The sequence below is a fragment of the Prunus mume genome, linkage group LG7 (genome assembly GCF_029339155.1).
Source record: "Prunus mume cultivar Tortuosa linkage group LG7, ASM2933915v1, whole genome shotgun sequence".
NCBI lineage: Eukaryota > Viridiplantae > Streptophyta > Magnoliopsida > Rosales > Rosaceae > Prunus > Prunus mume.
Genome location: NC_142704.1, coordinates 14904877 through 14965824, shown reverse-complemented (window position 1 = coordinate 14965824; position 60948 = coordinate 14904877). Strand labels below are relative to the sequence as shown.

General features: G+C 36.6%; 4 protein-coding genes across 4 annotated transcripts in view; 1 reads left to right on the top strand and 3 right to left on the bottom strand.

Annotated features, from left to right (window-relative positions):
* Nucleotides 1–859: 859 nt before the first annotated feature.
* On the bottom strand, nucleotides 860–2287 carry LOC148915558 (uncharacterized). Its single transcript, XM_089041948.1, has 2 exons — nucleotides 1937–2287; nucleotides 860–1738 (listed from the first exon to the last, which is right to left on the bottom strand). The coding sequence occupies exons 1-2, from the start codon at nucleotides 2285–2287 to the stop codon at nucleotides 860–862; spliced, it is 1230 nt and encodes a 409-aa protein (XP_088898074.1).
* A 21089-nt stretch (nucleotides 2288–23376) lies between these two features.
* On the bottom strand, nucleotides 23377–24370 carry LOC103336887 (uncharacterized). The gene has a single exon (XM_089042021.1). The coding sequence runs from the start codon at nucleotides 24261–24263 to the stop codon at nucleotides 23556–23558; it is 708 nt and encodes a 235-aa protein (XP_088898147.1). The 5' UTR covers nucleotides 24264–24370; the 3' UTR covers nucleotides 23377–23555.
* Nucleotides 24371–39968: 15598 nt separating this feature from the next.
* On the bottom strand, nucleotides 39969–41274 carry LOC107880513 (uncharacterized). Its single transcript, XM_089055626.1, has 2 exons — nucleotides 40862–41274; nucleotides 39969–40767 (listed from the first exon to the last, which is right to left on the bottom strand). Exons 1-2 carry the CDS (start codon nucleotides 41198–41200, stop codon nucleotides 40159–40161), a joined length of 948 nt encoding a protein of 315 aa, XP_088911752.1. The 5' UTR covers nucleotides 41201–41274; the 3' UTR covers nucleotides 39969–40158.
* An 18341-nt stretch (nucleotides 41275–59615) lies between these two features.
* LOC103336886 (protein RGF1 INDUCIBLE TRANSCRIPTION FACTOR 1-like) overlaps nucleotides 59616–60948 on the top strand; it is a 2384-nt gene continuing 1051 nt past the window's right edge. The window contains exons 1-3 of the mRNA XM_008240017.3: nucleotides 59616–59830; nucleotides 60048–60245; nucleotides 60612–60827. Coding sequence (XP_008238239.1) covers nucleotides 59828–59830; nucleotides 60048–60245; nucleotides 60612–60827 — 417 coding nt within the window. The 5' untranslated portion in view covers nucleotides 59616–59827. The remainder of the gene's footprint in view (nucleotides 59831–60047; nucleotides 60246–60611; nucleotides 60828–60948) is intronic.

Below are 60948 nucleotides of genomic sequence, written 5' to 3'. Positions count from 1 at the left end.
CGGCAGGTGAACACTCCAGCCTCCTTGATACTCATATACCATCTTGCTTAGAATCCTTAATATCGTCTTATTGGTAGCCTCTGCTTGACCGTTTCCTTGCGGGTAATAAGGCGTAGAGCGACGATGCTTGATACCGTACCCACTAAGGGTTGAACTCACTTGCTTGTTAACAAAAGGCGTGTCATTGTCGGTGACCATCTTGTATGGGATTCCGAACCTACACACAATGTATTCCCGAATGAAATTCGAGACAGCAGCTCCTGTGGCCTTCCGAAGGGGAATTGCCTCAACCCATTTTGTGAAATACTCCGTAGCGGTAAAGATCCATATGTAGCCATCGGAAGGGGGATGGATTGTCCTGATCAAGTCAAGCCCCCAAGTGTGAAAGGGCCAAGGAGTGCGCATGTCCTGTAGCAACGTAGGAGGCTTGTGACTTAGATTGGCATGGACTTGGCCTGTGTGGCACTTCTTCACGAAGTTGTATGCATCATTCTTCATAGTATGTCAATAATACCCAACATTCAGCAGATGTCGATAAAGCCACTTCATTCCTTGGAGTTCACCACATTCTCCAGCATGAATTTCCTGCATAACTTGTTGTGCTTTTGATTCCCCCAAGCATTTTAATGGTTCACCATTGAACCCTTTGCGATAGAGAGTCGACCCATCTACGAAGTATCTTTTTATTGTCTTTTTGAGCTTGCGAACATGCTTGGAATTGGTTGGCAGGGTTCCGTCAATGAAGAATGCCAAGTATGGAGCCTTCCAATCCTCCGCGAATGAGATGGTGAATGATTCTTTAAGGGATGGTATTGTTGGACACTTGAGACAATTGGCTTAACTTCAGCTGCTTATTTCTTCATTTCTGGCGAGTAATAACCCTTACGTTGCAGACGTCGATACAAATGATTATTGGTTCCAAATTGCAAGTGTTATCATGTACTTCTTGGAGCTTCACTCGTGCTTCTGCTGACCCTATGCAACGGGTCAAAATATCTCCTGGAAGGCATCTGTACAGTTCCCCAAAGATGATAGCATAATCTTTTAACTCCTTGATGTCGTTTCCCTTACTTAACTTCTCCTTCACAAGTTTCCGCCAGTCACCTTCTTCCAGCGGCTGCTCATGAGCTATTGCTTCGATCACTAGCATGTCTTTCTTGATCACGGCAATGTTGGGTTGTTCTTCAACAAATGAAAGCTTTGATCCCAAAGTAGTCAATGCATCAGCATATCTATTAGTAACCCCTGGAATATGTTCCAACATAACTTGTTTGAAAGAATGAACAAGCCTTTCAGCAACTGTACGATATGACGCCAATGTTGTCTCTTTCACAGTAAAATTCCCTTGTAATTGACTCAACACCATATTTGAGTCCCCTATAATTTTAATTCTTTCTACACCCATCTCCCTTGCTGTAGACATCCCCATAATGAAAGCCTCATACTCTGCCATATTATTTGTGCATGGGAAATTTAGCTTGAACGAGAGGGCCTTAGCTTGCCCCTCATGATTAATGAGCACTACACCTGCTCCTCCACTTTTTGATGTAGAAGACCCATCAAAACAGAGGGTCCATGGTTCCTCCTCCATAACAACAGCAACTATTTCCGGCAGTTCCCCCAGAACCTCCTTAGAAAGCATTGATTCTTCTACTTCAGGAAATAGAGCCAGTATGTCAATCACGGCTTGTCGTTTGATGGCTTTTGGAGTGGTGCATATGATATCAAATTTGGACAACTATAGCAACCAACGTGCAAGACGTCCAGATAACACCGGCTTCGTGAGCAAGTATCTTACGGGATCAGACTTTACTATGAGTTGTAGCTTGTGAGCAAGGAAGTAGTGTCGCAGGCGCTGCGCAGCATAGACAAGAGCAAGGCACAAGAGTTCGGTCTTCGGATATCTCGTTTTAGCTCCCCTTAATTACCTACTCACATAATAAATGGGATTCTCTTCCCCACCATGATCATCTTGGGCAAGCAAAGCCCCAACCGCTGCGTTCGTCGTAGCCAAATAAAGTTTGAGTGGAAGTCCCGAAATAGGTGCCCTCATTGTGGGTAGCTTGGTGATCAGTTGTTGTCCCCATTGGTAAGCTTCTTGGCATTCCTGGCTCCATATATATGGCTTCCCTTTTTTGAGTAGATGAGTGAAAACACTCATCATGGCAACAATGCCTGGAATAAAACGCCGAATGTATGACAATCTTCCCATAAAACTTTTCAACTCCTTTGGATTCTTAGGTGGTGCAAGAGAGTATATGGCTTTGGGTTTTCTCAGAATCCACATCTATACCACGCTGGTGTACCTGAAAGCCAGGAACTTGCCGGATGAGACTCGAATGCACATTTCTTTGGGTTCATTTTTAACCCGTACAGCCGGCACCTTTCCGGCACCCGCCTCAGAACTTCCTAATGACTTCCTCTGGTTTTGGATTTTACTACAAGATCATCCACGTAGTCTTCCACCTCTTTTCCCATCATATCGTGAAACACTGCCATCATGGCCCGTTGGTAGGTAGCACCGGCGTTCTTGAGACCGAACAGCATGACCTTGTAGTAGAAATTTTCGTAGGGCGTTCAAAAGGCTGTCCTCTTAGCATCCTTGGGTGACATCTTGATTTGATTATAGCCACTGAACACATCCATGAATGACAGCAAGCCTTGACCTGAGGTTGAATCGATTAATACATCCATGTTGGGCAGCGGGAATTCATCCTTTGGGCAAGCTCGGTTGAGGTTTCGGTAGTTCGTGCATATTTTAATTACTCCAGTCTTCTTTTTCACGGGAACAATATTTGCTAGCCATGTTGGATGCTTGATTGGTTTGATGAATCCAACAGCTAACAACTTTTCAATTTCCACATTGATTTGTTTTTCAATTTTAGGATGAAAATTCCTCCTTGGCCGCATAGCAGGTTTTGTACCAAGCTCAATATTCAAAGTATGACTTATGGAGATACCAAGGCTCCTTCTCTTCACTTGTTAATTGAACACTAATGGAGATGGGTCTCGGGGCAGAGGGATCTTCACTCAAATCAATTGTTTCAGTGCTCAGCTACCGCTGTTGATCCATCTCGCATGTGTCTATGTGCTGTCATTGGCTCTTGGAAAGCACAAGGCGTGGATGCTTTGTCATCTGGATCCTTATGGTTGTTCGCTTGCATTGCTTTTCCTCCATACTGGGGGCTTTCCAGCAAGACACGGTTAAGTCCTCAATCCCATCATAAGCGATACATGCGCCCATCGCAGCCTCATCTTTGAGCATTGGGGATGGTCGTAGGCATGGTTGTTGACCTCCGAGTGCCTTTTTCTTTCTCGATCAACAGTGGTGATGAGCTCCTCGTTGCTTAGATCACGAATTTCAGTCCACGAAGGGAGATAGGTCCCGAAATCCTTGGATGGTTTGCTTCTAGCGCCTGTGCATTCGGTGTAAAATTTTGCCTCGGAGTAGTGAGCTTCGTTTTTGTTGAACAGTGCTTGGTTTCCAGGTATGCGGAATGGCCTCAGCCCAATCCTTCCCTTCACGCATTGATGGTAAATAGAGACTACAAGTTTATGCTTGTTAAGCCCTGACCTTCCAAGCAAAGCATGGTAAGCCACATTCACATCTACCACGTAAAACTTGGTAAGTGACCGGATTGGCCCCACCTTCAAGTTTACTTGCATGTGTCGGATCGTGATCTTACTCTTATTCCCGAAATCGCTGATGCTTGTTTGAGATTGCACGATTTTGGATAATGGAATACCAGTTGCCATAAGCACAGACAGAGGTAGTATATTGACAGAGGAGCCCGTGTCTAGCAAAGCTCTTCTTATAAACACATCGTTGATTTGTCCCTCCAAATAAAGTGGCCTCCTATGGGTATGGAACTTCCATGTCCTCGTCTGTGAAGACGATAGCATTGTCATTTCCTAAAAATGACCTTTGTAGTTGAGCGGTGAAGCAATGAGGATCAGATTCTGCAGAGATGTTCATGAGAGCTACAGCAGCTACTTCTCTAGCTTGAGGCCTAAAGCCAAGTTGGTCAAAGAGTGACTTGAATTTTGGGTTTCTTTAGAAGACCTGTGAAGCTGTCAGGCCCCTGTTTCAGACTTAAATATCGTTCCATCACACCTGTTTCAGCCTCTGTAAGGTTATGAAATGTTACACAACTGTTTCATGCTATCCCAATGAAGCCCCGAGTAGCATTCTTCCGGCATGTCGGGACAAAAACTTCATTGCACAGTCGTCACCCCATCCATCAGCGAGCGGCCATGGCATGTTGCAGCTTGCATGCTTCAAATATTTACACCAATATGCCTTCTCCATGTTTCCGCAAGGTTCCCACATAGCTTCCAACGGCTTTGGGTCATTCCTCTACGGATGGCACAATTCGTCATCATCAGAACATGTAATGACAGCAGCTACTTCTTTTCCCCTTCATTTTGGGAAGGGTCTTCATCTACTGTTTGCTTCCTAGAGGGAAGCTCAAGGACTCCCTCATGTATTTTAGCATGTAAAATCCTCCTTAGACTCTGACAGACAGTAGTTGGATGGTTCGTCATCTATGGCTAATGCTTGGTATGTCTCCTTCTTATCGCTCCTCCAAGTCCTCGCTGGTTTGACAGACATGCTCGTCTTTCTTACTGCTTCCAGCAGCCGGGAAAATTGACTGATGCCAATATTTTCCAAGTACACTCTATAGTCTGCTACAATGTTGTTGATGCAAATCTCAACAAGTGCCTCTTCATCCTTTTCGTCATAGCAATCGAGAGCCAAGTCCCGGAACCTTCTCACAAAGTCGACGGGATCCTCCCCTTGCTTTTGGCGAGTGTTATTGAGCTGTGTGGTGGTAACCCTCTCCTCGTGCTGAAATATTTTGTACAAAACCTGCTCGCCAAATCATCCCAGGAACGCATAAAGCCTAGTGCCAATATGGTGTACCATGTATAAGCCCGATCAGTGAGGCTCTTTGAGAATTCTCGGAGTCGAAGATTATAATCACCGGCGTGTGGCCCCAAAGCATCAAGGAATCGGTTGACATGTTCCTTTGGGCTTCCTTTCCTCCCATCGAAAATAACAAAGGTTGGTGTTTCGTAACTTTTGGGATAGGGCTGCTGGAGTAAGCTTGTTGGGTACGGTGGCTGAGGAAGATACTTCCAATCTTCCTGACTTCGGCTTAATTTCTTTTCTAGCATGGCAATGACATCTTCGTGAGTGACAAATGATGGCTCCTTTTGTTCAGAACTTTTTCTGGCAGCGACATGTTCCTCCTGTGGAAGCCTATCGTTTTCTTCACTCGGCTTAGCAATCGAACTTTTCAGCTATTTGATTGTTTCTGCCATTTTCTTCTGAGTCTCTCCCATAGCATGGATGGCTGCAACAACGTCTGTGAGGGTGAAAGCTCCTCACTATGACGTTCTTCTTCTCTTGAGGAGAAACATTTTGCCTTGATTCTGAGTCATCGTAGTCCAGCTCGTCTTGGGAAGCCATGGAATTGCTTCTAGTCTTCTTCTTTGGGGGCATTGGTGAAGATAATGGCCTAATCCCCAGTGAAGTCGCCAATTTATGTAGGGGGTTTTTGTTCCAGACAGCTTGACGAATGAGCTTGGGCTCTGTAAGAAGACAACGAGCAAAATCCCCAAATGCCGAGTTGAAACCAAGCTCCCAAGAGAATTTTTAGAAAATCTGATGAGATTTTAAAAGAACACTCTCAGGATCACTTTACTAACACCCAAATAAGCATGATGATTTCACTAATGACTTAGCCTGAGGAGCATGTGGCATGGGAGCTAAGCTTTCATGAGTTTAGCAATTTGAGAGAGAGAGAGAGAGAGAACAGCATGAGTTTCTTGCAGAGGATAAAATCTAAACTGGGAACGAAGGAAAAATTAGCAAGATTTTATCTCAGGGAAAGAAGAAAACAACGGAGAAAGAGGATTGGGTGGCTTGAGTAGATTCCAGGTTGCTTGACAAAGCTTGGTCAGGCTCTGGTTTCTTACAAAGGAAATATTAGCACGATTCCTATCCTAAGGGAGAAGAAGGATGAACGAAAGAAAGGTTTGGGTGGCTTGAGTAGATTCCAGTTTGCTTGACAAACCTTGGTCAGGCTCTGGATGGTTGAGTTGTGGATGGATTTTCTGGGTAGCAAAAGTCTCCTTTTATAGGCGTTAAGAGCTCTAATTTTGTCTGGTTTTCCTCTTCCTTTTTTCCTTGGCAGCTCCTACTTAGCCCTATTTTGATGAATTTCTCCATCCAAGGAGCATGGGTAAGGAACCTTTTATGGTTCCAATGGTTTGACGCAGCTGGGCTTTCCCATAGAGGGGAAGGCGCCACCTGCTTTCCTTATGTTTCTCCAAGGCAGAGCTTACAGAGGAAAAGAGAAGAGATGAAGCCTTTTGTCCGATGGACACTTCTCTCACCCCCATGGATTTCCTCTGGTCTTGCCATGGCTCCCTTGTGACCATTGTTTGGAGTTCAAACGGGAATAGGACTTGACGCCAGATTTTTGCAAGTTGCTGGGCTTGGGCTTGTACATATGGTATTGGGTCATCTGGCTTTGTTGCTTCTATCATTTTGACAGGCTTTCGTCAAGCTGCTGGAAAGGTTTTCTTTTTTTAATTCTATTGATGTGGGCTGGGCTAAATATCTTGGTAGGTTCTTTGGTGTCTTCCAGAGCATGGGTCAATTTTTCTCCTCTCTCTCATGCTAACTCATGTGCTTGGGTTCTAGGAACGGGCTTGAGTTTCAAAGCCCCAAGTGGCTTGAAACTTACGTTCCTTGAACCTCAATGGGCCCCGTAATTGCTTGTTTCCTTCCATACCACAACCTTCTCAGTAAGCCCCGGTTAATTTTGTGGCTTGGGCCCACTTAGGCTTGTAGCGTGGTTAGGTGTGAGATAACAATTTTGTGCTTGGCATGGCATGTTGCTTGGCATGTTTTAATTTTATCGTCCTTGGGAAGGACTGCGATGTTTAAGTTTGGCATGGGCTTGTAGAGCCGGTATATTTTATCTCAACCCTAGCATGGCTAATTTATTTAGCATGGCACGCGAACTACAACTCGCATGTGGTGGGTTCTCGTGTACTTCGCTTTACGCTTTTCCTTAGTAGAGTGTCGTTTTGGGTTGATATTTTATTGGGCCCAACCATGAATTTTTTGGGCCTCAACGATAGTATAGCCGTTCGGCTATACACAGTGTTCCCCTTAGTTGCTTTTAAAATTGTATAGCCGTGCGGCTATACGGTAAAAAAAAACCGGTGCTACTCGTTTGACGCGTGGCGCATAAATGGTGGGCGGGTCTGTATATAGTATAGCCGACCGGCTATTCTAGATTCTTTTCAAAATAGTATAGCCGTGCGGCTATACCATTTGCTCACTTTTTTCCCAAAATAGTATAGCCGACCGGCTTTACGCATTTGACACGTGGCACCTTGGCCCGGACGCGGCCCTTTTAAATAGTATAGCCGTGCGGCTATACGCTTTAAAATGAAAATAAATATTTAAAAATATAAAATTAGTTTCTTCTTAACCTTTATTTTTTGGCCTACTTCTTTAATTTAATATATGTAATTAAGTAATATGTTAGCCTTTTTTAATTACTTTAATTAGTAATTATATTTTAAACAACAAATAGAATAATGAAATTAAATATGGCATTTGCTCCACTAGGATACAACTTTCTAAATCAAAGTCCTAGCATGAGAGCTTTCATTTCTAGCGAAATTTTTGGGTTTATCGATGCGGCTATACAAGAATGATGATATGAATGTTCTCTACGAATTTATAGGACAAACTCAAAATATTATTTAAAAATAATTCAAATAATTAATTAACTAAATATATTAATTAACCATTGACCTAAAGGTCATACCCACAAACCACTCAATTGGGCAACTTGCGTGTCCAATCCGAACTACTCTATTTGCAAGAGTAAGTCTTATAAAGACCTCCAAGGAACTCTAGTGTTCCATTGTGGGACTAATTTCAACTCAAACATGTGAGATTGTTGATGAGAGTTCACCATACGAACTTGGTTTCTCTAATTGGGTATTAATTGCGTTGAAGGTGACACTGTGGCACCTGTTTATGGGTAAGTGGCCACTGGAAATTTGCAACACCATATATTAACTGCAAGTACAATACTCTTATATATTAATATTAATATATTTTGGACTTAATTGTTGCAATGGTCTCTAAACTAGTACACCCGAGTTGTATTTTCGTCCATGACATCCAAACCATAGACATAGACAAAACGTAGACAATCAGGAGAAATATATATTATCAGTGTAGTGTATAATTAAGTTCATTGGACCAGTGTCATACTTGCACGGCAGTGCCAAGGTATCGATCGGCATTTGTGTTCCATAAGAAGCATTAGGCAAAGGCCTGAGTTCTATTGCTGATATAAATGGAACTTCGGAGGCTGTGTTCACCAGACAAACATGTATATATAGTTTCGCAGTGTGACATGAATTAGCTCTTTGATCGTTGTTGCTTATGAGGTATTGCTTCTAGAGTTATTTATAGCAATGGTCCCTAAACTATACTTGGAGTTACATTTTGGTCACTTAACTCCAAAAATATAGTTACAGAGAGGTCACTCAATTAGGTGTTGTGTTGCACCATTAGTCCCTACTGTCAAGTCTCTCTAACAGTAGGGACTAATGGTGCAACACAACACCTAATTGAGTGACTTCAATAACTATTTTCAAAAAAATTCAAAAAAAAGAAAAGAAAAAAGAGAGGAGATGTTAGTTTCACACCTTGTGCAGCATCTGTAGCTATTTGAAGTCTACCTTCCCAAGTGAAGACAACTGGAGTGCTGTCTGCATCCACAGAAAATAAAAAATAATGTGGAGATCAAGGAATGTTTCTGCACAACTTAGAATTCTAGTGCTAAAAAAAATCAAAGCCTCCGGTAATTTATTGGTCGTTTTCCAACAAATTACAAGTTACTAAACAATGGTAAATTTTGGTATGGAATAGTTTCAATTGCAGCCAAACCTGACAGATATGCTGCTTGTAAGTTTCCATTTTCCATGTACTCATACACAAGCCCTATGTGATTTTCATCATTGCAATATCCTACAAGGCTTGTCAAGTTAATATGATGAACTCTCATCAGAAGATTAACCTGTAAGATAAGAGACCCCAATGAAACATCTTAGTTTATTATATAAGATTGAGCTCAAAATGATTGCATAGCTTATTTTAACAAAATGTGCCTCAGCATGAAATTGTTGAAGCCCTTGAACTGAAGACGGTGGTTCGTAATATAAAGCCCAATCCAGTCTGATCCTACCTCGCCCACCAAACAAGGCCTTAATCTCTTTCTCTCTATCTCTCTCAAGAACTACCCTCACCATTCCCTAGCCATTTGCCCCATCCCCAGCCACTCCCCAGACATTCTGCCTGATTTCCACCCCATATTTTCCTAACGGGTCGTTGCCCCGCTCCCCCCTCTCCATCTCTCCCCTTCCCTCGTACCCCTCTACTCATCACCCCCTTCCCACTTCTCCACTCGTTGGGCAGACCCTCCCATCCCCGACAACCCAAATCTTTTTTCAAGTTTTTTCTTCTAATGTTATATTTTACTTTTTAATGAAATTTAATATTCTTAGATTAATTCAATTCTTTTTATTAATTTCAAAAAGGTTTCTAGGTTTTTAAAAGACACAAAAACAAGTTTATCATGTTTATTTAACAGCAAATATAGCGGAATAGACAACATTCGCTAACGGTCCTAAACACATGGACGAAATTGGCCAAATTAAAAACACGAGAATTAAATTGACCAACATGGTAAAACATAGGGACTATTTTGACATTTAATCCTTTTTTTTTCTAACAAAATAATAGGGATTTTTTTTTTCCTTTTTTCCAATTGTGGGTTCAAGTCTTTACTTTCATTCAAGTCACAAACACTTTGGATTAGGTCACAACTTCATTTTGATTTTTTACATTGTTGCATTTAGTACTTAATCTCAATTTTCACAATTTTTTAAGTTTTTAAAAAAATAATATTAGTGTGAGAGTGTAAAAGAAATTTACTTATTAGTTTTGTCCCTCTAACTATTGTTAATGTTAGTGAGAACTGCTTGTGTGAAGGGGATTCAAACTTACATGCAAATGGGTAGATTCACTGTCCTGACCAACTTATATAATTCACGTCTGTTCTATGCATTTTTATATTAATTATGCCTGATAGTAAATTCAAAACTTAAGAGTATTTTAGTAGTTAAACTCCACTAGTCACCCATGGATTTGCATCAAAATGATTTCGGAGTTTCTCACCCTTAAATTTGCATCCAAATAATTTCGAGATTGCCATCCATTTGTTTGATTTGTAGGTTTTATACCCAAGCATGGGGGACTTCCAGAGAGGACCCTTGATTGCCTCTGTCATTTTTCTTCAGCTCATATTGTGCTACTTCAATAAAGAAACAGAAATTCTTGGCCCAGCAAGTCAACCATGCCTCTGTCATTTTCTTTAGCACGGATATGCTCCATTCTCCCCCAAGCCTTGTAGCTTCCTTTTTTTATTTTTGTATCTGTCCACCGCCTCCCCTTTTGTATCCTCCTCATCGGTTGAGCCCCATAAAAATTGGGACCACCAACCTCTCTTGAGATTGGCTGGTCAAACTCCCATTTGTTCTCAACTCCTTTCTTGCACCTGGATCACCAAGCTTCAAGGAAAATGAGGGGACTTGCACATGGGATCAAACCACTTTTGAATTGCTTTATCCTTTGGCTTTGAAATTTGAAAAGCATATGGGATAATTGGATTTACATGCTTTTTCTTTTGTTTCTTTGAAACACTTATCATCTATATTAGATAAGGGTTGCTGGATGTGGGCTTAGACAAACACAACCCAAGTGATATTTTTTTTTGGGTTCAACAACTCCATCATATCAAAAGTGCACTGGAAAATATTTCCTTCAAAGATTTCTTTAATGAGATGCTAGGGTGTGGTCTTATCGTCGTTTTAAACTGGGAATTCCACTTGCCATGTAAGAAGTTAACAGAGAGATACACAGTCACACACACGAAATGTTGAAATTGATAACATTTTAAAATTGTAGTTTTTTTTTTTGGTCTGAAAATTGTAGTTGATAATGTGAAAAAGAAAAAAAGAAAGAAAGGTTGTCTCCATTTTCAAAACTCACCCCAAATTTCATGTTCTATTTATTCTTCCATTTAAGAGTCATCTCGCAATATGATGTTACTAATCTACTAATATTACGCACACATGTATTTATATATAAATAAAATTCTTTAACCATGTTGTCCACGATTATACGAGTATGAAGGTGGTCACAACTTAGAATTTCTCATAATAATAAAACTAATTTCAAACTCATGTTGTAATTCGATTTAAAGTGCTATACTAATGCAATTCGATTTAATTATCATCATCATTAGTCCCATAAAGAATATGTGCCTAAATGCTGCTCCCGGAATTTCCTCCCAAGAAACTGGTGGAATTGGACAGAGTCCAACCAATTAGCCTAAGACGTTGTCGTTTTTCTTGAATTAACCTCGCTTTCTGTTTTAGAATTTAGACCAGGATTAATCAAAAGTCGTCTTCTAGAAAAGGCAGGAAGGAACAACAGCCTCGGAACTCGAAGATTATAGTGCCATTGCCGGCTCAACGTCATTGGTCGAATCAAATTCCTTTTCCCTACCGTTGCACCAGATCATCAACCCCCCACCCCCTCCCCAATTTCGATGGAAAAAAAAAAAAGAGTGTTGCAACCGTGTGCGTATGTCTGTCGCGATCTTCAGAACACAGAATCGGAGGTCCCATAAACGAGTTTCTGAAAAATAAAGTTGACCTAGACGTCGTGACAGCCAATCAAATAACTTTGTGTAAATCACGTGTAGGGTGGGGGCAACAACCACATGAGTTGTTCCTCTCCCAGGCCTGGGTCCCGCGCAAGACGTGTGGGACCACGGACGCACGGATCTGAGATGAATTGGAACGGAAGCTTTGTTCTCACGTAATGGCCGTACACGTGGATTGATCATGAATGATGGTTAGTTGCGAGTGGACTTGTGGGGCCCATTGGACAAAGTAACGTTTCGAATAGGGTGAGGGTACGCTGTGTCAGATGCATGCAAACAGCTGTGTTCTTTTTTCCTCTTCTCTGTGCATTGCACCCGACAAACATCTCACCCTAAATGCTCCTCTTTTTTAACAAAAAGGTTAAATTGGATTTTTTTAAATATAATAAAAAATATGTTTAATTAACAGAAAATATATTTATTTTATTTTCTTATCTTAATATACTTTGGAGTTTAATAAATATATTGTTATGGACAAAAGAAAAAACAAAATCTTATGAATTGTTACATCATGACCACACTAAGAGATGAGAATATGACAAGTGTTGGTAAGGAAGAAAACATGTGTGTGGATAGGAAAAGAGGTTTTCACCATTAAGTTTATAAATGTTTTGTTATTACCATAATATCTTTGCTGTAATTTACTTTATATAGTAAATTTAGCTTAATCTCTTTAAAGTCAATTTTACTCAACTAAAATCTATCTCTTTATATTTGTTTGAATAAAATTCTATTTTTTTTAAATAAAATCTGATGACTAGGATTCAACCCGACAAGTTATTTAATTAAGCACAAATGGAATTTATTGAAATTTTTTTATTCCTAAAATACCCCCAACTAAGCCATTATTGCACTTTGTATATTAATGTGGGAACCAATATAGAAACAAGTGACACAAATTGAATTTGGAAAGACCTCCAAATGGATGTAGGAATTAATTTGAAAACGTTTTAAAATTTAATAATAAATTCATATTTAACATACCTAATCGGTTTATTTAATAAACAAATTTATTTATTTGAATTATGAAGTATACATGATTAATTATCTATTATATTATTATTTTATAAATATAATAGTGTACATACAATTTTATGCTGAAGAAAAAAAAAACATTCCTATTACTTTTTTTACGAAAAATAACGTACCTATTCCATATTCTATGAAAAATAATGTACTTAGTAGGTCAATTTATATATAAAGCAAAAGGCAGAGAATGATGAAACATTTAAAATATCAGAAAATGTCATTGGTTAATCCAAACATTAATAATTGAAATTATTAACTAAATGAGGATAATATGGTAAATTCACTTTTTTCATATTTAAAAAAATTAAAATTAAAAGAAAATTAAGATAATGGATCCTATTTTTATGAAACACAACTACCCATTATCTTTTTTTAATTCTATAAAAAATTTAAATTTTTTTAAAAAAGCTTCTCACAGGGAAGCACGTCCAGGGAGGCTATCTACTTATTATTCAAATAATATACGCAACTTTTATAAACACATTTCAGATATAATTAATAATTTCCTATTATGTAATAATATAACTTGTAATTTACCTATTATGGGTATATTGTAAGGTATATTAAAGCTAACACATTCATAGGTATATTGTGAAAATAATTTACCTACCTGTATTGGATACAAGATATATAGGTAAATTTATAGGTACATTATATTGTATAATAATAATTTACCCATTATATTTTATTGGGATCAAAAAACAATTATTGGTTGAAAATTTAAGGATATTTTATTCTGGTCGAAATTTTATGGATCAGAGGAAATGCCCAAAAAAAAAAAAAATCTGTTGATATGTTATAAATGAGTAAGTATTAATTAGAAATGAGGGACTTAATGGCATGCTTGAAAACCGTCAGGTTGACTTATTTGAAATCTAGTGGCAAACAATGTAAATATGTAGGAGTACTATGACCTTTTATATCTTTTGTTTGAATTTGGGTTTTATACATATTTCAAAATTAATGGGTTGATGTCTAGAAAATATAAATTATAGGGGTCTATATTAGAGAAGCCCCTTACTTTATATTTATATATATATATATATAAATGATACTTGGTTTATTATGGGAGCTTTTCCTTGTTTCATTAGGGTAGAATAATTCAGAGTAGAAATTTTTCTGGGAAGCTCTTTCCGAATGTGTTATTCCCGTGTCAGAAATTTTTGTTTCTATATGGATTTTTTGTTTTCCTACTTGTATATATAGGGCCTCGACATCCATATTTGCACAGGGGCTCCAAAATCAATGGACCAACTCTGATTTAGACTTCATGCATTTATCCGTATTTCGCCTTATCCCAACTATTAGAATAATCTAATGGCTTGAACATAACATGTCAATTAGTATAAAATTGAATTTTTATTATACTTTCTTTTTCTAAACTAACAGTATCCCTGCCATTATCTCTTTGTCTCTCTCCTTTCCCTTCGTCTCCCTTTCCTCGATTCTGTCTTGCCCATTTCCCACTTCACAACAATCTCTACTACTAATGACGGACCCACAGTGGGGTCACTAGCGTCGAATGACCCCATGGAAGCCATAGAAATAGGTTTGGAGGTCCACCTGAGCTGGTTGAACGAACATACGGACTGCGCTCCAACTGCTCAATGGTTTTGCTTGAGAGGAAGAAGAAGAAGCACACGTTTCTTGTGTTCCTTCACTCTTACTTTTCATTTCAAACTCTGTTAAGAAAGACAGAGACATAGAGAAGAAAGAAAAAAATAGGGAGCCATGAAGAAGAGGAAATTTGAGAGAGAGAGAGAGAGAGAGAGAGAGATTTTTTAATTAAAAAATAATTTAAAAAGAATAATGTTACTCTTACCATATTTGTATACCACACCTCTATACCATCTTATATGGCATCTGAGGTGGGCAGTCACATCAATTAAAATTATTTAATATTTTCTTTTATTTTATAATTTATTCCAGTATTTATTTTTCTAATTGTCTTAATTAAAATACACTTCATTGATTTAATTGATGTGGCATATAATATGGCCATACCACATCATGTGGTATAGAAATGTGGGATAAAAATGTGGTAAGTGTAGCATTACTCTTTAAAAAAAATATGGGAGGCATCTAGAACAAAAGAGGCGTGAGAGAAGAATGATAGGGTTGAGTGGGAGAGAGGTAGGGATATTATTCGGGCTTTTGCTTAATTAGATGCGAAATTGGGCCTTAGACTTAGGGGTGAAGTTGGGTTTAAAGAGATTTGAATATCAATTGGGCTATTAAAACATTGGATTTAAAATATAAAAAGTTAACAAATTAATCTATCAATATATATTAATATAAAAATTAAATAAATACTATATTATATCAAAACGGATCGGATTATTATCATATCGGATAAAGCCAAATCCATATTTGTTCTGTTAACTTAACAAGTTAATAAATTCGGAACATAATCTGATTATCAGATAAAATCACGAGATCCATCTACTTCAAACCCCATTTCTATTTCTCCTCAACCTTAAACCCCCCAAATCTCGCCCCAAAACTCTTAACCCCCATCTCTTCTATTTCTCTACCACCTTTTACACTATGACCCTACGATGTAAGATTTTTGGATCAATCACTATTTACTACTCAACTTCAAAACCTAAATCAGAATCCCAAATAATATCTTAAATTTGATGAATCTTTTTTAACTTGGAATTTTATGCAATAATTTTAAAATTTAATTCATGGGCGCTTTTATCCCATCTTCCAATATCGTGAAAAGAAATATCATTAAACTAAGTGCTAGTTTGTAGAAGTTGTTCAAGGCTCATATTTTGCAACCTATTTGCAATAAAAGTTAGACATTGGCCTAAATTAACACGAGATAAAAATCTTATTATATACAAAGGTTTTGCTAACCTAGTTTGTCTTTGAATGCAAAACAATACAGTTTTATTGAACTTGAGCTAGGTTACAATTTAACGTGTATGCATTAAAAACCAAAACGCTTATTTTTTTTCATATCTTCAAGAACACAAGTATTAATGAAACATTGTTTTCTTCTTCACATTTTCACTTTAAAAATAAAGCAACGTTTGTATTTTGTATATGAACCACAGGTGGCGGGTTGACTGTTGAACTACAGGTGGCTTCGATAGTGATTTTCTCTTACTTTACAGAAAGGACGTCATTCCATTATTAATTAAGTCGTCAACACACAAACTCTCTCTGGTCTGTGAACGCTTTCTTGGACTAACTCTACATCAATGGTGTGCCATATTGTCAACCCTCCTAGAAGCTATGCACCTGCAATTTCTTTTATTTTCTTTTTCTTTTATTTTATTAGGAACAAACATGGTAGCTTCTGTACTTTGCATTAGAATGTTATGTGGCAACCATAATTACTATAGCTTCCCTAAATTACCCCAACCAAAAAAAGAAACTCCACAAATAATAAAAGCCAACTTTTTGAAGCAAATTAGAAAAGTTGAAGTTGAAGGGTATGTACATTAATTGCTGCTACCTAAATATTATACCTAACAATTTGACAATATATATAAGATGCTTGTCTTGCTTCCACACTCTAAAAGTGGACCATGGATTGTATTAATTCTTAGTTAGGTAATTTTCATTTTAGTATTTCAGCAAACTTTAATTTCATACCGATTTAATAAATTCGTTAGTCAATCTGTTAGGACCTCCGTTAAATGCTGACGTGGAACCACCAACTTCGCATTATGTGTCCCAAGTGAACCCCGTACTAAATGAAATCCCGCCAAAAAGCTGACGTGGCCACCTACCCCCACCTGTCAGCTGCCACGTGGCCTGACATCTTTATTTTAAAAATTTAAAAATTTAAAAAGCCAACCCCCGCTTAAGCTTTTGTCCAAACCTATTGTCTTCCCTAGAAAATGTTTAAAACCCAGCTTAAACCCGAGAAGAAACCATAGTTTAGACCAAAAACAAACTTCCCAAGAAGAAACCCACCTTAATCGAACCACTCCCACTTCTTTTCACTATACCATCGCAAAATCAAAGCAAAAATACTGAAGAACAGAGGAGCGGAAGAAGAAGGGCAACAATGTGAGTGCAGATGGCTTAGGTTAAGCGCGATATCTCATACGGTAAGTTTGTATTGACGGTTTTCATGTTCATTTCGGTTTATGGTTTGGGTTTATATAGGCAGAGGATTTGTGTTAGGGTTTCTATTGATGGCATTGGTGTTTGTCAGAGGCTTTAGGGTTTTTGTTTGTTAGTGGGGATCTTTCATGGCAATGGGTGTTTGATACTTTCCCATAGTGTGACATGCTGCTAAATAACCTCTTTTATCTTAAAGGCTAGATCGAAGCCAATACTAACCATGTTGAAGACTATTAGAACAATGCTCCTGATAAGAAACTTGTTCATGCAGGAGATGGAACTTGACAGGTATTCCACGCATTAATTCATGCTTGTGCATCCATATACAGCTCCACCATCATGATCTTAATCAACTGTTTCGTCTCAGCCAAGTACTTCTATAGCTCCACAACAAACTCAATCATCCCAAACCAACCCAAGAGATTATTCAAAGAAGGGTTATGGTAGGAAGATGAAGACTGCTTTCAATGAATGACTTAGACTGATGGATAGGATATTTTGAGGGACACATTTTGGTTAACTAGTTTGATGGATATTTTGGTTAGACTGATTTACAATGAAGGGTTGGTATTGGATAGGGTATTTCGAAGGACACGTTTTAGATAGAGATACATCTTGGATATGGATACATCTTGAATGAATGATGCTGGTTAATAAAAAAAACACATGATTGTTAAGAAATGGTGATTTCATATCAAGGATTCAGGTCATTACAGAGCCATATTACAAAACGTTGCACCTCATTACGTATCCATTTCATTCAATTCGAATACATATGACTACTAAATTTAAATACTAAATCAGCACCTTGCCGTTACATAAACGACTGACCCCTAATCCCTAACACACATATTTCCCTTTCATCATCAAAGCAACAAGCAGCATCCAAGACAACTTAAAAGAACCAGAGTTTCCTTTTCCTTGCACGAATTTGTAGCATCTCATCATCTATATTATGTATCCTCTTAAGAAGCCCATCTATCAACTTCTTCGTATGGGGGGAGTTCTCTACATCATACCACACCCAGAACGAGCAACCATCACTTCTCTACAAATAGAGTTCGATTTACTCCATTTGACCCAAAAACATACAAGACCCAGATCAATTTTACATGAAAAATAATTCAACTTACCTGTGCTCTCACATCAAACCTTCTACCAAGGTTCGAATTAGTCCAAGAAGTCAAGCTCTTCGCCCTCAACTCAACCCATAGTACGTAGAAGTTCACTGGCATTTTCCTTTTCGACTCAGATATCCCAGACATGGACGTCATGGCTAAGATATGTAGGCAATTCTTCTCTCTCACCTTTACTCAAGATTCGTTGTCCTCAATTCCAATGTTCTTCTCTCTGATTAGGGCATTTGGGGTTAGGTTGGGATAAATAGCTGATGGCCATGGCTTTTTCTCGATAATTTCTTTAGCGGCAAGGGTTGTTGGCTTTTGAATTTTTTTAATAAAGATGTCAGGCAACGTGGCAAATAAGAGGCGGGGTAAGTGGCCATGTTAGCTTTTTTGGCGGGATTTCATTTAGTACCGGGGGCAATTGGGACACGTAATGCAAAGCTGGTGGTTCGACGTATGCTTTTAACAGAGGTCTTGATAGATTGGCTAACGAATGTATTAAACTGGTATGGAATTAAAGATTATGTATGCGAATGAGATGAAAAAAACTCGATGTATCGAATGCTGAAACAAGGACAAATTCATAGTAATAAATTGAAAATTGCCATAATTTTTATTTAGCTGTGTGGTTCATATTCACAGTTATATATGCTATAAAATAAAAGTTGGGTGTTTGATTGAATTTTGATTCTAGTAATTTGATGAAGTACATTATTTTGAATATATATATATAGAGAGAGAGAGGAAAAATTGAAGGTACATTGATGCTTGTAAGAACATTAATAATGTAACTTTATTTTTATTTTATTTTTTACCTATGCATAAATATCCATATTAATGTGCCCACAGATAATGCATGAGGTCGAGGAATGAGGACATACACATGGAGACTAAGGCTGTACCGGCCAATGCCATCAGCTGACCGCAGCAAAAGCTAAAGTTGTGGCTGCCTAACATGGCGTCTGCTAGGTATATGTTATCTACAATTAATCCCATGCACAGGTTTGGTTTGGCTGTTTCTTCAGAAGCTAGCTATAATAGTCACTGCACAAATGGATCCAATTCTGTCAAACTCTTTTTATGACTTTTTCTGCATTTGAATGGTAGCCACTAACTGACTCACTCATGTCGGAACCTAAGATTCTCTTCCAAAACCATACAAGTTTTCCTCTCCTCTTACATATATCATCATGTGCCCTAAATAAAGAACCCAAAAAGAAAATAAAATAATAATAACCAAGAGAAAGTGCCATTTATCTCTTAGAGTGCACCTAACTTCTTCCATATGTGGGGGACCCTATTGGAATCCAAATTGTCTTTATTATGCTTCTCTGAGACCATTTGCCAATGTAGGTTGTATGATATCTCACTATCATCAAACAGTCAAAAATAGCTGTATGGTATTGTTTTAAAAGACGAGACACTATTGTTAATTATGTGAGTTAGGCTAATTCACCGTCTTGCACTCAAGGTTCCTCTCGTATCGTTTTGTAGTGACACTGTGAATGTAATTGTGTACGATCTTAGATGTTAATAAAGTTTCAGAAGTTTAACCAAAATTCATAAATAAATAAAAACATTAGTGGCCTGCATCAAAGTGATGACTGCTATAATCTGATGTAACAATTAGGACATAGAATCTCCCACAATATCTTTTGGTGGGGTTTTTGCCACAATATCTTGTTTGTAGCCATAGAAATCTGGCCTTCTATTTTATTTTTGTAGTTCATTGAATTTTATATATGTAGGACACAGAGACAGAACTTTACAGATTTTCTATACATGTCACACTCGCTAAAGTAACACAATTTCCAGAAGCCTTTTGAATGGATGTATTATTCTAATTAGATACAAAGGATTTGTCAAAAAATTCTGTTCAAATCTTTTCTTTATTTATAGACTTGACGTTTAAAATATCAACTCTTTTAGACTTTTACTTGGTCCAAAAACACTGGCAGTGTGATGGCTAGGACCACAATCACAAGCACTTTACTGCTGAGCGCCGAGCAGCGGCGGATTAAAAAAATAATAAGCAATGCTTTAAGTTCATGGGGAGAAGATTTAACAGTTGTTCTAACCATTTCAGAATCTTTGATTCTTAATTTCTTAATGATTTAATTGGTAAAAGGACCAAGTCAAGCTAGGCCAAGTCCCACTCACCACCAACACCACAATTCACTTAGTCAAAATCAAAACGCTAATCCGCCTCTTAAACCAGAATTAGAATGGTAGAGAGGAGTTTTTTAATTTGCAATATTTTATTACATTTGTTTTGTCCGGCGTGTTTGATTGGTTTATATTGTTAGTTTGCTAGTCGGAGAAATGCTGTTCTATTCTTATCTGAATGTGTGGCACCTATTCATAATACGGCAAATAATTTGAGAATATTTATTTATGTTGAGAGACATTATATAGTATTCACAACTCTAAATTGGAAATACTTTGTTTATTAAATTTGATCAACTACTATACATGTGATAAGGTTCGCAGGGCTCAATAGAAAATTGGTACTGTTTTTGTCGATCCAATGGTTCGAATGTGCTTGCAGATTCTCAAATCCAAATTAATATTGCAAACACGTGATTAAGGTTACTTAGAAGGATTTATGTATTTGCCTTGGAGACTTGCCGTAAAATCTCGGGTTCTTCCAGATGAAAACATCTCGTTACACTAATCGAGACGCAATGATTAACATTTCAAGATACATGAAACTTGTAGTGAATATGACATGTTGGTCTCAAGTCATTAGTATTTATTGCTCAAGATCATTTGGTCTTAATCGTTGTGGAATATTAAATGGCTGAAAGGATTGAAGAGCAATTTGACAATCGCAAGTCCAAAAACATAAAAAAATCAACCTTTGCAGATTTGGGTTCAGAGCTCCAATATAGACTTGTGATAAGTAATTTTTACGAGACGAGCGCAACTTGCCGCTTTTCTATGACACATGGGCTTATTATGCCAAATTCTAGCATTTACTAGGTCAAAACTGTGTTTTAAGTTTGATGGTATTTTTGAAATTTTGTTAATTTCATTTCATTGTTCGACAATCAATTTGAAAGAAGAGAGAAAGAGGGGGAGAAAGGGAGAGAGAGGAGGGAAGTTGATTATTTTTAATTTTTTAATTTATTTAAGGTTAACATTGTTATATTGAGAGTTAAGTGGTTGGACATGTGTCAAGAAATGAAATGAGAAATATGGAGAAGATATGGGAAATGAAGACAATAGATCCGGACTCAATTTGGGAATAGCCTTCGAGAAACCCTAATTCTATATAAAATATCACGAGGAGAAAAATATACACTCCAAATTATTTTAATTTATGTATTGTTCTTTGTACTTTACAATATAGGTGAATAACTTAAACTATTTGTAATTAATTGTAACTTGTGGCTCATCATTTGCTTCAAAATTGTCTCACCCTTTGAAGGAATCTAAAGAAATAATTAGAAATGGTTCCAAAGATTATTCAAATGTCACATTGGCCATTTGTGTGGACCTGCCAAACTTTCTAATAACTCACAGACAGTAAGCCGCTCATTCAATATCCTGCATTCACGAGAACAGATATGTCATGGACATTATTTTCAAGTTAAGATTAATTATATATGTAAGTTGCTGTTGTTGGATGTTGAATATTGTTGATGATGATTCTATTATTACTAAACTTTCACACTGCTTTCAAACGTCCCTTCACAAAAGTTCTTTGAATTATTTGAGGTCTCTTGACATGATGACCCAATGAGCCAATAATACCATGCACTACTTTATACTTCTGGTGTTCTTCTTTTTGACATTGATACAAAGTTACTTTAAACACTTTATTTCAGTGCAAAGGGTTTGCAGCTCGAGTGTTGTTAAGAGCATATTCAAGAGCATTTACCTATGCACCGAAGTTCTAGTTTCGATTCTCCTTTCCTTCAATATATATCATTTGTATAAAAATACTTCTTTTCAGTTGAATAAGAAAACATAGCTATTTAAAAGAAAAACCTATATTTCAGTTTTTTAGGTATGATATTATTTAAATTTTGATAAAATTATACAATTTTATTCTAGGAGGTGAAATATATTTTCTTTAGAAATAATCAAGGTTGAGTTCCTATTCTTAAGTATGTAGTTTAGAATATTATTTTCGAATTGATCCAAAAAACGACATAATTAATAAATTAATACGATTTTTTGGTGGGATTAGTTTCCATTCCCATGACACAATTAATTAAACAAATCAAGTTAAGAGTTGACTTTAGTCATAAATTAAGGTTAGGATCAATTAAAATCGACGGCAAATCCATGCATGACACAATTAGATTGTGATGCTTCCCTCCAAATTAGGGTTTAACCATTTATTACCGTTATAAATCACATGCACAAAATAATAATAATAATAATAATAAATCCGGAAGATACATTCTATCTTTGTTTGTTTTTTATAGTCCTTCCAAGATCTAGGAAATCGTCAGCCTCACATTTTCACCCTCTAAAATCATAATGTGCCCTAAACCACTAAATTAAGAAGAGACATAAGTCACATAACACCTATATATAACGGCCCTACCTTCATCCAAATCTTACCTTCCGGCCCCTTACCCAAATTATTATTTTTGCTGAAATTCCCTAACTAGACATATCAACTAACAAAGTACACAACTATTATCGTTTTGGAAAGAAAGTACACTACAGATGCAAATATTCTTTTTGGACACCTTTACTTTTAGTAATTAAAATTTGGTACTCCTTTTAATTAGTGGCGGTAACCGACCAACTATCATTGACGACATTGATACAGTCGATAACCGATGATCGACGATTCCGATGGTACCTGCGATTCAGTGGCGATTCCAATTTATCCGATACCAAAGCCTCTCGTTCAGTTATCGGTTATGCGAGTTCGGTTCGGTTCAGTTCCTCTAGTTCTAATTACCTTTAGTTAACTAAAGATTCCCAAGTTGATATTTATTTTCCAATATCCACATACCTGCCACGTGTACCAAAGTAGTTCCAAGTTGATATTTAATTCAGTCAAGGCTTGCAACGAGGCTGGAAGTTGTCAACAAAATCCAACCCACCCAGCAGCCTTCTCATGCGCCAAAACTGCTTCCCACGTTCAGTTAGTTAAATTTACCCGCAACTAAACGTAACGCCGAAAAATATTGCATGAGATAATTTATGGTAAAAACTAAAGATCATAAGTAAATGTAGGCTAGGGAGCCCTTTTGCATCCGAGCTCGATATTTCTGTAAGTGCATAAATAAATAAATAAATAAACCCAGAAATTTAGCATACAAATTTAGTGGATGCACAGATTGATCACAAATCACTGAATTTGCCAAACTTTGCAATACATAATCCCAAGTTACATTCGAATTATTACCATTGCAAGATCAAAATTCCTCATCGGGTCTTTCAAATTCCAAAAATTAAAATTATTAGATTTCTTTTTAGTGTTAATTTAATTATTTTTTGTTTTACAAGAGAAATATAATTAACCTCTGTACACAGGCGACCGCTCGGAAACAATCTTCGAAATTTTGGAATGCCGGAAGGCCTTGATCGGACTCGGAAAATACCAGCCCCTACCCTTCGCCGGCGGTCTCTCGCCTGCGGCATCGCCGGAATTCGACGACATCATCGGTACGGCCACCGACCTCGATTTCCTCATCATATTCCTCCTCATCGCAGCATCTGCGTCTTCTACTTCCTCTATTTCTCCCACTACTTTCTTCTCCGGTGTCGTTTCGTGTTCTCCATTTGCCTCGCTTCTCTTGCTCCTCTGAGATGACCGAAACATCGACGACCAAAACGACGGCGTTTTCGTCCGACCGCCGCCGCTATGCGGCTCGCTCCGGTCGAAATCCACATGGCCGACTCCGCCGCCGCCGACGAACCTTGACCTCGAACGCAGGAAGGGGATCGCCACCGATCGGGACCGTCGGAATGACGGCTCGCTCTCGAGAAGCTTCGCGACACGGACGCCGTCGCCGCCGGTAAACCGGGAGGACGACGACGACGAGGAAGAAGACGACGTCGTCGCAGTAGCGCAGCATCCGCAGGGGCGCACGTTAGCGCATTCGGGGCAGAGGATGACGAGGCGCTCGCGGAGGCAGACGGGGCAGATTCCGCTCTTGCGGCGCTTGGAGGGGTGTTTTGGACATTTCCACACCTCCTCTTCGTCCACGTAAACCGCCGCCATTTCTGGTTGTGAGATTCTTGTTTTGCTCTCTCTCTCTCTCTACTTTCTCTCTCTCCGGTTTGCTTCTTCTTCTGTGTGCCTCTCTCTGTGGCTTCGTTTTGGCTGAGGTTTATAAAAGGTGGGGTTTGATTGGGGAAGACAACTTAACCGCGGTTAATATTTTAACCCGGGTTAAGGTAATACGGTGTTATGGCGTCGATTAGTAAACCTTGGTGGACGGAACGCCCGCGTTTTGGGCTTTAAATGGATCCGGTGGATAGAGGTAGAGGTCTTGAATGGGAGTCTCTATGTTGTCAAAGCTGCCCTCCACTCTTGACTTATTTACGGAAACGCCATGTGGCAGTTCACACGTGCAACATGGGGAGAGAAGTGTAAAATGGGACTGGTCGTAGGCCGACAACTGCATTGTGGGTCCCATTGGGTAGAAAAGATGAATTGATTATTAAGTATCTTTGTAGGTGTGTATTGACCTTTTGAGTTGAGCAATTCTTTTCCTCATAAAGTATGTGTTACTAGAACTTTTGACCAAAGGGATCTCGCTAATTGACTTTGTAAAACAACTAAGTCAAAATTACTTTAATCTATGAATATCATCGTGTACAGAGTAGAAGGCCTTTAGCAAAAAAGATCATGGAGGTACAAGTTTCCATGTTAATTTTGAGATATTATTGAACTACATGAAAAAGATCACTATCTTAAGATCTTTCTTTTGATTTTAATTGGGGAGAGAATTGATAAATAAAGTAAAGATATCACTAGTCTAAACACATCTATAACAACATTTTTAAGAGAGATGTCAAATTCAACGTCGAGGCAAAATCAGCTAAAAACAAACGATAAAAATACTCCAATCGAACAGTCTAAAGCCCATACAAAATTGATGCCATAAAGTTGAGGTGTTATTTTTTGCATTACGACTTTCTAAACCAAATGACCCGCCAAATAATCTTTGGGCTTTGTTACTGTCACTGCTTTTTATTTTTAATTGTTAAAAAGTCACTTTCAATAATTTATTATTATTTGCTCTTTCTTCAGTTACTATTACTTTATTTACTGCTTATTTTATTAAATACAAAAGACATATGGGTTGTAATGAAGCATAGGCAAAAGAGTAGATAAATTTCAGTTGCTTTATCACATTAGCATTTTCATGCTCTAAGAGAAAAGGTAAATGAACAGATAAAATATACATACTTTCCCCAACAAGGTAATATTGTCTACTTCAAAGTGAAGAGGTATATTGGGTCCTATTTATTTTTTATAATAAAATATCATCTCCACTCTCTCACCTACTTTCTATAAAATAAAATAATAAATGTAAAAGATAAAAATAAATAATATAATAATATAATAATGATTTGTACACTTGCATTGCTTAGGCTCTTGGAGTGACCAACCCTTTTCATTAGGCAACATGCCACCTAGGTTGTCATAGTACAATTTCCCCTATTTCATTTGCATACTACCTTGGAGATGGTCATGTCAAATTGCCACATAAGCCACCAAATTTCAAACTGATATTTTATTAAATTTTGATTGATATCAGTTCCTTAAAAAAAAAAACCAAAGTTCAATTACAAAAAATTATAAAAAATTAGTTTTAGGATATTAATCATTAAAACATTAAGAAGTAAATATGAAAACATTGAAAAAACAACCTAGCCACAAGGGCGGGAGGAAGATGTTACGTAGTGGTATGACTGGCAAGAGAAGCAACATATTTTTGAGAGATGGAGATGGGGTGTATGGCTGGGGCTGGTGGGTAAAACAAAATATTATTTTAATAATTTCTATTTTTATTTTTCCCATTTGTAAAAAAATTTAGATAAATTAAATGTAATATGAAAGTCAATACATTTAATAAGGGTAATATTATCAAATCACGATGTGACTTGGATTTAGGGTTTGGAGGCCAAAATCCATTGTGAGAAAGATACCTTTAGAGCCCAGAATATTCCATTGGAGCTCTAAATGAGTTTCTATCCACCATTTTTAAAGCCCCATTTAGGGACCATGATTGGGTTTGCCCTTATAAGGCCACAACATACTTTCTTCATTTTATTATTAATTTTCTTCTTTTCTTGTTTTCTTCTTTTTCTTTTTCTTTTTCACTTTAATTTCTTTTATTTTTCCTTTTTAACTCTATAAATAAATCAAAAAGAAGAAGAAAAAAAAAACTTTATGAATTAATCAAGTTGGGAAAATTCAAAATGATTAGGATCTCACACACGTAGACAATCCACAAATAAATGAAGAAAAAAAAACCTTGTACATAAATATATACTAGCCTTTCTAACATATCCTTGGAGATGCTCTAAAAGGGAGATGTCAAATATCAAATATTAAATTTGAATTTGATGGCTTATGTGGCAATTTGACATATAATTGAATTTACATTCCACCCGACATATCAAATTAAAATATTATTTTATTATATAGTGTTATTGGTTTATTACTTTATAGGCACAATAATTGAGAAATAATAATAAAATACTAAAATAATCACAAAGTCAAACAAAAAAAATAACATGAGTAGAGAGAAATGTTATTCCACGCATTTAACATTTTAGGTTGGAGTGAGTCTCAACTATTTTTTTTAACATGCTAAAAGTGCCACGTTGCATTTAACATCTCCCTTGGAGATGCTATTCGTTCTTATAAAGTTCTTGCCATATATTTAAGCATAACTAATTTAAAAAATTAGTTCTTATACTGTTTTTATATATTTAAGAACTAATACCTACTCTTGTATAAGTCTCTGCTAGGGTTGCGACAGAAACCCTCCCTCTTTCAATTTGCCAACAACCAACCTTTCCTAAGCTATGGGAGGTGGCCACTGCCTCTCCTCCCCTCCGCCCATCTTCTCCCTTCCTATCCTCTTCTCCAATCTATTTCCTTCTCATCCTCTCTACCCTCTCTTTCCACTTTCTTGGGGGCTTTTGCTGGCCCCTCTCTCCCCATCCTATTCTCCTCCCCAAATCTCTTAGATCTTGGGTTTTTAGCCTGATCTATTTGGATCTAGTTGTGTTTGTGTGTTTGTTTTGTTTGGTTGTTTTTGCAATGTTCTAGGTGGTTGGTGTTGTCTCTATCTCGGTGTCAGTGACAATAGTGATGCTGGATTGGGTCTCTCTTTGGGAAAGTTGTGATACTTGGTGGCTGATGTTTTGTCTCTGTTTCAGCGGCGATAGCAGAGCGACACAGTGATAGTTGTTGGGATGTAGTGGTGTGCCCTGAGGGTTTTTTCTTCGGTTTTAGCGTCTGTTTTGTTGTCCTTTTCTATAGTTATATTGCTCATTTGTAGCTCATCTCTGCTATACCCCACCTGAAGACCTATGTTTGTTCATAAGAGTTTTCTTTATCAAGTTCTAAATTGAGTTAGGGTGCTTTTCAAGGGCCATTCTTGTTATTATTTTTGTGCTCTTCCTCGGTATGGTCTCCTAGGTTTCTATCCTTAGTGTGTTTTTGTAGTTCGTGGGCTGTCAAAGGACTACGAGTGTTTCTTATAGAATGCTTCTTTTGATAGTTGGGATGCAATGCGATTCTCTTATGGGTCTATTGTGTTGGTGTTTAGTTGGTTTTTTTATTTTTTTATGTTCTTGTAACGATCTTTTGTGGTCTAGGTTGGACTCTCTTGTTAGTTCTTGGCATGTATAGTACTCTTTCCTGCACTGGAGTTTGTCCCAAGTGGTTTTCCTAGGAATGTTTTAATGAGGCTACTGTATTCATGCCAGTCTTTGTATTCATTTTGGCTTATAAATGAAATATTCTTCTAAAAAAAAAAACTAATAACTTCTTAGTTCTTATAGTGTTCTTGCGATATATTTAAGCATTAAAAAAAAGGGTTAAATACTCTTTTGGTCACTAGGTTTTATACGAAAATTCTATTTGGTCATTGAGAAAAAATTTTAGCCAAATTGGTCGCTATTTTTCCCGAAGTTTACAATTTATAGACATTATGTTATCTCCGTCAAGTGCAGTTTTGATTTTTATTTTTTTGGGAAGCACCTTTAGTCTTCTTCTTCTAACTCAATGAGTTAAGGTATATTGCGATATTAGGGTGTAAATAGAAAATCCTACGACAAATGAGACTAGAACACGTGTTCAAAGTACTATTTATATAAATGAAATTTAGGGTTGCAATCTCTATATGAAATCCTTTGATTCGATCTCCAAAGTGTTTAGAAAATTTGTGATTGATACAAGGGTCGTAGAGACTTGATCTTGATCAAACGGGTAGCACAAGGCTTGTTGAGTGATTGGAGTTTCTAGGGTGGAGGAACTGGCACCTATTTGTTGTGCTTGGTGGCTCTTCCAAAGTGGGGTGAAGAATGCATAGAGTTTTCTGATTCTTCTAAGCGCTTTGTCTGTCTTTGACTAGGACAAAGGATGTCTTAAAGCATATTTTATTTTGGCATAAATAGGCTTTAGGAATTTCATATTTAAGGTGTAGTGGTTTACAGAGGCTGTTCCTAAAGATTCTTTTGACTCCTTGTAATAATTAGTGGGAATTAAACCCTCTTGAATGCAATTAAGATCGGCTCCTGAGTCAAACAGAGCTATTGTTTTTAGTTCAAAATTGTTGATATAAATATTGACTTTTGAATACCATTTACGGAAACTTAATTGTTTGATTAAATTAATAGCTTTGTCGATACTTGAATGTTCAAGTTCATCTTCAGATTGGTCTTCAAACCGTCTTTTACCATTGTTGTTAGGTTCTATTTTTTCTAGTATATTAACCAGGTCTTGTTTGATTTCAACATTATCACTTTGTAATTGTCGGTTAGACTGTTTTAACTCAGTGATTTCCTTTCTGATGATTTTTACTTCAAGTTGTAAGTCTTGTAAAGCGACTTTTTTTCTTTTGTTGAATTTTTCTAAGGTAGTATTTAGACTTATTTTCGGGGGGATGTGTTGACTCGTTTATTCTTGACTAATGACTTTTCTTAATTTCTTTAAATATTCTTATTTTAATTTTGGATTTTCTACTTTACTAATTAAATCAATTAATAATTCTTCTTACTCTTCTTGTTTTGTAAGGATGTTTATTGACTTAGTTAAGACATTACAACAATTATCTTCACAACCAAATTGGATTTTTGGGGAACTTCATTGGGAATCTGAGGAACTATAGTCTGCTGAGCTTGTTATTGGGGTCTCAATTTCACTAGACTCAAAGTTTCTTAATTCTAATACTTTAATTAATTGGGCTTTTTCTTCGTCTGTGATTTTTAATTGTTTAATTGTGTCTTTAACTTTACATTCATTAGCATAATGACCATGTTTTTTGCATTTCCAGCACTCAACTTTTCTTTTGTTGGTGTTCTTTTTAAATTTGTCTTTTCTATCTTTTTTGGGTACTTTTGACCAATTCTTTCTCTTCGGGTTAAACTTGTTTTTACTATAAAATTCATTATCATTTTTGAAGGATTGTTGTTTTCTAGTATAATGTCTAGTTCGACTATTTTGGTCATAATTCTTATGCTTGACTTTTTTAGATAGAGGAATATATGCTAAACCATATTGTTCACAGAAATCTCCTAATTCATATTTAGCTAAATTTCTTTCTGATTGAATTTGTTTACCTATTTTCATGTCAACACACATTTTCATTCCTACTTGGTTAATTGTACTGATAATATTTCCATAAGTTAAACTATCGAAATCTATGTGACCTTGATCATTACTTAGAACTGTTTGTATTTTGTGTGCGAAAAGATTGGGAAGACCATTAATGAATTTTTCTTTCCAAAATGATTGATTACTGTCATCTCTTAGCACGACCCTAGATATAAAGACATCTTTGTACCATCTAAAATCACTTAACTTGGGACATTTAAGGTTGCTAAGCTAATCATGAATTCTGGCTGTAGTGTTACTAGGTGTACCTATGCAATGTTCAATTATTGTGTATAATAAGGTGTTGACTTCATCTTCAATTCCCATGTTGACATTTTCATCAAATATAGGGAATCCATCTTCATTTAGTTTTACTACACATATTATTTGTCGTTTTGACTCTTCTGTGAGATGTTTATCCCACCAAGAACGTAAAGTTCCTGTAAATCCTGTTTCTAAAAGGAGCACGATTTATGACTGTCTAAGGTTGTGATTAGTGATGTAACTATTGGCGACCATAGACATGTGCTGCAATTTATTCATAATTTCTTGATCAGACAGGCCATCTATATTCCACTCATAAAGTTTATCAGAAGAGACTAAGAATTGACTTTGAAAATTTCTTTCTCCGAATTGGATATCGGGGGGAGTTGGTTTAGGATACCAATTATTTGTTGAACTAGTGGGATTTATTTTACTCCTTAGTCTACTGAGTATTAAAATGTTAAAGGCGTTTTCTATTTTTGATATATTACTAAAATCAGTATCAGTGTCGGGGTGACTCTGAGTCTGTTGGATTCAAGAGCAAGGGATGACCTTCATTTGCTTGGATGATTTTAAGGGTAGAGGATGACTCTGTTTTAGTGGGTTTTTCTTTGACTAGTGTTAGTTGTTCAAGAATTTCTTCTATTTTCTTCATTGTAGGGGTTGTCTTAAGTGTTTGACTAGGTTTTAGGTCTTAGAATTTGACTAAAGGTTTTTCTTTCTTAGGTTTGGGGTTCACTTCTTGGGTAAGTATTTTATCAAATTTTGTTTCTATTTTATCTAGCTATTTTCCTAAAATTATTAGACTTGGCGTAATTAGCTACATCCTCCAAAAGGAGACGTAGGACATCACCCAAAGAAATGATTGAAATTTTCATAGCACAGTGACCAATTGGCTAAGTCCAACAAAAAAATTGTCAATCGAGGCCAATTATTGCAAAGTGATTCAGGATTAGCTACCCCATCATCTTTGGCGTAATCAGCTACATCCTTCGCGGCTCCATCCTACTCGACCACCTGCTCATCAGTTGTAGCCACTTGCTCACTGGCAGCAACTACTAGCACATCAACCTCAGCCGCAAGCTCTATTGCCTCGACCACCTCATCAGCTGCGCCCTTCTAAACTTGATCCACCTTAGCTACCTATTCATCATCAATTGCAGTCACCTGTTCATCTTAAGCAGAGGGCACTTCTGGGCAGAACAACTCTATATCTCCATCTTCAATGGGGATGATATGAAGCACCTTCTCTCTTGCAATCTAAGCAACATGGCTTATAAGCATCAACAAAGGCTTCGGACTTAAGCGCTTTAGCAGTTTTTTAGTAGGATTTGAACTTGTCTAGCAGCTAATCATAGCTATGGATCATGTTAGGAAACTCATGATCAAGACAATCATAACCCTCATTTTTATCACAAAGGGCAACAACCGTAGAGGTAAATTCCCCATCATTTAGTGCAAAGGAATTCTCCAGTAGGAACAAATTTCTCTTCAAGTTCGAAATTTTAGTCTCAAATTACTTTCGTTCGATTGAGAGCAGGTCAGTTAAGGCGACATTCTTCTTCTCCAGCTTTTCAAGGTCTGAAAAAGGAGTAACGGTGGATGAGCTCCGGATGACCTCAGTGGCGTAAGTCATTCATTTTTTAAATAAAGTAAGAGCTTCACTCTTCTGCTCTTCTGGAGAAATACTTGAAAAGGCGCCTAGATCATCAACACAAGTAGACGAACCTCTCAAAAGGTTACTCTTAAGTAGATCAGGTGGAGACATATCCCTAGCATGGCTAGATTTGGTCTTCCTGGGTAGATCATCGCAACCTTTAGCTTGAGCAGATGACTATTTTGCCGCATGCACTGTCGCCATTCTCGCTTCAAAGGGAGTCAATGAGGCTGGACTAGCTCCACTCTTCGTCTCTCGTATTTCAGAAAATGGCATACGCTTGCCAAGTGAATAAGCAACTTTCTCAGTTCGGTCCTCCTCCTTAGATCGATGTAGACAATTCGAACTCTTAGGAGGAAGATTAATTGCTCTTCGCTGCTTAGCAAGAGAATCAAGCTTGGCACCAGCATCCTTATAAAGTAGATCACAATCTTTGACTTTTCAGCCGAAGACTTAGGCATGGGATCCCTACTATCTAGCATGTCATTAGCCTTTTTGCTATCAATGCCCATAACATGCTTGACTTTAGTAGACAATGAAAGAGCACCTTTTACCTAAGACTTCTGAAAGCAGACGAGACCTCCTTCGTAGAAAAGGCTTTACCACAATGGAAGGAAGACGAGGCTTCTTGGGGACGCTACCTGACTTGTGAGGACGCAACTTCATCCTTGGAAAGCTTAAGAGCCACCTTCCTCTTACCAGAAATTTCAGTCGAGGAATCCTCCTATTCGTTAGGTTTATTATTCGAGTCGGGGTCATACTGCTTTCACCTTTCAATGTCCCTGGCAGTGGCAGGCCACTAGCCTTCCTTCGATGCTCACTTAGCCTTCAACGTCATTCGCAAAACCTCGTGGAGATGTTTAAAGCTAGACGAACCTTAGCCATGCCTGGTCCAAGATCAAGCTTTTTGGTGATATCCTTAACTGTAAGAAGAAGACAGAAATCAGTCATCCACACATAAAAAAAATTCAAGTAAAATTGAAGTAGATTAGTAGATTGTGACATACCATTGTAGTAGGTGATGGGAACGATTGGACCGTCATCTACATCATCTTCCTATTAGTCACAGACCTCCAAAACATTAGCATTCCACATGTGGTCTCCTTGGCTAAGACTTTCAGACAACTTGGCATTACACACACATAGCTGAGCACACTTCTCACAACGTCCCACCTCGAAGAAGTAAAAGAACTCTCGCACTGTCAATCCCAACTTAAAGAAGTAATTCAAATTGTCAAAAGAAATTATCCCCCGATAGACGTTTGGAGCACACTAGCTTGGAGCACATTCCAACAAAGCACCCTTCTGAAAAACTTTAACATGGGAAAACAAAAAAAACAAGCAGAAGGAGCCACACGGCCCAAACCGCCAGCGTAGCCCCTCAACCCGAGCCAAGCCGCAACATCGCAACAAGCGCAAAGCACATGCTACGATGAAAAAAACACACTTACACAGCGATCGCGGCCACGGCCAGTAGTCGACGACCACCACGGTGCCGGCCTCCTCCCATCACCTAGGCGCAACCGGTTGAGGCTGGTCCCGTAAATGGCCATCTAGCAAGCATGCCAGCTCGCGCCGAGAAGAAAAGAAAAAAAAAGGGATGATGCCATCACCTTCACCAATTGCTCTTGGCGCTATTTCGACATCTCAACGACAACCAACCAGCAACCGTCAACTAGTCCTTGCCACGAACAACAGAAAAAATTTATTTTTCGCAACAACTACCGATGTTCACCACTGCAGTCACGTCACGACGACAACTCGCCGAGCTAGCCAGCCAATCCTCACCATGAATAAAATTTGAAGAAAAATAAAAACCAAGCATGACTTATTTTGGTGTACACAACAATTCCTCTCCTCGACAAGCAGTACAATCCTCTAAAAACTCTCTCACAAGATAGAAAGTAGAAGAAAAAAGTTTGCAATATGAAGATGAGTGAAGAGAAGCCTTGCATTTATATTAGTTGGGTATCCTTAACCTAGAAGGAACAACAAGCCCATTCCAATTGGGAACCCAACTTCTAAAAAGAAATAGAAAGCCTCCTCCAGTCAGGAGCCCAGCTCACAAAAGGAAGCCTAGAAGTAGTTGGAAAACCCGATAAATATTTCTCACCTCCTTCATGCCAGGCATGTGCCATGCAAAAATTTGGGGGCATTTGTGGGAGCAAATATTTTAACAACCAATCATGAGGTGCCACGTTTGGGTTCCAAGCATTGTGTAGATTCCTCTAGTTTATGTTTTATTTAAACTCTACTATCAATCTTAAATTCCATATAGATTACTGATTTTGAATATTTAAGGCTCGTGATTAAATTTCTATAGCTTTCAAGGAAGAACATGTTTAGAAACACGGCAATAAAAGAAGAAATTGCTGGAATGTTATCAAGGAAATACTTACTTGATATTTAGTTCAACAACGATGCCAAAACGCAAGAGCATTTCACTTTCCAGAGGTTTCTTTGATAGCCGAGTCAACGAAAATATGATTCTTTGAGAGCAGTGGCGATGAACATATGATTCTTCGGGAGTATTTGGGTTATAATGGTAGGGAGAAATTAAGGGGTTATAACTATCTGACAAGAGGGTGAAGTTTGGGAGTGAAATTTTAAAAAAAATTAACGGGAGAGAGAAACTGGTAGAGAAGATAGAGAGGTATGACATGTTTATATTGTAAGCTCACTTTACATGTTCAGTTGTTCAAGTCAAACTTACTAGAGGTCTCGATTTCCCTAGGGTTTCTAAAACCTATATGTTGCACGAACACTTCAATTAGCTGGAGTGTTGGAGTGTCAGACACTCGGACACATCCTGGACACGGTCAAGACATTCCTCGACATGATAAACCCATGGTCAAGACATGGCATGGGTGATTTTGAGATCAAAACACCATTATTTTTGAAATTTTTGCGGAACAAATTTGAAAAGTTTTATAATAAAAAAAAACTTAGGTTAAAATTATTATTGAAACTCTTTTATACTAATACCAATTACCTTATCAACCCCTTTTCTTTCTCTAGCAACTTCCGCCACCTTTTTCTTCTCTTTTTTTTTTCTTAGTTTTCATTATATTTTCTTTTCTTCTTGGTATTTGAGATTATGTGGATGAATCATAAATTACAGGGAAGGAGGATTTCTCACACATACACACAACTATGATGTCATGGGGATTCGAACATGAGACCTCTTGTCTGCAAGTCAAGGCTCTTTTCCACTGGGTTATACCCTGTTGGCAAATTTATTATTTTTTAAGGTATCATGTCCTAGCAGTTTCCATGTCCTAATTCTTCGATATTTTATAGTGTAACCTTGCTTTACCTGTTTAGCTGTTCATATCAAAATTAACAGCTTTGATTGAACCGCATATAATAGTCCTCACTAGAGAATTTGCGGTCCAAGTACAAGGACTGCTTAACTATTTCTCGGATTTGATATGGGCTGATGTTTGATGTGAAGATGGCAAATGTTGAGGGAATTTTACTGTGTTTTTGCTAGTAATTTTAGATGTCCTTGAAGATAGGTAGCTGCTAAGACACTTTTTTTTTTTTTTGTTTGTTGTTGTTGTTTTTTTTAGATGAAGATTAAATTTAATTATGACCAAACAATCAAGAGTACATCAACACGGTATATTATATAATGGCCTTATTAAAACCATCCCGAAGAGAATTCAGTAAGACAAAACTTCGGAGTAGAAAATAATACCACACATACCAAAATCATGAACCATACATAGACCAAAGAAACCAAAAAACAGATTAAACCAAAGGACAATCTGCTTGCCCGCAGTCCATAAGCCATGGGTTCCAGATTCCGGCCAGAAGGCTAGGCCTCTGTCTCAAAGACGTGTGTTGGAGATAATTATCTTCTAGGTTGAATCTGACTGGAATCAGTGCAAGTGTTGGGCCGCCAGTTTGGTTAATTTGGGCTTAGTTCCCCCAGAAAAATATCCCGTGACTACGGATTGAGTAATGTAACGCTTACACTAAGTCCAATTCCAGTTCTTTGGGCCATGTTTGATATGCAGGTTGGACTAAAGAAATAGTCCAAATCTCTGAGTTCGTTTGCATTATGAAATTTTGTGTAACAAGATAAACAATCCACGACTATGCTTTAAAGAGTAATGCAACTCTTATCATATTTGTACACCACATTCTCATACAACCTTATGTGGTAGATAAAGTGGACAGCCACATTAATTAAAAAGTGTCAATAAATCATAAAAGAACAAATGTTAAATTAATTTTAATTGATATGGTTGTCCACCTCATCTGTCACACAAAGCGGTATGAGAATGTGGTAACAAATGTGGTAAGAGTAGAAAACGTTATGACAGTTAGGAAGAATTGGCTATTTCCTCAACAAGAGCTGAATGTGAATGATTTGATAAAGTCCTCCTTTTTTTAACTATCAGGAAATTTAAACATCGTACCTCTTCCAACATTCGATAAAGAAGTATCACTAGACTAAGAGTTAGTTTGTTGATAAAGTCCCATTTAGGAAACTAAATTATGTAAGGCCCGTTTGATGACCATTTCATTTTTAGTTTTTAGTTTTCATTAGAGGAAAAAGATGGAGAATGAAAGTGAGAATGAGAGTTGATAAGATTGAGAGGGAAGTTGAGAGGGGAGTATGGGAGGGATGAATAATAAAAGTGAAAACAAAAACTAAACATTGAAACTATTTGAAATTATTTTCACTTGCAAATTTTTGTTTTCACTTTTGTTACTCCTCCCTCTCATCCTTCCCTCTCATTCAAACTGCCATCTCACTCTCATTTTTCTCTATACTCTAGCACAAAAATAAAAAATAAAAACTTATTAAACAGCCTGTAACTAATAATTTGGCCAGATTATTACATTATGTTTCAACAACATCTCTCTCAATTTCCTCTTATGAATGTACTACAATTAAATCAAGATTTAGGTATCACAGGATGGACCTCAAGGTTTCAGTTTAACAAATGATTTCATTTACTAAAAACATTTTTTTATTAAAGTAAAAAGAAATTGGTGTTTCATATCATTCACACAATTTTATTGTTCATAACTCATAATTTTTAATCTTGTGAGAAAATGTATACGACATGCAAGTTAGTAAGTCACGTTGAACTAGTAATATACATGCGCATGAAGAAAAGAGACAAACTGAGGGATTTTTTTGTATTTTTATTTTTTCTGTAATGACAGTAAATCATTTTAACGATCACGCGACTGTTTACAAGGCCGCATAGTCAGATAGAAATTGGACCTATATCAAAAGGCCTCAAGCACTATTAAGGTTAAAAGGGTCATCAACTCTTTATCTTTTTTATTACTTTTGATGATAGCACGGCATTTTCTGTTTAATCGTGTTATGAGTATACTTTAAGGGTCAGTCTTGCGTAAGGGACTTGTTTACTCATGTCTGCATCCGGGGTCTTAGATTCTATTTTTCCTTTGAACACTTCTATCCACACACAAAAAGGGCCGATTTTGCAATCTATCCAAGCACAAAGTAAATGAGTGAATAACGAAGTTACCATGGCTCTATGTGACCTAGCATTGATGAGAAAGAAACAATAATACATCAACAATTTTGATGACTCACTTTACAGTCATTATCAAGGCATATTCGTTTAAGTTTTGGCCACCTAATTTTGAAGTTAAAAGCACAAGTGATTGTGACAGGGGGAAGGCTTTACTACAAAACCTCACAGAAAGGAAAAGAAGCAAATCATGATCATCATTCATTGGTCATCGTTCATGGTGCTTCTTGCAATGATTGGCACTATGCATTTCCATTGATATTTTCTCTCTTTCACACGTTGGAAGACAACTTATATGTTTTTATTTATTTCTTGCGTTCCGTCTTGGGCTTAAATTTCCTCTCACTTTCTTTTGAATGAAAATGAGCATTGCAGTACTTTTGTGGTTGAGTGGAAGCTATGCAAATTGGATTTCTCCAAGGCATTTATTCTTTTGTAAACCAAACCTAGAAGAGGATTTGTACATCTGTTACTGGTCACGGCCATCCAGTGGTAATTAGACACAGTACGTGTATGGCCAATTAAGTTTGTGTCAGTAACAAATATATATCTGACAACCATAGAGAACGTCGTCAATTTTAAATGTCGGAAAACCATCTATCAACCACGGTTTTTTTTTTTTTTTGGGTCTGAAATCTATCAACCACGGTTACTGTGGCTAGTTTCAAAGTAGATCTCCTTTTTTCCACATCTAAGTCTATTTCCACTATAAACACAAACAAGAAGAGGAGGAGGTTTGCATGTTGCTCTTAGGCCTAGTTTGGGATTGCTGCCGCTTTAAAAAAATCTGCTTCTTTGTGCTTTAAAAAGAATCAGTTGTAAAGTAAAGCAGTTAAGCGTTTGGTAAACTGTAATTTTAAAAGTGCTGTGAGTATGAAAAGCAGTGTTAGAGCGTTTGGTAAATTTTACCGTAAAAGTGCTGTAACTATTTATAATTACTAAAATGGACATGATGCTGAAAGTGCTTTTTACTAATCTGTTTGGTAAAAAATAAAACTGTAAAGTGCTTTTATACTTTTCTCCCTAAAAATTATATTAATCTTTGCTTAAAGAAAAGAAAAATTCAAATTGAATAAACTCTAACAAAGATAATTATGATTTGAATAAATTCCAACAAAGATAAAGAGATCACCACGGTAGTAGGTTCATACACCATCCTTGATATTGAATAAGTAATAAACATTTTTTTAAGGTTTGAATTGTAGCAATAAAAACAAATTGAAACTAGGCTTAAATAAATGGAAATAAAGAAAATGTCTAAGAAGATGCATGCATTAAACTTGCAGCAATCTTGTTCCTTAATGTTTCTAGTTCTTGTGCTCCAGGCCCTTGAGTAATATGATATTCTTCTTGTGCATCACCCTCCATCTCCATTGCATTTGGGTTGTCATTCACTTTGTCAAAATGAATATCACGTTGGGCATGCCTCCTTATATAGTTGTGAAGTGCCATAGTTGCAATTACTATCTTCACTTGCTTATCGAATGGATAGCTAGGCATGTCTCGTAAAATACTCCACTTTTTCTTCCATACACCAAAAGTGCGTTCAATGACACTCCTAAGGGAAGAGTGTACGTGATTAAATACTTCTCTAGAACCTGTTGGTTGAGTACCCCTACGGAAATCTGGAAGATGATACCTTTCACCTTTATATGGTCCCAAATACCCACTCATTTGTGGGTAACCCGCATCCACAAGATAATATTTTCCTGTAACCAATAAGATATGTTTAATTATAATATAATTTGAAAGTGCAAAAATTTGAAGTTTAATGATAAGCACATATTTGAAACATTACCATTTGGAGGTTTGGGAAAATTTAAAGCATTATTTCGTAACGCTGATAAAAATACTCTTGTATCGTGTGCAGTGCCTTCCCAACCTGCACATGCAAATATGAATTGCATGTCAAAATTACATGCAGCCATTATGTTTTGAGTCGGTATTCCTTTCCTGCCAATATATGGTACTTGATCTTCAGGAGGTATTGAGGCTTTAACATGTACGCCATCTATAGCACCAATGCAATCCTGCAAACAATAAGAGAAACATTTCAATAAATATTACTTTGTTCATAAAACAAATGATAAATTGTTGTATCTAATTTTTACCTTAAAATGGGGCATATATCTTGAATCTCTCAATATCTCTTCTGGGACTCCCTTAAACTCAGGATCCAATGGTTTTATGATATCAACGGCCATATGGCATACAATATCAAGTAATTTACCAAAGTATCTACTCACAGTTTCACCAGAATGTTGAAATCGTTCTTGTGCTAGCCTATTCCCTATACCATGTCCTAGAATGTGCACAAACATTCCCAACATCTCAGCAGCACACATTCTCCTAGAACCTCTCAACCCATAATTATTTTCCAAGTCAGTGCATAATTGCAAAAATACACATTTATCCATTCTAAACATTCTATAACAACGTTTTTCATTCCCCCGTAACATTTCCATCACCCACTTATTTCCTGTTTGAAAAGAATCCATACAAGGACTTTTATGAATATACTTCTCATAATAATATTCCATAGTACGAATACAGACACATACAATTTGGTTGAACTCCCTTTCATCTTCTGAAATTTCCATATCTTGCAATAAACCTGCAGTGTTATAGACATATGCATTGATATAAATAAAAGTCATATGAATTTTCAATAAAAACAACCATCCAAATAACAGTCACATATAACTAACCATCCAAATAACAAATTCAAATAGCAAACCCAAATACGACACCTAAAAAATAAATCCAAGTAGCAAAACAAAGTTCTAAGAAATATTAGACATTGAAGCTTGATCATAATAAAAGTGCAGTTAGCTTATTTTTCAGAAAGCTCATAGTTTAGCCATTGAAGCTTGATGTTAGGATCTTCCATAGTTGTGAACATTTCTCTTTTCTCTTGATTTAGGAATAACCGAGTTGCAAACAACCACAAATGGCTCCCAGGCCCTGCACCAGGTAAAGACGAGACTGCTTTCATCACTTCAGCAATGCTGCTACCTTGGGACCCTTTCATCATCATTGAAGTCGTACTCCTATTCTCCATTACATCAACCATCCGCTCAATTTGTTGTGACAATTTAACAGCACCTCCTACCTTCCCCACTTTTGTAGCAACTCTATTTCCGTTCTTCTCTTTCTTAACCTGTGTATCAAGTTGTTGATTTGTTCTCTTTTTCCCCTTCCCACAAGATTTTTCAGTAACTTGAATTGTTTCATCTGGTACGTATATGGGATCATCAGAATCATCACCACTGTCGAGTAGAATATCACCACATTCGGAGGAATCATGAGTTGGAAGTACACCAGATGAAGGTGCCCAAGCATGGTCACCAGTGGCAGTGGTGTTCATGAACATTCTATCAAACTTCTCTTCCATATCAGGACTAATACCTTTTCTACGTAATTTTGCATATTTGGGATTTATCTACAAATCAAAGAGAACAACATTAAAAACTATTACAGATGTTTCATTGAATTATAATAAACAAACAACATTAAAAAAAATATTAATAACATACCTCAATTTTGTTATGCCACCATTCATCAGAAGCATCAATAGTCCCAAGTTTGGAATTCCACCCAAGACCAGTTTCTTTTCCAATTAGTTCTTTCCATATTTTCCATTGTTCCTTAAGTGCATCCCACTTATTTTTCAATTGTGATTTATCATACTCGGCTCCTGTCTCTTTACTCAAGCTAATCCTCACATTTTCCCATCCTTCTTTCTTAAAGTGAGTACCAGGACGATTACCTGCCTCCACCTCCTTGATACACAGGTCACAAAATATAGTTGTATTCTGATTATTCCATACAGCCGGAACTCGTGATCCACTAGCCACATTATTATTCTTCACCATCTGTGCATGTCCTTATATAAATATGTATGTATTGGGAGATGAACATGTTATAGCAAATAATGTTTTTACTAAAAACATGCATAGTGCCTAAGTAATTACCTATAGGAAAACTTGGGCAAAACTACATACATCAAAAGCAATACACAAGTCGTACAAGATGACAAGGATTCAAACACACTCCCATATATTTTTCCCTTATGTTTTGGGTCTATAGTTTTGATATTTATTCACAAAAGATTAATGGAAGTCAAAGAAATAAAGTTTGCAGCAAAACTAGTTTATCATAAAGGGAATTAAAATAAAGTTTGCAGCAAAACACGTACTACAAATGAAAATCCATCATTGCTGGGATTGAATTGGCTGTGGCCTCTAAAGATATGAATTCCAAGGAAGGGTCATTTGTGATGCTAGTTTGTGGCGGCGGTTCCATTAACCAGGTCCAGGTTCTACCAGTTGGGTTTTGGGTATGAAATTTTGCTCCCAAAAACAGAGATTTCAGGCACGTAGATTTCCCAAGAAATATTATATTACAAGTATGCAGATTATATAAACATATAATATTTGTATGAAGAAGAAGACGAAGAAAAATAAACCCAGTAGAAAAATAAAGCCCATTGACAACCAATGGAGGCCTTGCAAACCAGTAGAACAATAGAGTACGTAGAAAAATAAAAAAAATAAAAAAGCAAGAGCAATGAGAGAATGGTTGAAGTTTGAGAGATTGAAATAAAGCACGTAGAAAAAATAAAAAAATAAAGCTCAAATTAAAAAGTTTGAGAGATTGAAGAGATTGAAGAATCTACCTTGTGAAAGAGATTGAGAGAGATTGAGAGAATGAGAGAATGGTTGTCTCCAAACTTGGGAGGCTACGTGAAGATGAACTTTGGTGTCTGCAGATTTGAGAGAAATACGTGAGGATAGATTTCTAACCTAATAAGGGTATTTGTGGAATTGCAAAAATTTCATTAAAGGGAGCGCGCTGCTTCAATTAAAAGCAGCTTTAAAAAGCAACCCGATGTTGCTTTTAAAAGCTGCTGTCAAAAGACCATTGCTTTTAAAATAAGCAGGATATTTTATTTTTACCAAACACCTTAAATTGCTTAACTTTAAAGTTAAGCAGGTTTTTGGGGAAAAAAAGCAATCCCAAACGGGGCCTTAGTCAACTGCTTTTCAGTTTAGTTGGGGTTTATAAGGCTTCATCGCCCTTAATTTGGTGGACCTATGTTTAAAACTAGACAAAAGATAGTGCCAAATAAGGTGAAAGAACAACAAAGATATCCTCCGTAGAGAGAGAGAGGCCTTACAATTATGTTACTTATTTACTTCTAAATACAATTCAATCTGTTTTTTATAAATGGAAAATATTTCTCTCCTTATCAGGTAAGTAGAAATTCCTACATTCCTCCCATTAGCAGTGTGATATGTGTGCAGAAGTTTTTCTTTTTATGTTTTTTAGGAATTATTTTTGTATCTGTGTCAAACTATGATTGACAGAAAGGAAGAGTATCTCTTTATCGGTAAAGAGGCAAGTAGTATCCTTTACTAATTTGGCTAGTAGACTCCAAAATTATGGGCTTCCAAGTTTCTTCATCTTTGTGACAATCAGTGTTTTCAAAGGCATGCGTAGACGCGTCTCGGAGTGAGGCAGGAGAAAATTGCCTCAGGTGTTCCCTTGTTTAGTTGTTTGCACGCTTAGCGTGTGCGTCGACAGCGAGGCATAGGAAGGTGTGCACTTTGCCATGTGATGCTAAAATATGATAGCTATGAGAGAATATTTGTTTGTGGAAATTTTCTATATATTCATCTCATTGTAGGAAGTCATATTTATAATACAACAAAGCCTTAGTGGCCAAGTAAATAATAAATTCATATTCCTATTTATAGTAGGAAATTAGGAATTAAAGTAAATCAATTACAATTATAATAGGAATTCTTTGTGTATAAGGAAAGTAAGTCAATGGTCCACAAGTCACCAATGCCCAACTGATTCAGTGAATTGTGGAATGCTCTACTGGAAATTGCCTTTATCAAAATATCTGCCAATTGATCCTCGAATTTCACGAAAGGAAACTGAATCACTTTAGCCTCGAGCTTGTATTTGATAAAGTGTTGATCCACCTCAACATGTTCAGTGCGATCATGTTGAACCGAATTATATGCAATAGCTATAGCAACCTTGTTGTCACAAAAGAGATTCATTGTGGATGTAGGTTTATACCCGAGTTCAGTAAGCAATTTCCTTAACCAACTGAGCTCACAAATCCCTTAGTCATGCCTCTGAACTCTGCTTCTACACTGGAAACTGAATCACTTTAGCCTCAAGCTTGTGTTTGATAAAGTGTCAATCCACCTCAACATGTTTAGTGTGATCATGTTCAACCGAATTATGTGCAATAGTTATAGCAGCCTTGTTGTCACAAAAGAGATTCACTGTGGATGTAGGTTTATACCCAAGTTCAGTAACCAACTTCCTTAACCAACTGAGCTCACAAATCTCTTTGTCGTGCCTCTGAACTCTGCTTCTACACTAGATAAAGCTACTGCATTCTGCTTCTTACTCCTCCATGTCACGAAATTACCTCCCACGAATATGAAGTAACCCAATGTGGATTTTCTATCTATTACACTACATGCCTAATCTACATATGAATAACCATCAATATTCAGATTACCATGTTTTGAGAACATAAGTCTTTTTTCAGGTGCAGACTTCAAATATCTAAGTATCCGAAGAACTGTATTCATATGGTCTTCATTTAGAGAATGCATAAATTGACTGACAACGCTCACCACATAAGTAATGTCTGGTCGCGTATGTGACAAATAGATCAATACTCCCACTAAGCTTTGGTATCTTTCTTTGTTAGTTGAAACTTGATCTTGGTATTCTCCAAGATGATGATTCTGAACAATAGGAGTGTCCATAGGTTTGCAATTTAGCATTCATGTGTCTGTCAACAAGTCCAAAACTTATTTCCTTTGAGAGAGAAATATACCTTGCTACGATCGGGCCATCTCAATCCCCAAGAAATACTTGAGTCCACCTAAATCCTTCATCTCAAACTCAGTAGGCAAATAGTCTTGTATATAAGATATTTCATGTTTATCATTCCCAATAATAATCATATCATCAACATAGATTATTAATGTTGTTACCTTCCCTTTGTAATGTTTCTAGAAAAGAGTATGATATGAGTTACTCTATTTGAAATCATTGTTCTTCATTGTCATGGTGAACCGTCCAAACCATGTGCGTGGTGACTGTTTCAATCCATACAATGTCTTTTCTAACCTACATATTGTTACAGTTTGAGTAGTATTATATCCATGAATAATGTCCATATACACATTCTCCGTGAGTTTGCCATGCAAGAAAACATTCTTTACATCAAACTAATATAGTGGTCAATCCAAATTAGCTGTAAGGGACAATAAGACTCTGATAGTATTCAACTTTGCAATTGGTGCAAAGGTTTCTTCATAATCTATACCATAGATCTGTGTATACCCTTTTGTCACAAGTCTTGCTTTGCATCGCTTGATAGATCCAGCGTTTTATTTTATAGTAAACACCCATCTACATCTGACAAATCTTTTTTTTCTTGTGGTTTAGTCTCCATTGTTCAAGTCTGATTTTTCTGAAGAGCTTTCATCTTCTCTTTTATAGCTTGGATCCACTTAGGATCTTTCAATGCTTCAGAAATCTTGGTTGGAATGCTGATAGCAGACAACTAATGCACAAAATTCTTGATTGGTTCAAACAGCTTCTCAATGGATATATGATTTGCAATTGAATACTTGGATGTCTTGTCAATATCAGGTGAATAACGGTTTGGTAGTTTTTCATGATTTTGCCCAAGGATTAAAATATCGGCCGTGCAGATAATATCGGGCCTCCACTTTACAGATATTTCGAGGGATATATCGTTATCGTTTTGGGTATCGGGAAAAAATCAACAAAAATGACAGATATAGGCATTGAAACACATAATTTTGGTGTAAAACTAGATGTTATGTACATTGTCAATGAATATATTGAACAAATAAAACTCAAAATTTACTAATAATAAGATATATATATATATATATATATATATGATGAAATATAAGTGGTATGTAATACGTGTTAATGAAAAGTTTGAAAATAAAAAGTTGAATAGAATGAATAAACCATGCATAAATCCATAGTTTATTTGAACATTGGATTACAATTTAGATGAGTGTCCAACTACATAAATGAAGAGCTCTTATGAGGTTCAAACAATATGGAACAACCATCTAGATTCGTACAATAATCATACCAAGTCATGTAACCCGAGTAGTTTGTAAGCCATGTTTGAACATGGTGCACATATGTCTTTCTTGAGCTCCCTACTGTCATCCCATATATGGGATAGTTAGGATTAACCCAACTAGGAGGTCCATAATCTGTTTCATCATCTTGAGCTCCATATCTAGTTCCACTATAATCAGACATGACATAACCATAGTCATCATAAGATTCATTTGAGTTAGTACTAGGTCTATATTCTTTTGATGCATAGTCTATATTCTTTTGATGCATACTCTAAAACATGCATACTTCAAAACATCTTTTGAATTGAATATTGCCAAAAGCCTTCACATATATCTAATCACTGCACATATACCTCCAAAAAATCTTTTCAGTTTCAATTTGCTTCAAAACTTTTGAATTTTTTTGGGTTTTGTTATGGGTATCGGAAAATATCGGGAATATCGGCAAAATATCGGAGATATCGCACTTATCGGGGATATATCGTCGATATCGGGGAAGATATGACCTTACTCCCCAATATCGGTGTCGACAGTTCAAAATATCGATATATCGGCCGATATTTCAATCCTTGATTTTGCCTAAAAGGTAATTGATATCCAATAGATTTATCCTATTAATGCACAAGTCTAGTATGAGTAGTTACCTCAAAGATATTCTTAGGAGAATGGTACTGTTGAGTGAGAGGTGGGGTCTTCATCTTGTTGTTCTAAGTTGTTTGTAGGAGTAGGACTCAAATCAAAAACAACTTTGCAAAGGTAAGGCGATCAATCATTGTGCATGGGCGATTAATCGCTTTTTGGCGGGAGGATTCACGTGTGCCACACTCGAGACGATCAATCGTTAGGTTTCGAGGATCGATCATTTCTTGGCCGAGAGCAATCTCGTGCTCCAAACCTCAAGGCAATCGATCACTTCTGTGCATAGGTAAATGTCTTCATTTTCCAAGTTGCTCCAATTGTGCTATTCACTCCATATCTCCCCTTGAAGAGTATAATTGGATGTTGGGTCATGAAAGAATATCTCCGATTCCATAAAGGTGACATTCAAAATGACATAGGTATGCTGGGTAGGAGGTGATAACATAAGTAGCCTTTCTGATAAGTGGCATAACCTAAAAAAACACAACGAAGCGTACAAGGATCAAGTTTGCTTCGTTGATTTTTGTGGAAGAGAACGAAGGCCACACATCCAAAAATGTGAGGGGTCAGTACCAAAACATAAGGCAAAGGCCCGTGTTACGCAAGCACTTGTAATGGAGTTTTGAAATTCAAGACCCCAGAAGGCATGCGATTGATAAGGTGGATGGCGGTGACGGCAGCATCATCCCAATGATGACAAATAACATGGCCACCAATAAGAAGAGCATGGGCCATTTCAAGGAGATGTCGATTCTTTCGTTCGGCAACACCATTTTGTTGTGGTGTGTGGGGGCAAGTTGTCTCATGAATAATGTCATGTGTCTGGAAGTAAGTCTGAAAGTCATGATTAGCAAATTCTCCACCGTTGTCAGAGCGAAGAATCTATATTCGAGCATTGAATTGTGTTTCCATCTGTTTGTGAAAGAATTAGAACATGGAAAACACTTCATTCTTGTTTTCCATCAAATAAAGCCATGTCATCCTTATATAATCATCAACGAATGTGACAAACCAACGAATATTGAAATAGTAGAAATAGGTGAAGGTCCCCAAACATCAGAATGAATTAAAGCAAAATGAACAATAGTTTTTTTCATACTTAAAGGATAAGATGGTCGATGAATCTTGGCTAAAATGCAAGTGTCACATTTAAAATATGAGTCCTTAAATACAAAAAATAACTTGGGTAATAAGTGTCTCATGTAACCAAAATATGGATGCCCCGCCAAAGCCAAGTCTATCAGTTATTGTCATCATACGAATGCTTCACACTAGCACGTCCCATACTGAAGTCATCCACATAGTACAACCTCCTTCTTTTAGTACCACGTCCAATTATCTCATCGGTGAGAACATCCTATAGTAAACAAAAATTGGGATAAATTAGTGTACAACAATTTAGTAGCTCAGTTGTCTGGCTAACAAACATTAATTTATTGAACAAAGATGGAACTAGTTGAGTATTAGAAAGGGACAGAGAAGGTGAAATGGCAACAGTGTCAGCCCCTGTCACAAGATAGGTAACTCCATTAGCATTGGCAATACTTGTGCGTCGAGGTGGAGTGGTGTGTATAAAATCATTCGGATCAAATGTCATATGACCAATGGGGCCATAATCAATTATCGAACCAATAGTGTCTCGTAGATTAGAAGTATGAAATACATAACCGCAGTTACTTGAGTCATCAGGAGGCGCAAGGCTATCAGTAGGGTCTACCTACGGAAACAAGGCTAATTGGGGTTCAGTAGAGACAATAGCAGCATGGCCGGAACTACTAGCAATTTCTCTGAGTACAGAGGACCCTCGCCAATTAGGATAACCATTCAACTTAAATTAGGCGTCGTGGGTATGTTTGGGGTTGCCATATTGAGTGCAACTACTTTCATCAGTCGAAGCCTTAGGATAGGAAAGTGGGATGGTTTTAGGAGGTGGCACCCCAGCAGTAGTAGCATATGACTGGATTTGAAGGTAGGCTGCAGTAAAGGAATTTTGGGGCTGTCCTACATGAACAGGTGGCCCTGATCGAGGCGCACTCTTGGCTGCTAAGCCAGTGTCAATAGGTGCGGATGAACCTATCATCACAGCTTGTCGAACATCTTCACGGCGGACATAGGCATAAGCTTGGTCCAATGTGGGGAACAAAGTCATGTGAAGAACATCGCTTCGAGCCTTATCAAGATGATCATCAAGGCCATCCAAAAATATGTAAACTGGATCTTCCTGCTAAATATCATTATAGCGATGGATATCACTTTCATACTCCATCATATTTGGATGACAGAAATCAATCTCCCTCCACAAACTTTAGAGAGTATTGTAATAGGTTTCAATGGAGCCACCAGCTTGTCGCATACGGGAAACTCATTGTTTTAGATCGTACACCTGAGAGGTGTCAGTGCCATCATAATAGGTTGTGACAATTGCATCCCACATTGCTTTTTCCATTGAAAAGTGAATGAAATTGCCAATCAAGCTCTACTCTAGAGAATTGATAAATCATCCCTTCACGATGGAGTTCTCGGTGCTCTAGTGGGGAAACGTTGGAGCGGTCGAAGGAGGTTGTGGAAGATTGTCATCAATATAGCCCAATTTGTCTTTGCCGGAGATATACATCTCGACAACTTGGGACCATATGGCATAGTTGGTGTCATCCAACATGGTGTCGATTTGTGCAGCAAAAGCTTCATAGGTAATTGTCTTTGGGATCATCGTCTGAGCTTGGTTCGAGGTCGTCGTCTAAGTCGATTTCTGGGTCATTTGGGTAGGATCCTGATTTAGGATCGGGTTCGAGGTCTGAGTCTGCATCTTTAGGAGTTGAGCCATCTGGGCACTCCACTTGGCTATGGTTGGTTGAGAAGAATAGGAGGAAGTAGTGGTGCTACTGCCATAAGAATTAAAAGAGTCATCCTCCCCCATGGTGTCTGCTAGGGTTTAGAAACTAGAGTCAACAATCTCAAGACCGCCGCTCTGATACCCTGCTAAAATATTAGGACTATGAGAGAATATTTGTTTGTGGGAATTTTCTGTATATTCATCTTCTTGTATGAGATAATATTTATAATACAACGGAGCCTGAGTGGGCAAGTAAATAATAAATTCATATTTCTATTTATAGTAGGAAATCTTGAATTAAAGTAAATCAATTACAATTATAATTATTGGTGTGTAAGGAAAGTAAGTCAATAGTCCACAAGTCACGCCAACATGTGAGGCATAAGCTGCGCGATAAAAAAGATAACGAGCTACGCGAGGAAGAAGATTACGCGCTGAGCCCTCATTCTATTTCTTCAGACGACATCGTTTGGGTTGTTAAGGTGGTTTAATGAAGCTGTGCATTTTGGATGTTGTTTTAAACTTTTTTGCTTTTGTTTTTCCCAAAAGTTATTATTTGGCTTAACAAATCAATTTCTCACTCCTACCCAATACAATCAAACAGACCTAAACCCCAAATTCGCTCTTATTAGCCGCATATCTATCCAGTTCTAACCTTCCTCCCAATTTAGGAACCAGCCTCCCTCTCAATTGATTGACCAATTGAGCTTTAAGGTTGACTATTATAATTATTACTTATATTTGATTATATTTGATTGATTAGTAAGCTTCAATGGAAATTAATGGTTCAATTTAATTATATTGTATTATTTATCAGTGTTCTTTATAAAAATAATTCATGTCTCATAAGGCTTATGCATCGACGCTACAAGACTTACTGCTCGTCTTGCGAGATCAGAAACGCCTTGTATCTACGCCTAGTTTTTCATAACATTGATGACAACATATGAATCATTGAAACATGATTTGTTTTCTGCAAATCAAGCAATAAGAATGGTTTTCAGGGTAAATTAGTTGGAAAATGAACTTAATATTTTCATAATTGGCATGTTCCCAAGTGTGCAAGAATTAGTCAATTTTTAGCCACTATATGAAGTAATTATATCATCGAAGTGTTAATGAGGACAAAGTAAAGTTGAAACAACTTGCTTGGCCCCTATGGCCATAAAGTCATATGCCACTTCTCAGCAACTTGCAAAGCCTTGTAATCTCCTAAAATCCAATCATTTCCTAATTTTTTTACAACTCCACCAACCAGCATCAAGCCCCTTCTTTTCTTCTTTCCTATTTTTCATTCTTGTGTCACAGTGCAATTTAGAATGTGCTAGTCCTTAGTAGTCATCCAATTTTGATTTGGAAGGCAACAATTTTGACCATAAAATTTTTAGACTTAGATGGAATAAAGGTGACAAGTGGGAATTTCTTATTAAATAAGAACCACTGTCATTTGATGAATTGTAGGTAAACTAACATGAGGAATAATGATGATGGACTTGCACATAATAATTTTAAGGGATGCTAAGATTCACATAGACTGTTGTATATAGGCATAACTATACTCTGCTTCTGCTATGTGGGAAAGAAACTCTTCTTGCTATTGCATGCAGTGGCAGTGTCACATGTAGGTCTGAGATGGCCATGGCCATCCCTCCATCCCAACTTTATGGACAATTTTGAAACAAAAGGTCATGTAATAACCTCCCAGTTATTAAGATATTTTCAAAAAGAATACTTGACTTCACATCCTTTACATCATTACATTAGTCTCCTGATTATATTCTTCTCTTTAAACTCAATTTATGTTCACATTCTTTCTTTTCATGTGTTTTGATGGTTTAAAAGAGTAAAAGAAAAATGGTATGTCATTAGCTACAATATCCACCATGAATCCTATAATTTGCTCACTAATCTCTATCATTTTGTACCAACTAACTCTTAATCTAGTAGTGTTTTTCTTTCTAATGTTAAAAATAAAAACCCAAATCTGAATCTCCCCTTCCCCTTATTGATAAAAAAGAACACCCTACAAACTTGTATTGTAACTTACAAAATCTAACCCCTCAAACAAACAAAAGAAGAAAACTATCACACCACCCTCCCACTACTGTTCTGCTCCTCACTTCCTTCCCTTGAATCCTTCCAAGTTCCAACACACTCCTTCTCAACCGGAAAATTCCCCTCCGTCATCGCCCGGCCGGCTTCCTCTATAGTGTTCTTTTATGAATTTGCGTGTGCCTTTTGGTTTGCGAGCCCGCTTCAACTTGACACGAGAAGTGTGGTGGCTGATCATTTTCAAGCATGTTGGGAATTCTTTTCTTGGTGAAATATTATGAAGCAAAGGGTGGTTTTTGGTTTGTGATGGAGATTATGGAAAGCTCGCAATGAAAATTTTACCGTGGAATTAGTTTTCAGTGCAAACCCCAAAGCTTACGGAACAAAACATCAATTTTCTTATACACCCCTAACATATTTCTTCTTAACGTTTTTGTCCAACAACTTTCTTCGTTTTCTTTTGGGTCAAGAAACAACTCTCTTGGTTCGTTTTTCTTTCTCCGCACAAACTGAACAACTGCAGTTATTTTGACTAAGCCAGATAGTCGACAAAGACACAACATGACGTGACGGAGGATTATTGGAGGGGTTGTAAACAATGAAAAAGAACTGAGAAGCAGGTTATCTAGGCTCCTCGGCAGGCCGGTGAAAGCAGTTAGGAGGGGACCCACTGATGATGTGGCCACAGGTAAGCTATTATTACCCTGGGGACCCACATTGGAATAAGACCCAAAACGCCGTAGTTTCTGGAGTCAAGAAACGTGTGAAACGCACACGCAGGCACCAAGTGGTCATGCGTGGTGTGCCGTGACCGTGGGTTCAAGAGCTCTCCATTGACTCATAGTACGCCATCGTTTTCAAGTCAAATTCTAACCCACCATCATTTCTGTCCTTTTTTTCTTTTATCCCAATATCACTTTTTGCATTTGTTTCAAATATTTTTCTTCACAAATTTATTCTAGAAACAAAAAAGACGGTATGTCCTAAATTTCGCACCAAGATAATCATTTTTTCTGAGTGTACCAAGACAAACAAGTGGGAAAATGATTGTCATTCAGGAATTCGGCTTAGTGAGTTTGACTAAATTAAATATGAAATCAAATTCTTTTTCGAAATGGAATATTTGTGGATCTTCCATTACAACAATATTTGAGACTAGTGATTTTAACATAACGTAAAGGTTTAGCTAGAGTAGTGGTCACTGAATCTGTACAAACCAATTAGGGTTTCAAATATTTGGAGAGAAAAAAAAAGTGAGTAGTGTGAGGCAATTGACTAATTTGAGTTCGGTTGTATATGCATTGACTTTTTGGGGCTTGAACATGGGTTAATTTGAGTAGCGCTCGAATTTCGTAGGATTAGCAACTAATTTAGAGGGAGGAATAGGTCGGAACAATGGGAAGCAAAAACGACCTGAAATGACCATTTTGCTTCCAAATAGATAACGAAATTTGTATAGTGTTCCGCGTATGGTACTATCATTAGATTTATAAATTTCTTTATCTTTATTTTAGAGTCAAGTTTAAAGACTAAATGAACGAAAAATTGGGTTGGATGACAAAAGTGTAAATCATCTACAAGTAAAGGGGTTGTTGCTCCAATTCAGCCCAAAGTAAACATTTTTTTTGTGTGTAAACAAAGCCATTTTTAAAAAAAAATGATTTTGAGAACAAACACCAAAAAAGAAAACCTTAATGTGAGAAAAGTTTCAATCGATGGCCTTCATCCCTCTACTCCTCCCCTCCCATATCTTCCCCTCCTCTTCACCCTTTCCCCCCTCTGCCCTCTTCCTCGCCCCTCGCATCCTTGTGGGTTTTACAAACTTTAGGCTGGATTTTGGTGCTTGGTCGTTTTGGCTGAGTTTGTTGTCTGGTTTTGCTTTCTTGGGATGACGTGGTGGCAAATCGGCTTTTATTTTCTTGTTGTGTGTTGCATTTTTTTCAGTTTTTTCAGTTGTAATAAGTGCATCAACTCTTTTGTCTCTACTTGTAGGTTTTAATTGTGAGAGTTTAAATGTTGTAGTTTTGTGCATTAAGGCCTTTGCTTGGTTTTTCTAAGCTTGTGGCTTTTATGCCATAATTTTTTTGGCATGTGTAGCTAGGTGCACCTTGTGTTGCTACTGTCAATGGACTTCTCTGTGGTTACTGTGCTTCCATATTTATATTAACTCTATGTGGCCATTGTGGCTTATGACCTTTAAGCCTGAATTATGAATGCAATTTATTGTACTTCTCTAAAAAAAAAAAAATTAGGAACAAACATGTCAATTAGTATGATTGTGTTCCGTTTAAACATGGCTTACAACATATTTTGATCCTTACTAGTGTGAAAAATGAGCTAAAACCAAGTCTAGATGCAAATCTTGGCTATTAAGGTAAAATTAATGTTCACCTTCTTGCTCACTCACGAACTAGGCTTAAGGATTTGAATGATGCATGAAACAAATTTTGTAGATCAAATTACAATCATATTGAATACGTCAAACATTTACAATTGCACACAAGCTAGATTAAACAATTTAAATTAAACTTGAATTCAAAAGATATGTGATATTCAAACGAGTATTCAATGTGTTTTGGGGAAAGAGTTTTCAAATGAACTTTCTAGTGCATGAAACATGCAATGGAGAGAGTGGTGGAGGTTTTTATAAGCCGAAATCTAAGACATGTTGTGACTATGAGATGGGAAGAAGGATCTAAATTTACTTGTGTTACATTTGTATAACTTGTCAAATTCAAAATGTCTTAGATTTTATTGTTGTTTTGCTTCTTATATTCGCATAATAACACTTCTTGTTGTCACAAAACGAAGAAAATATATAATTATTAGTTACTTCCATCTATTTATTTTAATAAACAAGAGGCAAACCATTTGATTAATTCCACCTGACTGAGAAAAATATTGGTTTTGGTTCCTTTCATGATCGCGTTGCTTAATCTATATGGGAGTATTAGTCAACTCACGCCCTTAGGCAGCAGCGAAAGCATGCGACATGCCTAGAAACAAAAAAATTAAAAAATAAATCAAGCAGCATTTAATAATTTTAATGGTGAATTAGAGGATAAAGTAACAGATCATCATGCATAAACTTAAAGACAATTAAAATGTGACCTTAGATATTTAAAAACGATGCACTCGGCTTGGCTAGCCCCAATTCAAGGGTAGGAGTTGGGCCAAATTCTCAATTAAAATAAAAAAAAGTTGGTAATTGCTGTAAAAGAGGTTCTACATAATTTGTTAATACAGATAACTCGATACAAGTTATGATGTGTAAATCTCATATCAGAAAATACAACAATAATTTATAGTTTAAGTATAGATGGTCCATTTCTAATTGCACCGAAACCTTTAAATTGAGTAATTCGAACTCAAGTATAAAAAGACAAACACATTATCCTGATCAACTGACCTAACCCACAATTACAAAACAGAATCACATCTAATTATTTGAGCATAAACATATATTTTTTCTTTTTGGACAAGTAGCGTGCTGAACTTTAGTTGTACGTGGTCTAAATAATATTCCCAGAATTCTCTAGATGATTGTAGAATAGAATACAAATAAACAAACACAGTGATAAAGGACCAGCAGGGAATGATGTTGACTAGAGCTATTGGTGATGGTGAATCACACATCACAAAGTAATTAATTAAGACATTAAATCCCCATAGAACACCACATTAGCTAGTGGGGCTTGTTTTTTTGGACACTTTAAGGTGCTTATTATACTCTTCACCCCTTTAAAACTTTCCAATTAAATAACGTATATGCATACATCTACATAATTAGATCCTTCTCACCCAGCCAGAGGTGGTATTGATTTGTACAGACATATCAAACAATGAGCAGGCGTGTGTTTTGCCTTGTTGTATCTAGGGCTTATTTGTCACGGATTTTGGGAGGGCTAAAAATATTTCAAGAGTCCTTCTGAACTAGGGTAATGTTTTTTCTATGAAGCACTTAGATTTTAATTTTTAAATATAAAAAGAAATTAGGTGCACAAGTATTGATAAATGAATCCTTAATAGATACGTTGCGGTTATAATACAGCATTACAAAATAATATGGTGTTGGTGTCATACGGGAACATAAGAGTTTTGTAAGCAGAGGTTTGTCTTATGTGCGAAAAGGAAATATAGGGAAGATATTGTATACATATGATTCTATGCAAGAAATGCAAACTCAAGGAAGGAATCTTAACTTTCATATGAATCCAATTAGAAGATATCATTCTAATAAAATATGCAGTTGAATGAGGACATTTGATATTTTTAGTAGGAAATCCGGTTTCTCTCCTAATCCATACTCTCTTAAGCTTCTTAAGCTTTTAATTAAATACTTTAGTAGTTTAATTATCCCGTAGTTTATGCTACTTATGTTTGAAGTCAGATTTACTCTTTGTTTATTTATAGTTTTTTTTTTTTTAATACCTTGGTTGAAGTTGTACGTCCATATGTTTTGTTATTTGGATACATGAGGCATCTGGGCAGGGTGTTGTTACTCTGGACCACCCACGTGTTCTGCTCATGAGCCTTGTCAGAAGTTTTTAGAATTGATTTCTCCGAAGCCTGAAGCACCAGATTATTCCCCGTTTATGAATAAATTCTCACACGATTACAATGTCTTAACCCACAACACACCAAAGTGCCCGTTGGATGCGTTAGTCAATTAACCTAGTAACTTGTTTGAAATGTTAATGCACGAAGCACTTTTGTTAATAGGCTTTTGTAAGGAGTAAGTAAAAATCACACGCAAAAACTTTTTCTTCTCTTTTTTCAAAAGCGCCAAGACTAGTTTTCTTTTCTCAAGGACGAATTATGGCTGATTTCTCGATTACTAAAAAATAAAAACATTCCAACCCTAAGTCAAGGCCGAAACGATAATAATAATCTTGGATTGGTCATTTGGAAGTGTTTTTAATACTGTCAAAAATATGCAAGGGGCTTGTAGTTCAAGTGGTTAAGAGTATTTACCTGTATATCCAAGGTTATAAGTTTGATTTCCTCATCTCCCAATAATAAAAATTGCCAAAAAACATTTACAAAACACCATTTTAAAAACCAAACCTAAAAGGAAAAACCTACTAGCTAAGTAACCCAATTAGCAAAAGCCCCTACTTTTTGTACTAAATTAAGTTCACAAGTCTGCATCAAATCCCACATTGAGCAAGAATTAAGAGGGAAGGCTGCAAAAGCTAGTTGAGCATACTTGAGCTAAAGTAGAAGTATTTTCTTCTAGCATTGGTCAAGTCAAGCTTTTAAGAAAATGAAAGAAGGGTGGTGTTGGTAGGTAAGGTGTGCAAGGTTTTTCCATATTTGGACTGTAATTTCTTATTTAACCAAGAAATTAATGTTAAAAGACCCACTAAGAATAGAAATCAATAATTAAATGGATGGTTTTGTGAGCATGCATTATCTGTTCAGTGTTGTGGTGGCGGCTATCCATATAAGCACACAAACCATTACTTTATATAATATATTTTTTTGGCCACAGTTAGGAAAGAGGGAGGGGTACGGTCTTATGAAGAATCGAACAGCAAACCACTAATCTGCATGTCAACACAATGTTATGGAGAATCAAACCGCAAACCACTAGTTTGCATGCCAACAATTCTACCACTGAGCTAAGCCCCCATCTGCTCCATTACTTTATAATTCATGATTAAAAACATAAGTACACCAAAGAATGCTAATTTTTGCAATTTATTACCATATCAGAAGAGCACAGAAGAGTACGTGTGCTCTTCAATCTAATCAATAATCTCCTTGAGAACATTGTTTTGTGCTGTTAGAAAGTAATGGTTGATGATGGGAAATCATTGTGCCATGTGTCAAATGGATGGTTCTATCAATAGTTTTCTCAGTAAGCATGATTTAAATGAGATATTCTTCTTCTTCATCAAAGAACCTTTTGATCATTTCGGTATTACTATAAAATAAAACTTTGTTATTTCAATAATTTAGGTAAATAAGAAATCTAAAACTCTTTTTTATTGGATAATGAATATAACTAATTATGATTAACAATTATAAGTAGACTATATGCACAAGTTATCAATGGATCCAATAATTTAAAATTTTAAAATATATATTATAAAAATAGGCTTGGTCAAACTTTGATTGGTGACTTTTTTGTTTTTTTTTTCATTTTTTGGTTGGTGATATACTGAGACTTCTGTTTAATTTGAATATAAAAATTTGAGAAACAATATTTTCTCATTCGTGAGGCTTAAATTATTGACCCAGTGATGGAAAACGATATTTATTTAGACCGGACACCTCCAACGTGTGTGCATTCACAAGTAGATATTATTATGAGTTATTTACACTAATACTCTCTGAGATTTCTTGCGTTTTCATAAAACTCTTCAATGTCTTAAAAATTATACGAACACCCTTATGGTTTTATTGGTCGAAAACAAATTACATTTTTATGAAAACAAATTTTGATATATAACTTGAATGTTAAAAAAGAAATTAAAATAGTGGCAAAAATATTTTCGCATCCTTTCGCTTTCTGTGAACAGAGGATAATTAATGCTTGATGATATTTCCTCATATTATTATAGATATGGTTTTCATTTGGAGATGGCCAACCGAAACCAAACCAACATGATTAGGCAGCCTTGACATAAACTTGTCTCCCCACCCTAATCTAAATAAAGCATAGGACATTAAGGGCTGGAAATTTTTCTTGCTAAGATACTTTTGTGAAAATGACGAATTTGATCTATACAGTTCGAGTGTTTTTAATCAAGTCCTGGTGGTTTGATGTTTTCAATCAGGTTCTTATATGTCGATTTCATTATCATTGACAAATTAAAAAAAACAAAAAGTCTTTGAATTTATGCTCGAGTTTCATATTGGTCTTCTAATTAATTTTTTCACTCTAGAGGTCCTGCAACTGTCTCTTTTATGTTAAATTGGGTAGTTTTAGTAAGTTTTAAGAGGTAATTAGTGCCTCAATTGATAGTTTTACTACTCAATTTAACAAACAATTTGACCATGGGACCAATTTGACACATGTGAAAGAGTTGGAGGACTAGTAGAATGAAAAAAATTACTTGGAGGACCAAAATAGAAAAAAAAAATTTGTCAATTTATAAGGGTAAATGATCCTTTTGTATTTTGAGTTTCAAAAATGACATCTCCACGTACGTCGCACTTGACAATTTTTCTTTAACAAATTGACTAATTTTTCAGTTTTTATTTGATTATAAAGGAAACTTAACTACAAGAATTTGATTGGAAACTAAACTATGTAAATTTTTTATTATGAAAAATGTCTTATTTTGTTTTTAAATGGTTTTTTTTATTATTATTTATCTTTGGGTAGTTATTAATTGCTTCACACTTTGGGAACAAATTGTTCAGCTAAATTTTTTTCAAAAAACTTGCAGTTTAATTAGGTTTTGTTGGGTAAAAGAAAACTTATAAAGGATATCGTTAAGTTCATAGTCTTACAAATGGTCAGAATTGACAACGATAATAATAAATTTTTTTCACTTGCATCATCAAAGTGGACGATTCACCCATTCCATTCTAAGAAAATCGCACAAAATATTTTGCTAAGCATAAGAATATCTCACGTCTACCTCAATTTGAACTTGAGACATAGAAGTTGATAAAAGAGAATCTATTTTGCCAAAGTTAGGAACAAAACAGGCGTTTTCTCACACACACTGTCAAGGTATTATGGGGTTCAAATTTAAAAGCACTGATATTTAAGTCAATGCTCTTTTCCATTGAACTATTTCCCATTGGTGATAAAAGAGAAATTATTAAGAATGCATAAATCGTAATATTTTAACAATGTAGTTATGATCAACGAGGTATAACTCAATAAAAAAGGGTATTGACTTTGATTGTGTGTGTGTGTGTTTGTGAGAGAAACTCCCTCCTTGTAATTTAAATTATCGCTTATGCTAAAGAAACAATTATGTGATTAAAGTGACCACTTATTATGAGAAGTTGACGATAAATGGGTGGTTATTTTGATTGTTAATTAGTTGATGTAAAAGCATGGTAAAGGCCTCTCAAATTGAATTGTGTCATAGTGGGGTGGGGATATTTTGATTAACTAATTAAACACATAGAAAATTAGAAAACAGAATAAGTGAGATTAGGAATTAGGACAAAAGTTTGATTAGGACAAGAGAGTTTAGAGACCTCAAAATAAGTGAATTAAAAAAAAACAATACATGTCATGTTCGTGTCACATAAATAAATAAAAATAATTAAAGCAACCAAAAAAAAAAAGAAAAAGAATAAGTATGCCCCCAAAACCAAATCACAAATAATGAAACGACAATAAAAGCTTTAAATAATAGAGTGGAAGAAGAAAATTCAAAAAAGAAAAAAAGAAGAAATATTAGAATATGAGAAATGATAAGACCAAAGAGGGCAAGAAAATGAAAGGGAAATAAAAAGGAAAGAAGGAGGTGGGTTCCTTGCACCCAACGCATCTCTCTCAGCTTCGGGTTTAGGTTCGGTGAAGACTTTGTGAGGATAAGAACGACCCATCCCTCTCTCTCTCTCTCTCTCTCTAACGCCATCTACCACTCTATACAAGAACCCATTCCCTCCCTCACCGCCTCCACTCTTGCTTCTATTAACCTAAAAAACCCTTCTCTTTCTCTCTCTAAAAGCTTCCTTTTTTCTCATTACAGCTCCCTTTCTCTCTCTACTTCTCTCTGTTTTCGTTTCTCAACATTGAGCAGAAGAGTGTTTTCTCTTTTTCATTCAAGCTGGCGATCGAAAATCAGGACACCACTGTTAGGGAAATCAAGCCCAAGAGCAGGAGAATCATGGTAAAAACCAGTCTTGCTTGTTCTCATTGTTGATTTGCTTTTCTGGCTCTTGTTTCTCTTTGCATTCAAATTTTGGCTTCAATGCTCTGTTTTGCTTGGTTCAAATTTTGAATTCTCTGGATTTTCACTGTGTTTTCTCTTCGATTCTCAAGGTTATCTTTCTGGGTTTCGTCATTTTCATTGTTCTAACACTGATACTTGATTGACTTCTGAATAGGGTGCTGGAGGTCCTGATGAGGAGGACAACAGGTGGCCGCCATGGCTGAAGCCTCTGCTGAAAGAGAGCTTCTTTGTTCAATGCAAGCAACATGCCGATTCTCACAAGAGTGAATGCAACATGTACTGCTTGGATTGCATGAACGGTCCTCTCTGCTCTCTCTGCCTCTCCTACCACAAAGACCACCGTGCTATTCAGGTAATTTTCAACAGCTAAACAGTCCATCAATTCTTAGATTCTTGTGCTTACCAAATTGGACATCTGGGTCACATTGGGGTTCTTGTTCTTCTCAATCATTCTCATTAAAGTTCCTCCTTTTTTGCCTTTTTCTGATAAAAATCTTCCTTACCCAAGTTTTGCTTTGGGACCAGAAATTAAACCGAAGGGAAAATTTTGTTTTGATGATGAACTGTTTGTTTTGGGTACAAATTTTGTCACACATATTGTCTGAATCCCAATTTTGGGTCATGAATTTCACATGGGCTTGCTCAGTTTTTGCTTCATTACAGCTATAAATCATAGATTTCTAATGCGTTTTGCTCAATTTGTTGATTTGAATGACAGATAAGGAGGTCCTCATACCATGATGTGATTAGGGTCAATGAGATTCAGAAGCATCTGGACATCAATGGAGTCCAAACGTACATTATCAACAGTGCAAAAGTTGTTTTTCTGAATGAGAGGCCTCAGCCTAGGCCTGGCAAAGGAGTCACAAATACCTGTGAAGTCTGTGAACGCAGCCTCCTAGATTCCTTCAGATTCTGCTCTCTTGGTTGCAAGGTAAATAATACAATGTCCCAATCCCTGATTTTGTTTTCCTTTTGCACTGTTTGGTTGCTCTGAAAACCAGAGAAAATTTCAGAGGGAAAGAGTCCTCTTGCCCCTTGTTTTTGTCTCCAAG

Excerpts from the sequence above, each read along its gene's own strand:
- LOC107880513 (XM_089055626.1), bottom strand. The coding sequence starts at position 41,200 with ATGGTGAAGAATAATAATGTGGCTAGTGGATCACGAGTTCCGGCTGTA. Across the intron at positions 40,768-40,861 it reads GGTGGCATAACAAAATTGAG|ATAAATCCCAAATATGCAAA; the intron begins GTATGTTATTAA and ends TTTGATTTGTAG.
- LOC103336887 (XM_089042021.1), bottom strand. The coding sequence starts at position 24,263 with ATGGCGGCGGTTTACGTGGACGAAGAGGAGGTGTGGAAATGTCCAAAA.
- LOC148915558 (XM_089041948.1), bottom strand. The coding sequence starts at position 2,287 with ATGTGGATTCTGAGAAAACCCAAAGCCATATACTCTCTTGCACCACCT. Across the intron at positions 1,739-1,936 it reads AAGAGAATCCCATTTATTAT|TTGTCCAAATTTGATATCAT; the intron begins GTGAGTAGGTAA and ends TGGTTGCTATAG.